Source organism: Acipenser ruthenus, chromosome 5, assembly GCF_902713425.1.
Source record: "Acipenser ruthenus chromosome 5, fAciRut3.2 maternal haplotype, whole genome shotgun sequence".
NCBI classification, from domain to species: Eukaryota; Metazoa; Chordata; class Actinopteri; order Acipenseriformes; family Acipenseridae; genus Acipenser; species Acipenser ruthenus.
The window spans coordinates 5769426-5841514 of NC_081193.1; the positions used below are offsets into that span (position 1 = coordinate 5769426).

General features: G+C 38.0%; 2 protein-coding genes across 3 annotated transcripts; both read left to right on the forward strand.

Moving 5' to 3' along the window:
* Positions 1-2571: 2571 nt before the first annotated feature.
* On the forward strand, positions 2572-20434 carry LOC117402307 (E3 UFM1-protein ligase 1-like). The gene is made up of 19 exons (XM_034003329.3): positions 2572-2792; positions 3465-3610; positions 4213-4241; positions 5466-5563; positions 5718-5832; positions 7707-7837; positions 7961-8019; positions 8204-8350; positions 9883-10058; positions 10455-10634; positions 12964-13087; positions 13905-14027; positions 14614-14734; positions 15048-15214; positions 17471-17601; positions 17971-18051; positions 18410-18495; positions 18820-19000; positions 19740-20434. Exons 1-19 carry the CDS (start codon positions 2716-2718, stop codon positions 19953-19955), a joined length of 2388 nt encoding a protein of 795 aa, XP_033859220.3. The 5' UTR covers positions 2572-2715; the 3' UTR covers positions 19956-20434.
* Positions 20435-28782: 8348 nt separating this feature from the next.
* LOC117403314 (four and a half LIM domains protein 2-like) lies at positions 28783-37930 on the forward strand. Of its 2 annotated transcripts, XM_059023566.1 has the most exons (7): positions 28787-28824; positions 29596-29651; positions 30933-31107; positions 31733-31907; positions 32736-32905; positions 35442-35628; positions 36116-37930. In XM_059023566.1, the coding sequence occupies exons 3-7, from the start codon at positions 30949-30951 to the stop codon at positions 36265-36267; spliced, it is 843 nt and encodes a 280-aa protein (XP_058879549.1). In that variant the 5' UTR covers positions 28787-28824; positions 29596-29651; positions 30933-30948; the 3' UTR covers positions 36268-37930. The 2 variants fall into 2 exon arrangements, with proteins under 2 accessions (XP_033861265.2, XP_058879549.1); XM_034005374.3 differs by lacking the exon at positions 29596-29651 and having other exon boundaries at positions 28783-28824.
* The last annotated feature ends 34159 nt before the right edge of the window (positions 37931-72089 follow it).

Here is a 72089-nt window from a genome sequence, read left to right on the forward strand (position 1 = left end):
TGCAATATTTGCTAGAGCCTGGCAGGTCCCCCTCTACGCTGAAAGTGTATCTGGCAGCTATATCTGCATGCCACATCCCCATAGACTCAGTAAGAACATAAGAACATAAGAACGTTTACAAACGAGAGGAGTCCATTCAGCCCATCTTGCTCGTTTGGTTGTTAGTAGCTTATTGATCCCAGAATCTCATCAAGCAGCTTCTTGAAGGATCCCAGGGTTTCAGCTTTAACAACATTACTGGGGAGTTGGAGTTGGAGAATCCCCGGGCGCCCATATTCTAGCGACCCATTTTCTAAAGGGTGCTTGGTGGCTGCGTCACCCTAAAAAGGACGTCCTCCCTGAGTGGAGTCTGGATGTGGTATTAGAGGCTCTCACTAAGGTCCCGTTTGAGCCTATACATTCCATAGAGTTGAAATATCTCTCTATGAAGACAACCTTTTTATTGGCCATCACCTCTGCTAAGCAAGTCAGTGAGCTACAGGTTCTGTCTGTGCACAGTTCCTGTATGCGCGTTTGGGATAATGGAAACAGGCTATCATTGTGCACAAACCCTGCATTCCTACCTAAGGTGATTATGGCTTTCCACTGGAACCAATAAGTCCTTTGTAAAAGGCCTTCCATCCCCTTCTGTTTGATTCAGAGGAGGATAGGAAACTGAATTCCCTCTGCCCAAAGCGCTGTGTTGGTCTGACCAGCTCTTCGTTTGCTATGGTGAAAGGACCCTGGGTCAAGTCGTCTCGAAGCAGTGACTGGCACACTGGATTGTGGACACAGTATTGACTGTGTACAATAATGCCGACCTACCCCCAGCTGGGAGGATGGCCGTGCACTCTAGCAGAGGTGTGGCTAGGTTGTGGGCTCTCTTTCGAGGTGCCTCATTGACTGATATTTGTACTGCGGCTAGCTGGGCTATGCCGCATACATTCACCAGGTTCTACCGACTTAATGTGGTAATTCTCTCTTAGCCTTCATTAGGCACAAGGGTCCTTGAGCTTGTATGCGCACACCACCAACACTAGTTGGCAGTAGCAAGGCGTCCCTCGTATGCTGTCCGCTCACGCTCCCTCACGACGGCTCTGGTATACTGTCCCAAAAGTATTGGTTGGTGGTCATCTTCGAATTCAAATGGAACGTTAGGTTACTGTAACCCTGGTTCCCTTGAAGAGAAGACGACCACCAAACCTTGCAAGGTCGCATCACTCGCATTCGCAGGTTCGATGCAAAAAAGGAAATGAACTCCATGGAGTGACTACTTATTCCCTCGGCAGGCAGGACCGAGGAGATCATTCCATGGAGGGGCCTATTGGCAGCTCTGACATAAAATGCTCAGCAAATACCTGCCTAAGGGAGGCATATCCCAAAAGTATTGGTTGGTGGTCATCTTCTCTTTCAGGGAACCAGGGTTACGGTAAGTAACCTAATGGTTTCACTTCCGCAAGGAACATTTCAGTTTATTCTGTTTGCCATATTTTTGTTGCTTGAGACACACCATGAGCCAGTTTGCAGCAGGGATGAAGAAACATTTGATCTAATCAACATTTGGGCCTACAGTGATTTTTCATGGCTGACTATGGACCTGTGCCTTAGTATTGTGAGTTATGGAGTGTTGAAAGACGGACAGAAAGCATTGTTTTAGTATACAATATATATTGCGGACTGCAGGTAAATATAAATATATGTTTTTGGAGGGTTCTTTAATAAAGTTGATTGAATGAAGAACGAGCCAAAGTATATTGAACAGTACAAACTGCTAACATTTCTCAGGAGGAAGAAGCAGGCAGAAGTAAAATTTCAATGGGTAGCATTGGTGATCTTCCAGTACCCCCTACACTTAACATAAGGAAGAGCTGGGGTTGATCCCTGCAGCACCCTACTCAGTATATCATCCCAACTGTAAATTACTCCCCATTGTCAAAGGCCATCCCAATAGGCAGCACTGTGTGGATTATAGGAAAGTGCCCTGCCTGTCTGTTTATCAGTCTGTATGTCACCATTATATATATATATATATATATATATATATATATATATATATATATATATATATATATATATATAACTGAAACGTAGGACAGTCTTTAACACGAAATATTAAGAATATTAGTGTCTTGGCTAATCTGAAACAAAAAAATAAATAAATCCTATCCTCCAGAAAAAAAAGTAAAAGCAGCAACCAATTATAATAATGTAAGCTGTAACTACATTGCGCAATGCAATGCAGTTTATCAATATCACTTTTCTTAATGTCCCACGATACTCCTTTACTAAGTAAAAAGTAAAAATAAATAAATAAATAAATAAATAGTACAGCAGAGAATTCCAGGTACTTCAAATTTGTTGAGGTTTATTACTACTAAGTTGATTGGGGTTTAAAAACAAATATTACATACAGAGCGATTTATAATAACAATCATAATAATAATAATTAAAACATATGTTTAAGTGTTATATATTTTAAATAACACCGTAACTGCAGACGCTTTCAAATCTATCTGTTCAAGTATGCAGGGTTTAAAACACATTTTATTTTCAAACGCTTTTTTTTTTTTTTTTAGATTGTTAGTTTGATCCGCTGCACTTTCCGTTATACGCCATTTGTGGGTGACGTGTGTCTTATTTGTTTCTGCAGTCAACAAACCTGGTGTTTGTAAAACAGTTTTCACATTAATCAAATCAAATAATATAAATATACATTTAAAATAGTATCCTACAGTCATGGCTGCGGACTGGGAAGAAATCAGGCGTCTGGCTGCAGATTTTCAAAGAGCACAGTTTGCAGACACTGTGCAGCGGTAAATATTATATTATTGGCAGTACTGTCCGTACTTAAAATATGATTGTTTGGTTTTGTTTTTATTATTCTTTTTTGGACATTAAGTATTTAATACTATTTTTGGTAACTGGAAAGTATCTTGTTTTATGTTAGACTAAACTTCAAGCTACGTGAAAAAAAAAAAAAAAACGATGCAACGTTTGGGAAGCTGTTGACAACTGTCAAAGTCGTATTAATCGACAGTACTAACAAAAGATATATTAAATAATTGACATATAATTGATTTATTTTGGTCATCTGTCAACTAAATCACAAAAGTACCCGTTTACCAAGATATTCTTGTCGAAGTAACGCAATGAGTTTAGTAAAGTTCTAATAAAACTCAACATTTATCACTGTGCCTAGCTGACGCATCGTTATTTTGCGTAGTAAACATTTTGCCGTAGATACTAGTACGAAAAGTTATTGCAACGTACCAGTTATGCTTTTAGTGTTACATACTTGTATTAAAGACCAATCTACCACACACCTAAGTGAGGAAACCCGTGCTGTTGAATGAAATAACATTTGTCATAGCAGCTTTTTGTCACCTGAAATCAACCAGTAATTCAAATTGATTTACTGGTAAAAGTTTGCTGCACGAAGTAAATTATTATTATTATTATTATTATTATTATTATTATCTCAACAGGTTATCAGAACGAAACTGCATAGAAATAGTTGCAAAGCTTATTGCAGAAAAACAGATAGATGTGGTGCACACTCTGGATGGCAAGGAGTACATCACTCCATCACAGATCAGCAGGGAGATTCGTGATGAGCTTTATGTACATGGAGGTAGGTCATTAGAGCAGACTGCAGTTCTCTGACATTGTGCTTAATAGCTAATTATGTTTTATCATTTAGCTAAGTAATACAGGTATAACAACACTCTATATTTGAAAGAGCTTTGTTCTTTCAATGTCTTGGCAAAGGAAGTTAGTTTGAGATGACCTCAATTCAGATTATAGCTGCATTTGAAACAGATTATTTATAGATTGAATTACAAATCCCATCTTTCTAGTATTCAGTGATTATTTTTAAAGAGAGTAAATCCAGATTAGCGAATACAGACAATAAATCTGAAAGATGTGCTTGGTATAATTCCATTCTTAGGTAATGACAAAACATTTGAATAATGCAGCATCATCCAGAGTCTTACTGTATTTATATTGTAGTAAATAACTGGCAGTGTTCTTTCAATTGAAATTGTAATTTGTCTAATAGACTGTCATATTTTTCCCTTTTCCTTTTTTTCAAAATAACTTTCTTCAGTGTTTAAATGTTCCCGATCTTGGTGCTCTTTAAGGAAAATGTACTGTTTGAATATCCGCTGTATAAATGTGTCATAATTTTAAATCAGCTTCTTTTCTTTCTTTATTTTTCTTTTTTCTTTGAAGGTCGGGTGAATATTGTGGATCTACAGCAGGTTAGTGGTCATTTTAAGGACATCTTTATCCATTTACTACACTCAGAGGTCAAAAAATAAGTGTCTTTCAAATGAGGGCCACAATGCGTGTCCAACAGATTCTTTTGGTAGAAACAGATGTGTCTTGTTCCGTGTTCAGTTTTTCTGTGATTTGGGCTGCTGTAGCTCATCAGTGGGCTTGATGGTTTATGGCACTCTAGCACTTGAGTTTTCAGTGGTGGTTTTCAGCAGACATTGCATTTCCAGGAACACCGGTAGACTGTCTTGATGGACACTGTTGTCCATGCAGCCGCTGCGTTATAATGCCCCTTGTGAAGTTCCAGCAGTCCTCCTGGTTTCAAATCTTGTGTAGGTCTTCTAGACAACTCCAATCTTGGTGTGCCGTTCCATTCCAGGTTTTATCGATAGTATAAGGGTCTAATTGGAGCAATTTAATAAATAAGGACACAGACCTGGAATAGAAATGCTCAGGTTGCCCGGTCCTGGTCTAGTGTATCACATGACACTTCACATGATCGCATATATTTGCAGCCTAGGGAATTTTCTAATTTTACTTACACTCTCAATTTCTTTGGCCAGTCAGTGTATACGTCATTTTGTTGTGAATACAGTTATTTGCTATACAGTATATGTTTAGTGTTCTTGTTAAAGTACATAAAGCTAAAAAAAAATATTCCACTACATCTTGCCTAATGATTTCACTTTTTCAATGATACAATAGATTTTATATATATATATATATATATATATATATATATATATATATATATATATATATATATATATATATATATATACCAACACAATGTACCAACCACACCTTTAAGATATGTGCACTGCTGTCAGAGGTTACATTAACTGTCATTCTGGGAGTTTTATTAAAAGAACTCAGGACTCCCAAAAGTCTCACACTGGTTCTCCTTCTCATAACCTGTCTCTGCCTTTATATCACTCAATGTGTTTTCAAGGTCTCTGTGTTCCTTTATGTAATCTCTTGAGGTGGAATGCCCAAACTATGCTGGAAGTAAAGAAATGAGTGATCTGTATTCTTTTTTTTTTTTTTTGTTACTTATAGCTTTGAGAAAAATACCATTAAACATGAGATACAGGATTTCCATAACATATGCATCTTTTATACAGGAAATGTGAGACCTATCAAATGTAGTTTGAGTATACTTAAGTCTGCAGTAATTACATAGATAATACATGTTTTCTTTTACTTAGATTACAAATGTGGATCTAGTTCATGTTGAAAGCAGAGCCAGCGACATAGCCAAGTCAGACAAAAGTATCCAGCTGGTACTTGGGCAGCTAATTGATGAGTGAGTATTTGTGTGATCCTTTGGTATTGGAACACCTGAGTAAATATAATGTGTTTTATAATGGATCTGGACATATCAGATGCTACAATGTATTAATATCCCATGTATTCTTTTTGAAGTATTGCAGTATTAAGTGCTTGTGCTTAATAATTAGAAACTACCTGGACCAGCTAGCGGAAGAGGTGAATGACAGACTGCAGGAAGCAGGCCAGGTGACTATTGCTGAGCTCTGCAAGTCTTACGACCTCCCTGGAGATTTCTTGACAGAGGTGAGCACAAGTAGATTGTTTGTGTTGGTGTTTTCCTCTTAGAACCAATCATATTTTCAAACTCATAAAAGCTCCACTTGGCAATATAAAGTTTGGATATATTGGCATATAAAAGTATGGTTGGATATACTTTATAATTCTGTCGATTTTATTTTACTATGTGACAGTTTTACACATACACCGCAGAAAATTACATTTCTGTAAATTGGTTATCAATGGAAAATAGGAAAATGTTCCACTGATATGCAACAATATGTTTGACAGGTTTCCCCAATATGCAGCTCCCAGTTTGTAGAGGCACACACTCTCTTAAATGTATTTGTTCTAATAGAATTTGAAGTCAGACATCTACTGGAATTCTTTGCTTGATTGTCCTTGCTTTATGATATTTTAGGTGTAATTAAAAATTCTCCTTAAAGTGGAATGTGAATCTTGTCTCGCACTCTAATGTTATGTATGATTCTGTACTGTGAGGGGAAAAAAATCGTGATTGAATCAATCAATCTTTATTTTATGTAGCGCGTGTCATAGTGGACCACCATCACAAAACGCTTTACAAGATGCAGTAACAAGAAAATCCTTAATACTTTAAATACAAAGAAATGCATAATACATGATATACAGTAAAAAAAAAAACACAATGCATAATATATTAAATACAGTGGAAAATGCATGGTACATGATAGTAGCATAATACATGAAATAGTAGCAGCAACACAGCAGCTAATAGCAGATATCAGGCTTAAAGAGCATGGAAAGCAAGAGAGAACAGGTGGGTCTTGAGAGTTGATTTAAAGCGAGCGACGGTGGGGGCATCACGCACCCAAGCTGGGAGAGAGTTCCAGAGAGTCGGAGCCATGAAGTTAAACAAGCATTCTCCAAGTGTGGTGCAACCCTTTTCCTGGCACAATCTTGACATTGTTTCGTTATATTTGGTACCCACTGTATTCTACAATTCTGTCAATCGGGTTCCTTTCTGGATGGTGTCCTGTGAACATTGACCGTTCTATTGCCACATCGATTTAGCTCTGGCCATATCGGAGATACAAAGCACTAATTTTCAGACGTCTGTACACTTGGTACACAGTTGTATTCTACAATGCTTTCAATACAGTTCTTTTACAGATGGTGTCCAGTAGAAATTCGTTGCCACATTGTTTTCACCCCTGGACATACGAATGGCACATTTCTACTTGGGTAACTGTTCAGTCTGATGTAGTTATACCGAGACTGCTCTTCTGCATTAAGTCAATGTTTTAAATTACATTCTATGGCCACCAGATGGCATCACTAAGATGGGCTCTTTACACACCGATTCATATGTTTGTAGCCTTTCTGTCTTTGTGATAATCCTTTCTGTACTTTAAAACCAAGATTTGCTACAGTGACTGGTTCGTGGAAATAAATCAGGCATAGTGTTATTGACTCTTGTTTTGCAATGGAGTTTTTACTGGACACCAGCTCTACAGGAACTATTGTACTTGCTGATACATATATGTAGGGCAGCAGTGTGGAGTAGTGGTTAGGGCTCTGGACTCTTGACTGGAGGGTCGTGGGTTCAATCCCAGGTGGGGGGACACTGCTGCTGTACCCTTGAGCAAGGTACTTTACCTAGATTGCGCCAGTAAAAACCCTGTTAAATGGGTAATTATATGTAAAAATAATGTGATATCTTGTAACAATTGTAAGTCGCCCTGGATAAGGGCATCTGCTAAGAAATAAATAATAATAATAATATACTGTGTTTGATTAACATCCTTTCCTTATTTACAAATGCAGTGGACGCGGTTATGTTTCTGGATGTTCTTAGCCAATGTATACCATATAAAGCTGTTATCCATTTTAACTTTTATGCTTGATCCTTGTATATCTAGGCACTGTCTCAGCGTCTTGGCAGAATCATCCATGGCCAGATGGATCAGTATGACAGAGGGGTGATCTTCACTCAGGCATTTGTCTCTCGTCACAGAGCCCGGATACGTGGGCTTTTCAGTGCAATTACAAGGTAATGTACTAAACTGTGGTGGCAAAGTTAAAGGTGGTATTCCTTAGAATAGTGATAGGGGTATAAGTGTGGTTGTTTAATTAAAAACACAGTTGTTTCATTTAAAATGCTTTGTATTTGTAGACCGACCCCAGTGAGTAATCTGATTACACAATATGGATTTCAGGAACACCTATTATACTGTAAGTATTTATATATATATATATATATATATATATATATATATATATATATATATATATATATAACAAAGTATATATACGCTTATTCCGTATCTCTCATTTCTCTAATGAAACTGAGACTGATTAAAAAAAAAAAAAAAATGAAAAAAGCAAGGTTTCTTAAATTAATCTTGCCATTTCCCAGCGGTCCTGGAAGACTTTGTTAACAGTGGACGTCTTAAGGGATCTGTGGTTGGGGGCAGACAGGACAAGGCTGTCTACATCCCTGACATCTATTCAAAGACACAAAACAACTGGATCGATGCTTTCTTAAAGCAGAACGGTTATTTAGGTAACTGCTGTTCTTTGTTTATTTTATGCATTCAATTGAAAACGGCTATAAGAAACAACTTGTACTGTAGGAAAGTAAGTGATAAGTATACATATTCATATTTTAAACTCTCAGTCTCACTTTCAGTTAGCTGGGGTATATGTTTTGCCTTTTTCTAACACAAGTGCTATTGGACAGGATTATTGTCTAAAACATTTAAGTTTGACTTGGTCTTTTGGCTACGTGGCTAGAAAACAGAAATTAATCTTGTGTGCTAAATTCACACCCTGGTGGGAACATTTTTATCACAGTTCCGAAGTTAATTTATACAACTCAAATTGCCATTCCTTTCAAATTCTGCCAATGTTGCACAAGGGCATGTGATCTGGATTCACTGTGATGCCCATAAGAGAAAGTCTCTTTCTTTTGGTGAATGCTCCTGTGTAAAAGTTGAGAAATGTATTGTCATCTGATTTACCGTATTACTTCAAATTAACACCACCCTCGAATTAACGCCTCACTCAGATGTCAGCTTTTTAATGGACGTAATAGAATAAAGAAACGTAAAGTAATTTTTTTTCTACCCCTGCTCAAAAAATAAAGAAAGAAACATGCAACCCTGCCTATGTACATGACACCCCTGAAGAGACTGCAACCTCAATCCAGCATGCAGTACAAACTAATGTACACCCACCTTAGCGAGCAAGTGTTATTTTATAGTACAGTCCCAACAGACAACCCAAGATAAACTACTTACAGCACAGCAGTCCTTCACGTCCGTTTTTTCCAGCAGAGTTCAGTGCCAACACAGCAGGGGATAAAACACGGGCTGTCTGTTTACCTCGTCAGCTTGGATGGTGAAAACTTAAACTCAGAGGAACTTAGAGCTTTGCCGGTCACTCTAACCGCTACCCGAAAGCTGGCTGAAGATATCTTCTTGTAGGGGGTTTAGTTGTTTTGTTTTTTATTCAATTGGAATTTTACTCAGTCCTGTACAATTTATAAAAAAAAAAAAAAAAAAAAACTTGCTTACTATCTATGAGAAGATTTAGTTTTGGTTTCTCTTACAAAGAAATTACAAACAAGCAGGTAAATTACAGTGAGAAAAAAACAAAAAAAAAACGAGTAGGACATATTTTAGTTTTAACACAAATCAAACCGATATTTAGAGGTAATATTTTATAAATCTCTCCTCTTCTTGTCCAACCCCATAGCAACCAATGCACACTCCTGATTCGCTGGTACAGTACTCCCCTGACCTCCCAACTCTCACCTAATAGGCTCTCGTTAACTTTCAGTAAATGTACTGTATTCAAGCCCCAAAAACACACAAGAGTATAGTGCTGCAGATCGGAGTCACTCATGGCACCGTTTCTAAAATGCCTTAAATCATTTAATAAAATATTGCAGCGTTTGTAAAGCATAGTATTATTAATAAAGGCCGCCCTCGTATAATCGTAGCCCTCGTTTAAGGGCTATTTGAAGTAATACAGTATTTATTTTTTAGTGGCATGCCTGTAATTAAAAAGAAAATGCATGATCTTTACTTACAGAATTTGATGCACTGACTAGGTTAGGAATTCCTGACCCCACAAGTTACATAAAGAAAAGGTACAAATCAAGCAAACTGTTATTTCTGAGGGCTGCTTGTGTTGGCCAGAGCATTGTGGATCAAGTGGAGGCTTCTGTGGAGGAAGCAGTGAATTCAGGAACATGGACAGATGTGCAGGTAAGAACAAGACAGCATTCAGTAAACTGGAGTATATGGGTGAATTCAGTTGCTCTAAAGGGTGGTGGATCTAATTATTGCTATCATTTTAATAAGTAAAGATGGGAACCTGGGTTTTTAACTGTTTTTCTTAACAGATGACCCTATTGTCCCAGGTGGGAGTGTTTGATCTGTTTCTTTAGATCTATATCTAACTTACACCTTGACTTTGAGATAACAATGGAGTAATATGCAACTGGTCCTTTTACCTTTTGGTGTTGTATAGTATTTACTAAGAAGTAGAACGTCTGACCATTGCATCTGATCTTCAACAGTTGATCTCTTCTTTTTTCAGTTTATATCGGTATTAAAGCAGAATTATTGACCAGCCTATCTCTCCTTTTTGTTTTTTCATAGTCTATGTTGCCCAGCTGTCTTTCCTTGGAGGATACAGCAATTTTGCTCAATCAAGTTATGAGAACATCGAACATACAGTCTTCTGCCAGGACTTTCAGTGACACCATTGTCGTCAGTGAGAAGTTCATTAGTAGCTGTACTTCCCTTTTTGACCCGTTAATGCGTGGAAAGGCTGAAAAGGTATGTAATATATATATACACTACCGGTCAAAAGTTTTAGAACACCTCCATTTTTCCAGTTTTTATTGAGATTTTCCCAGTTTAATGTCTCAATGTACTCTGAAATAGCATAGAACAAATAAACAATTGGAGATAAAAAAGAAATCATGGAATCGTTTTGTTTAACAAAATTTAATCTAAATTTTTGACTCATCAAAGTAGCCACCTCTTGCAGATATAACAGCCGAACACACTCGTGGCATTCTTTCTACAATGGAAATCAAATATTGTTCGGAAAGTTCTTCCCAACACTGTTGCAGAAGTTCCCACAAATGTGTTGCACTTGTAGGTTGCTTTGCTTTCACCCTTCTGTCCAGTTCATCCCAAACCAGCTCGATGGGGTTTAAGTCTGGAGACTGTGCTGGCCATTCCATGATTTGAAGCCTACCGTCTTGTTCTTTTCTTCTAAGGTAGTTCTGACATAGCCTGGAGGTATGTTTTGGGTCATTATCTTGCTGTAGGATGAACCCCTGACCAACTAGGCGTATACCAGAGGGTATTGCATGGCGCTGCAAAATGCTGTGGTAGCAGTTTTGGTTCAGGGTGCCACTCACTCTGTGCAAGTCGCCGACTCTGGATCCAGCAAAAGAGCCCCAGACCATCACGCTTCCTCCATGTTTGACAGTTGGTGTCACACACCGAGGAACCATTCTTTCGCCTACTCGACGGCGTACAAAAACCCTGCGTGATGAACCGAAGATTTCAAATTTTGATTCATCGGTCCATAAGACCTTCTTCCAGTCTTCAGTAGTCCACTGACGGTGCTTCATGGCCCAGGCAAGCCTCTTTTTCTTATTTTGCCATCTTAGCAATGGCTTTCTTACTGCCACTCGACCTGTCAAACCTGCAGCTCGAAGTCTTCTCTTCACAGTTGAAACTGAGACTTGCTTACTTCGACCAGTGTTAAGCTGTGCTTGAAGCTGTTGTCCTGTGAGCCGCCTATCACGCAAGCTGTTGACTCTCAGAAACTTGTCTTCTGATTCTGTTGTGGCTTTGGGTCTGCCAGACCTCTTCCTGTCAGAGTTTCCTCCAGTTTCCAAGTGCCTTTTGATGGTGTAGGAAACTGTACTCACTGACACCTTGGCTTTCTTTGCAATTTCTCTAAAGGAAAGACCTACACTTTTAAGGGTTATAATGGTCTGTCTGTCTTCCTTTGTTAATTGCCTTTTTCTCGCCATTATGAGAGCAATATACTACTTCCTGCAGTACAATACTGTCCAAATAATGCTTAAGAGGGTGTAGTAACACAGTCTGTTCCAACACTGCTTTTATACAGACAGAGGGTTTGTAAGTAATCAACAAAAGTTGGGACACCTGTAGGAATTGTTAGCATCAACTTTCAAGGCTTAATTTACTTCCATTGCTGCAGAACAGCTGTAAGTTGTTAACCCATTACTTGTTCCCTGAAAAAGGCCTTTTTTATAACTCTGAAATGTACATTTTTTTCAGTTTTTGGTAACCTAAACATTTTTTTTTTAACCTCTGGCAGTTTACCGCTTACCTTTGTACCATTTCAGGTTATTCACTGGACTTGAACTGCTTAAATTTCAATAAAAACTGGAAAAATGGGGGTGTTCTAAAACTTTTGACCGGTAGTGTGTGTATATATATATATATATATATATATATATACAAAAAAAATTCTAATAAAATGTATTGTTTTCCTTATTGTTATTTTTTTATAATATATCTATTAACATTACTGTTGAAATGCACCTTCTTTGCTGCAGTTTAAGGATGAAAGGGTTGAACTTTTAAGAGAAGGGTGCATAAACATCTTGGGGTTTTAAATATTTCAATATATTTTGTATTTTATGAATACTGATTAACATCTATCATTAAAAGTGTTGTGTTATTACTTCTTAATGTGGGTTATATAATATCAACCTTATGCAAATTGTGCTGGAATTCATTGAAAGCCCTTTAAGCCTGAAGGTCAGTGGTGGAATATGTCTGCACGCTAATTTAACTTTCTAAGGTCGAGTTATTGTGACTTAATAAATTGCTGTCAAATAGAGAAACATTGTTTTAACAAAAAATCAATGCAATGCATGATTTTATGAACATATCTGTCAGTAGTTATTTCTGGCAGTGTCTTCAGTGTGATTTGATTCAATCCTTGAATGCATCCATCTTCATTTAGCAGCCATTAATGATGTTCCACTTGCTTACTTCCTTGCTGCATGGCATTAACTCTTACTGGTCAGTGGGTATATCCATCCTTATTGTTTATGGTACAGTGTGGATGCATTGGTTTAGTTTTATTAATTTAGGAACGGCTCTTTTTCAGGAAATAAAGAGCAATCCAGTGTTTTTGATCACTGAAGATGACCTTAAGCAAGCCTCTGTTGTAGTAGAAAATGCTGCGTTTTCTAAAAAGGATAAGCGGGATGAAAGAAAGAAGAAGGCATCAGGTGATGTATACTTTAACTTATCAGGACAGTTTTTTTTTTCACTTTGCTTGAGAACATTTCATTGGTTAAAATTGAGTGACAATCCAGCTATTTGTTATTAATCATACAGTGAGTTTTTAGTATTTTTTTTTTATATAACTTTGACCAGTTAATGATACTGACTTAAAATCATAAAGCCAGCATCATTATTGTGCTTTTGTAAGTGCAGTGATTTGAGTTTATGACTGAAAAAGCGTTTTTTTCCTTAATATTTATTTATTGCCCACATTCTGTTTTTATACATTTTTTAGAATAGATGAATGTTTGTTTTCGATATTTTCTATAAAAGCTTGTGGCTCTTGTATCTTGTAAACAACTTTTTTGAATTGATTTCATAATGTGAACATATCTTCATAGTGGTGAGGGAACAAAACACACACAGTTCTAGTGTTTCCCTCCAAATACAGTAACACCCACCCATTGGCTATTAATAGTTCTATGAGCATAATCATTTTGTAGTGATTTGCTGTGTTAAACACCCCTCTAGAAATTATTTAAACAAGTTTGTAAACAAATAAGGTGTAATTGCCCTCTCTTTTCAAAATCTGTATAGCCAACAGCCTAAAGAAATAGAATTTGAGAATTTACTGAATGAAATATACTTGCAAAATCCATGTAAAACAATACTCTGGGCTAATCCTTATTCAACAATGAGAAGCTGTTGGTTCAAATGAGAACTCTCCTTTTGTTGCATTATTGACAATGGTTCAGTGAAATGTGTTTCCCACTTGATTATTTGGGTCTGTTTTTTCTGTTTTAACTTTGTTTTTTTTGACAGAGGGTAGTGGAAGTGTAAAAGGCGGTGGTGGGGGAAACGCCAGAGAGATCCGAATCAGGAAAACCAAAAAGAAGGGAAGAAAGGATGATGACAGCGATGATGAGACAACTACCACCACTCAAAGTGAGTATCGAAAGCATTTACGTTTTTCTTATGCTTTGTATACGGTAATGAAAGCCAGCAGTATGTCTCATACTGTGAATTGTGAATATGTGTCCTTGCAAAAGTTAATATATATTATTTTCTTATGATATTTTTGACAATCATTCTACTGCAACTGGTGGGAACAGTTTGGTGCAATTTCTTTAAATATCCATTTTGGATATTTATAAGAGGTCTTAATATCCCACAAGTTACAAAACAGTTTTCTTCTAAATAAAGTGTGCAATGTAGCTGTTAGTAGCAGAAAACTGATTTTGTGAATGCATTATGTTTGAAAATGATGAAGGGGTTATAGCTAGTGAAATAATCCTATAAATGAATCGTTCACTTCCATTCGTTATGTAGGTCTCCCATGTGCACTTTAAAAAAAGATGGTTATAGTATGTTCATGATGTCTGGTACCATACAAGGGTAAAGCAAGATCTGTTTGCATGCCTTATTTTCAGCAAGGTCTTTTATGTAGACTACATCTAAGTCATGATCAAACAGTATTTTAGCTGCAAACGTTCTGTAATGTTATCAGCAACTGATTGTGCTTTTTTTAAAGATCGCAGTAAACAACAGGAAGTACCATTTATGACTCAAGGAGACATTGAAGAAGTGTTACAGAAGCATGTCCAAGACTGCCCTGAGGAGATGCTATCTGAACTCGCAGAGCACTTGATTAGGTAATGTTTCATTATTAACATACAGTTTCTAACTGTATTTACACTTGGTTGCAAATGTTGCATTAGCTTTGTTGCACAGAAAATGTTTTTTTGTTTTAATAATTTTATGAATAATTTGATGCAAAATATAACACTTTTATTATTTACACTATACATCCTTTACCTGCACAAACATCCACAATTAAGTATTTTACTTTCTATTCTGTTACAGAAAGTGTTGTGGAAATGTAGAAGAAAACAAAACCTTATGTACTACAATACTTTGGAACCTAATAAATCTGCTTTTAATTTAATACGAACTCCTGGTTTGCAGGCCGCTGACTAAAATGTACCAGGAGGTGGTTCGGTCGGTCTTCATGTCCTCCACCAGCTCCAGTACTGGGGCTAGCAGGAAACAGACTGTGAAAGACCTACAGGAGGAGATTACCAACCTCTTCAACAACATCAGGCTCTTCGAGAAAGGATCAAAACTTTTCTCAGGTAAGATTGGTCTAATTTTAAAACCACTGAAATCAGTGAATTATAAACTATTTTTAATTTTAAGATTAAATACTTTAAGGATAGGTTAATTTAGTGTTTCATGGTAAAGTGTTTCAAAAGCACTGTTCATTATGGCATGGGGTGTTCAGGTCAGGACTAAGGTGTGCAGAACTAGAACATCAGTAAGTTTAACAATCAATTTTCATCAGCTGAGTACTTGAGAACTGGGGTTCTTAAATAATAATAATAATAATAATAATAATAATAATAATAATAATAATATTTATTTCTTAGCAGACGCCCTTATCCAGGGCGACTTACAATTGTTACAAGATATCACATTATACATTATTTCACATTATACAGATGTCACATTATTTTACATACAATTACCCATTTATACAGTTGGGTTTTTACTGGAGCAATCTAGGTAAAGTACCTTGCTCAAGGGTACAGCAACAGTGTCCCCCACTGGGGATTGAACCCACAACCCACCGGTCAAGTGTCCAGAGCCCTAACCACTACTCCACACTGCTGCCCATTGGATATCGGCCTGTAATTAAGACTAGCAAGATTTTCTTTTTGTTTGATAACCCCAGTCACGTTTGGTATTTGAAAGTGAATTTAACCCATGTCTGGGCCAGGCGTATTATTAACTCCCCTGTGAAAATGAAAGGTCAGCTGTTGTCATTTGTCTTGTATTCCGGTTTGACCTCGCTTCACCCTCACTGCACATCAGATCCAATTGCAGACACGCAGACCTGTATCCATCTAAGTATCTAAGTATTTATGTAATTGTATTTAATCAGTACCATTCCTTCTAGAGCAGTGGTTCCCAACCTCTGGTCCGTGGATCCCTAGGGGTCCGTGAGGCCATCGGAGGGGCTCCGCAGGAAAACTAAATAAAAATAGCCTCACACCGGCAAGCCCCAAATTCACAACGCAGATCACCTTTGACAGAATAGCACTACCACTGGAGATGACAAGCTGCCTTGTGTGTTTTGAATTCATGATTTTGTTATGTTGTATTTGTGTCTTTTATAGTGAATGTTTCACGCTGGTGTCACGTAATGACTTGTAGAACTAAATAATACTTGGTTTTAGGGTTTTGATTTGCCAATTGATTATAAAAACTTGTATTCATAATTTTGTAAGTTGTGTTTACAGTGCTTTTTTGTTCGTTTTTTTTCATTGATGGGGGTATATTTTGCATAGCGACTGCAGTCTATTATTTGAATGCATTAAAATGCTCTCAGCGGAGGCATATATGAAATCACCTGAACAAAGTAAATTTACTTTTAGTACATTAGCTTGTGACTGTCAAACAAGTCATGAGCCACCACTGGTGTAGTATCAAGTGAAACCCTGCAACAGAGGCAGACTAAACGCAAAATGCAGAACTACAGCGATACATACTTGGGATGGGATTTACTTGGACCGGTAGTGAATGGGATCCGCAACCGCTATGTGTTGTATGTTACGAGGTGTTGTCAAACAAAAGTTTGAAGCCAGCTAGTCTTTGGCGACACTTAGAAACGAAACACAGTGACCCTGACTCAAAAACAAGTGGATTAGAAACCCATTTGTGAACGTTGACAGTGAAATGCACACACACTTGACATGAAAGGAGGAAGACAGCCTAACAGAGCTTTCGTGTGACAGCTCTTTAAAGTTTGTCTTCACACAATGAAATCTGATTGACTTCTGGTTACACGTTCAGTCTGAGTACCCGGAACTGAACTACCTGATGCCGTTTGCCACCATATACTCTTGTGAAAGGGGATTTTCTGCACTTGATGGGTTGACAAAGTACCAGAGTAGGCTGGATGTAGAACCAGGTGGTCCGCGAAGGTTCAGAAGGAGTCCGCACACCCAAAAAGGTTGGGAACCGCTGTTCTAGAGTGAAGTGTGCTATAGAAGATGAGCCATGACCTTAGCAGCTTTTCGTGCTTTGTCCCATACAATTACTGGCTAGTTACACATAAGCATTTTACTCCTGCTATAATACAGGTAAAAATAAAGGATAAAGACCTGGAAAAGCAGTGCATTCCCCCTTTGTAATGGAAAATGTAAAGCTGTTTAGCTACCACTCCAAACAATCATTTTATATGGCGATTATTACATTATCAGTCCTGCAATGCAGTGTAAACTATAAGGTCCATAACACCTAGATGTTAATTAAATTTATAAATGTATGTGTGGGTTACTTTAGAAAAAAAGAGTTACTGCACATTGTATATTTTGTTGTCTTTTCAGATGAAACACAAGCTAACATTGCAAAGCACGTGCTGAAGACAGTGTGCACAGATATAACCAACCTGCTCTTCAATTTCCTGGGTGCAGAGTTAATGATGGCTGTAGAAAACTACAATTCCATAACAAATGAGGTGTGGGGAGCACCATTTCATTACACACTTTCAATCAGTTTAAAATGATGAATGCAATTACTGTCACAGCTGTCTTGCTAATAGGGAACTGGCAAGATTAAAACCTCTGATTTATTTTTAGAGGACTAAGGGGGTGATTTGATCTACTTCTATACCCTTGTGGGATAGGCCACAGCTGGACTTTTTAAGAACACCAACCTCTTATCTATGGTTATCCCAGTATTGCCTCAGAGGATAAGAGTTTGATGCAGTCTGTTTGGATTCCCTGTAAAACCCTCAAACAATCCCAAACTTCAATTGAACTTTTGAAAAATCTTATTTTGTACACTTTTGTATGAATAATATCATGTCTAATCATTTATTTTTCAGGTCAGAATAAAAATTTTAGGAAAATTGCCAGAGGAAACTAAAGGCCCTCTGACTAAGCTTCATAATTCTCTCAATGCAAAAGTAAGTTTTTGATTATCTCATTTTGTCTGTTATTGTAAGTGTATACATGTTGTTATTCTTATAGAAATTACATTTGTTTATAGCAAAAATTACCCTGATCCACCCACCCTCTGAAAGACATTTTTCTGGGCATCGTCAGAGTACAATTTATGGAATAAACAATATTAAAATATTATTTTATCAGGACTATATTTAATCTTTTTGTAACAAGTTTTGCAACCACTGTTCTATTATAATTGTTTTCCTCGACTCATTTTACTTTGGATTTAAGTGGGTGTAGATAGCATATCAGAGTTTGTAGGGTTTTTATTATTACATTTTTAATGTAATGTTTTTTATTATTATTATTTATATTTAGAGCTTAGAAGAGTTTCTAACCAATTTGGATTCTGTAGCAGAGGTTTGTGGAATTATGCTAAAGAAAGGAGACAAAAAGAGAGAAAGGTAATTGTATTTGAATTGCCGCAGTAAGAATTTGAATTAGCTTGTATTTAATTTCGGTAGTTTGCCTTGTCAGATTTCCTCTAAATGGCAGGACTTTTTTATCTATCATTTTAATTTAAGGTTGTATAATATGACCTTCCCTGTGTCTTAGCCTCTAGGAAAGACTTGCGTTTTTCAATTGGATTCTACATTAAAAATTGTAATCACGATAATCCAATTACATTAAATGTGAATTATGGAGTTCAGTTGTAATTGGCATGATACTTGCCTCATATATATTGTTTAATTACCTGAAATGATACCTGTTCCTTTTTTATTTTGTAGACAAGCTCTCTTTCAGCATCGACAGGCTTTAATCGAGCAGTTAAAGGTGACTGAGGATCCTGCCCTGGTTCTGCATCTGACCAGCGTTCTCTTGTTCCAGTTCTCTACAAATTGCATGCTTCATGCACCAGGGCGATGTGTGCCTCAAATTATTTCAACCCTGAGTACCAGGATCCCAGAGGTATGCTTCGCAGTCACCTGTGTATTACCTTCCAAAGGATGACACACGTCAGGGTCTGTATACAGCTATGACCAAAAGTTCTGCATCACCGTATAGAATGAAACCTGCTGAATAATGTTACATTAATATATTGCATTACATACCGCTTAACGAAAAACTGATAACGATTAAAAAATGTGACATTTTCAAATCTAAAATGAAATACTGTACTACTATTATGGCTTCCGGTAGACTTTTGCGATATCATTTTGTAGTTATTTTGATTACATGATGTTAAATAAAAAATCTAAATTATGTTCATGTCGTGTTTTTTTTATTTAATTTCTATGTCTCAATCCTAAAATTCTAGGTGATGCAACACTTTTGCCCATAACTGTAGAAACGGATTAACCATTTTAGATAAGTGTTTGTCACATTTAGATGTTGTAGATTTCTATTATCCTATTCAACATATTGTGAATGTGACACCTGTTTTGGTGAACTATATCTTGATCTAAACTCATGGATATCACGTTTAATTGCCTACCTTGGCTTGGGACCCACATGGAGTGTTTGCATTGATCTTTGCACTTCTGCAGGTTATGGTAAAGTATCAGCTGGCTGTGCCACAGCAACCCCTGCTGGTGCTCAGTCCAGCCATATGGATCCCTAACGGGATAATGAAAGTTTGGATTGAGTTATTATTAAAAGGTATTGACATATCGAAAATGCTTTTAAATGAATGTCTGTTCTACTCTAGGATCAGCACAAGCTTCTGTCGAAGTATCAAGGTCTGGTTGTGAAGCAGCTCGTGGGCCAGAACCGGAAGGCCAGCCAGACAGGAGAGGACTCTGAGGAGAAGCAGCAGGCTGAGGAAGATACCCCAGATGCAGTTCGGAAAGAGCTGCTCTCACTGACCTCAGAAGTAAAGGACCTTGCCCTGAGACCAAGGAAAATATCTTTAACTGAGGAATGAACTGGTTCCATATTTCAAATATAAATTAATAAATCCATGCCCATTAATTAAAAGATTATGCAGCGCCCACATGGAATTAACTTGCCCTCTCTCTGGTATCTACTGTACTGTATGTTACATATTTAAAAGGTTCACATTTTGTTATAATTTTACAGTAAACGCCCCCAGGTCTGCTGGTATAATAATGGCAGTATCATGTGTGTGTTTCTGGCATATACCAGTAGCATAAATTGCAAAACATTATAAAGCTTTACTTATGATAGGGATCCAGCAAATCTGTAGAAAAAGATTGTGTTCTTTTTAAATTAATTTAAAGAAATTGACCAACCAGACTTTAAGGTTGTTTTTCTTAACCCATATCGCGACTAACCTTGTTTTCTGAACTTTTCTGTAACCTAGTATTATATAAAACCTATTCTGAGCTTCAGATTCTCAAAATGTATTTTTTGTTTTTGTTTTAATTAAATGATTGACAGCAATTGTGTGTTTTGCTTTTCATCAAAGTTGTTTTAAATCCAGTCATTCTTTTATCAAAGCATATTCTAACACAATGTTTCTCAAATGCGGCCACCAGTGGGATTCTGTATGGCCACAGCAGCCCCCCAGCTATCTGGCCTTCATTCAGCGCAGGTCATGCTGCTTGCATTCTGATCCCTCATTACTACTTCTGTTACTGTTAGCTGCTATTGGCCAGCATTAATGTCAGTATAATGACTGCATGTTGATTGGCCACCACTGGTGTAGTATCAAGTGAAACCCTGCAACAGAGGCAGACTAAACGCAAAATGCAGAACTACAGCGATACATACTTGGGATGGGATTTACTTGGACCGGTAGTGAATAGGATCCGCAACCGCTATGTGTTGTCAAACAAAAGTTTGAAGCCAGCTAGTCTTTGGCGACACTTAGAAACGAAACACAGTGACCCTGACTCAAAAACAAGTGGATTAGAAACCCATTTGTGAACGTTGACAGTGAAATGCACACACACTTGACATGAAAGGCGGAAGACAGCCTAACAGAGCGACAGTGTGACAACTCTTTAAAGTTTGTCTTCACACAATGAAATCTGATTGACTTCTGGTTACACATTCAGTCTGAGTACCCGGAACTGAACTACCTGATGCCGTTTGCCACCATATACTCTTGTGAAAGGGGATTTTCTGCGCTTGATGGGTTGGCAAAGTACCAGAGTAGGCTGGATGTAGAACCAGGTGGTCCGCGAAGGTTCAGAAGGAGTCCGCACACCCAAAAAGGTTGGGAACCGCTGTTCTAGAGTGAAGTGTGCTATAGAAGATGAGCCATGACCTTAGCAGCTTTTCGTGTTTTGTCCCATACAATTACTGGCTAGTTACACATAAGCATTTTACTCCTGCTATAATACTGGTAAAAATAAAGGATAAAGACCTGGAAAAGCAGTGCATTCCCCCTTTGTAATGGAAAATGTAAAGCTGTTTAGCTACCACTCCAAACAATCATTTTATATGGCGATTATTACATTATCAGTCCTGCAATGCAGTGTAAACTATAAGGTCCATAACACCTAGATGTTAATTAAATTTATAAATGTATGTGTGGGTTACTTTAGAAAAAAAGAGTTACTGCACATTGTATCTTTTGTTGTCTTTTCAGATGAAACACAAGCTAACATTGCAAAGCACGTGCTGAAGACAGTGTGCACAGATATAACCAACCTGCTCTTCAATTTCCTGGGTGCAGAGTTAATGATGGCTGTAGAAAACTACAATTCCATAACAAATGAGGTGTGGGGAGCACCATTTCATTACACACTTTCAATCAGTTTAAAATGATGAATGCAATTACTGTCACAGCTGTCTTGCTAATAGGGAACTGGCAAGATTAAAACCTCTGATTTATTTTTAGAGGACTAAGGGGGTGATTTGATCTACTTCTATACCCTTGTGGGATAGGCCACAGCTGGACTTTTTAAGAACACCAACCTCTTATTTATGGTTATCCCAGTATTGCCTCAGAGGATAAGAGTTTGATGCAGTCTGTTTGGATTCCCTGTAAAACCCTCAAACAATCCCAAACTTCAATTGAACTTTTGAAAAATCTTATTTTGTACACTTTTATATGAATAATATCATGTCTAATAATTTATTTTTCAGGTCAGAATAAAAATTTTAGGAAAATTGCCAGAGGAAACTAAAGGCCCTCTAACTAAGCTTCATAATTCTCTCAATGCAAAAGTAAGTTTTTGATTATCTCATTTTGTCTGTTATTGTAAGTGTATACATGTTGTTATTCTTATAGAAATTACATTTGTTTATAGCAAAAATTACCCTGATCCACCCACCCTCTGAAAGACATTTTTCTGGGCATCGTCAGAGTACAATTTATGGAATAAACAATATTAAAATATTATTTTATCAGGACTATATTTAATCTTTTTGTAACAAGTTTTGCAACCACTGTTCTATTATAATTGTTTTCCTCGACTCATTTTACTTTGGATTTAAGTGGGTGTAGATAGCATATCAGAGTTTGTAGGGTTTTTATTATTACATTTTTAATGTCAGTATAATGACTGCATGTTGATTGGCCGAGGGTTCATTCTGATCAGATTTCATTTTGGCATGCTTCACAAATCTCTGCTTGTTTCGCATTGTATCAGTGCTTATTGGTTGATCAACGTGAAAACAGCAGTATGGAGTAATATTTGCTTTAGTGCAGAGAAACTATCGGACTATTCGAAAGAACATTGCTGCACATGATTATGCAAGAATATTCAGAAATACATTGAAAAATAAACATCCCAGGATTTAGGTCATTCTGCATCATTATGCAATTCTGTGAGCAGCTGTGTTCATTTTATTTTTTTCTAACAATTCCCTTTTTACCTCTGGTTCAGAGCGAAGTCAGAACAGTTGTGGGTGAATGAAAGACTATCCAAATTGAGGTAGTTTGTCTTAAGATAAACATTGTCTTAAGGGATAGGACCTTGCTGTACAAACTCCAATATAAATTGGTCTCTCAGTGTAACCAGGGAGTAGATACGGTTCCAACAGAGGCTGAACTTGAACGAAACATATTCTTTATTTATACAATTAGGATCCCAAAAGCTAAGGAATTTGTTCTTTTTAATTTAATGCATGTTGAATGGAAATTAGATTGGGAAGACCTTACAGAGCTACTTTATTTAGATCCCTAGATCCCTAACCTAACCACTGATGGGCCAAATGGCCTCAGGGACCATTTTTAACTTCACTTTTTACCATGAAATGCTGAAGAGCCTTTAGACTGTTCAAAATCCCAAAACAAAATCACATCTGGGCCTTTATTGCTATATGATACTGGCTCGCATTAAAATTGGATTGCAAAATAGGATAAATTACCGTAAATTGAGCAAAATTGCACACGTGGACCTACGTTGTGTATTTCATACACAGACAGAAATAAGAATGTGTCAATAGACAAATTAATTTCTGCAAATACTGTTTGTTTCATTAAAGGTAAAACAATATCCTTTAGTAAATATGTCATTTTTCATCATCCTTTGTTGGCATAATTCCCATTTTATAGACCCTTGTTCTTTATTTTGAGTTTCTTGAAAATCAATGAAAAAAGATGGTGCCAATATAAAGAGGTTTGCAATAATATTTATTTTGCATTAGCCATCCAAACCATGTCTGCGATCTCCTGTCAGGCCCTGCACTCCAGTCTTTCTCCCCTATCCAGTATCTCCAAAAGAGGCTTAGCCAGGCAAATGTAGACATTGACTCAGGGGGCTATCTGGGACTTTGTTTCACACTGGCTGTGAATATTTTCCACAAAACTATCCCCATGATGTGAATATCTGCCTTGGATAGCTTATTCTGTGTTGTTTTATAGACTTGCAGCTGTGTATCTAATTGTCATTTTTATGTAAAAACCAAGGTATGTTTTTTGTTCTCTTTTTCCATTTGGTGTATTATTAAGCTTGGTCAGTTTAAAGTATGGATTGTAAGTATTTAATAGTGCTATGTGAGATTACTTTGTATGGTATTGCTTTACTAAAGTAAAATATATAATGATAGCAGAAAATGTGAGGCTCTTTAATGCACATATACATACTGTATCTGTGTTAACATGTAGAAAAAGACATTTAAGGATAAAATATAATGTGAATGCTTTAAAAATGCTTCCCTTTTAAAACACAACAGAACTGGGCTCTTAAATATATTTTAGCAGGTTATAAATCAAATCTTTCTGATAAAATAGTGTTTTTTTTCAAAGGAATAAAACAATTTGTGTCAAAACATGGTTTATGGTGATGGTGGCACATTGTGTCACTAGATACAGGTTTTTAAATAATCACAATGACAAAGGGCATGTATCTTGTTTTCATCATACGGTACATAATGATGCAAGTTTTGCAGTTACTAAAAAAAATGTTTAACATACTTAAGGAATGTAGTTCAACATGAACATTTTCAGATTTGTATAGTAGATTATCAGTAAATCATTCTTTTTTTTTTTAATGTAAAAATTATTATTTTTTGTTTAGGTTATGTTGGCCTTTTTGGTGAAGGTTTCATATTAAGCATTGCCAAGGAGCAAAAATCATGCCTTATCGTACCCCATCCTTTTAACTGTGCAATATATCAGCATTGAGCTGGCCGATGCAACTTCTTCTCTAAAAAGGTGATGATTAAGCTAAACGGCTACCAGTCGTAATTAACACACTTTGCTGCTATAGCAGTGCAGCTCTCGTTGTGCATGTCTGTTGGGTCAGTCTAATGAGGAAGAGGAAGCACAAACAAGTTGGCACTTTTGAGCCTAAGAGCTCCCAGATGATTGAGTTACTGTAACCACAACATTACTGCAAACACTAAAGGTAACCCGGTCAGAAGCAGTCAGATTCTTCCCTTTGCTCCAAAGAGAAGTTGGTAGAACTGGAGAATTTCCTGCTCAATTGATGTCAAGCAAGTGTGATTTGTGCCTCGTCAGTAAGGCTGGGCAGCTGGGATGCACATTGGTCGTGTGTAGGAGCTCTGCTGTGGCAACTGCTGTGAATGAAGAGAAAAAAAAATGTGTTACATCAGCCAGCATGACACTCGATGGAATGTAGGACAGGCAATCAAGAAGACAGTATTTTCGATTTTCAAAAATTGAAGATGGAATACATTTTAGAAATGAGTGATACATAATTAACTATTGTATTGCAACCCTTATTTGTTTGAATATAACTACTACCATTGCCAATTGCAGCTGATACTCCAGTAAACATTTACTACTTTAGAATCTATACTGAGCATCAAAATAAACTTATCATTTATATTTGAGAATCAAAAGAAACGTATCGCTTATATATGAGCATCAAAAGAAACCACTTACATTTGGATAAAATTCACTAGAGATGTGATCGAAAAATGACAAACTGTTTTAGAGCAGGTGCAGTGACTTTTTATTGCGCTGATTTAATAATTGACATCAATTGATCATCAAAATGATCTGTCGATGTTGGGCAGGTGTTGTGACTCTTGGTCTCCCAGTTCATGGCCTGTCATTGACAGAGTGTGTCTGGTTATACCGTCTCGCCAGGTTTGAAATTGCTGGCTGTGAGCACCCAAGACTGCGAGCCACAGTGCGCTGCCCTAGTCCAGCCTCCAACATGCTGATTGCATGAAGGCGCTGCTCTCTTGACAGACATGGCATATTGTTTTTTTTTCTGTGATTTTCTTTATTGTTTTTATTCAAGCTTGCAATTCAACAGCTGAAATCACTCCATATCCAGTGTCCAATCAACTGCCTCGCTAATTAGGTGATTAAGTGCATTTGCTTCAGTCATAGCCACTCAAGGAGGAGTGACCTCGTGATTAAAAAGAAACCAAAAACATTTCGTCAATGTCCATCATTTATATACCTTATTTTTTTAAAAAATAAATGTGTTATAATAGTGATAAGTTTCTTTTGATGCTCGGTATATTAAATAAGATGCTTTCTCATTATACAGTAAATCTATATTGGGATGTACTGTATTTTCTAGTACTGTACTTGTGTTTGGTTTTTAAACCACTGTTGGAAGAATGTCCTCACTAGACAGCTAGATGGTGTTGAATTGAGTTGCACACTTCTGTAAATATCACTAGCATTTAAATAGAGGGCACTTTGGCAGCACATTCAGAGCCCACTCCTTAGGAGACCACTTACATGTCTTCAGCATTGGTATAGTATTTCACAAGCTCTTAAATATCCCTGTAGGGGTATAGTGTTCTGCTTGATTATTCTGAATGACAGACAAATTGACAAAGTTTTGGAATCTGGGCATAGCTTATCACCCAGCTCCGAGGAGTGTGCTCTACTTAGAACTTGGACGAAATAGTCGTCCTCAACATCTCACTTTGTTTTGAGTACAGAATTCAAACTGTGTTTTATGTTGTTAGGCAATTAGGACTATATCAGGCTCTCACTAATCATGTGGTACCAAACCCTGTTGATATTAATGATATGTCTGGAGCCATCTTGCCTGAGTTGTTTTGCTATGACTTTTTTCTTTTTAAATGTCCTTCCTAAGTTTTGTGAATACGGCCCTATGCTGTGTATCAAATCATTGAATTATACTGTGGAACATAGACTTCGTGGCACTTCATTAGAACTTGTACACAATATAGGTTTGTATCACCACGAACGTCTTTAACCCTTTCATGCATGAAATATTGAAAATAACTGAAAAAAAGTCGTTTTGGACACAATAAATATTTTATTCATTGGAAATGTTTTCTGTTGTTTTCCATTGCTTTTATAGGGGAAAAGATGGCATCCTCATATGAGGTCATCATGCATTTGCGTCTTCCATCTGTCCCCATATAAAGACTAGAAGAGTTTTTTTTTATCCGCCCCCATATGAGGTCACCATGCATGAAATATGCTGAATTGAGTTACTAACAGAACGGGTTCATGTTATTATCACACCTCCAGCAGTTTGTTACAAAACCCTATACAAACATGCTGGTAAAGGTCAACAGATTATGTTTTAATCCTAATAACAGCTGCCTTTTAAATCCACACCAATGAAACTGACTGCATGTTTCTAAAACATATGTATTTCTTTTTCTGAAAGTAGATTATTGTATATATTAGAAGCAAACAATTGGTATTGCTGAACTCTTATGTTGGATCTGCATCACGCTTTAAGTTTGAGCACAATCAATGTTATTGGATTCAGTCCAATATAAACTGCAGAATAACAGCTGCTCTGTGGGTCGACTGGGGATTCTCTTTGAACTGTGCACTGTAAATAACATCTGCCAAAAATAACACTGTCTTCTATCAAAATCACAGTCTCTGACAGTGTTGCATCCATGCATGAGCACAACGATAAACACTGTTGAAAGATATATGCTGCATTTCAAATATTTAAGATAATAAATACCAGAAATTAAACTATGAATTGAGCATCTTGTATTCTAAAAAAATAATTCTAAGAATAATCAGGTGAAAGTTAAGAAATCAAAGGTTGCAATCTCCAATGGGGCGGTAGTCTTCATAGGCATTAGAGGGGTCCTACTCTCCGCTGAGCATTATACAGGTTACAGCAGGGGTAACCCCTAAGCCATTCTCAAACTTCATTTTCCATGCGTGGTATTCTCTGGCCCAAGATGCCCCAAGCAGACATGATACTCAACCGTAGTACTCAAACTGTAGTACTTTGTATTTAATCACATCCTGATGTAACTATCACTATTTAATCATATCCTGATGTAACTATCACTATTACCTGCTGTATTATTGAATTGTGGTTTGTCAAACTTGTACTTTACTTGAACAAAAGTTATTGTATTTCTTGCTCTTATTGTATTACTTGTATTGTAACGCTTGAAATGTTTTTGCTTACGATTGTAAATCGCCCTGGATAAGGGCGTCTGCTAAGAAATAAATAATAATAATAATAATACAGTACTATTCAAATGCGATGCTGCAGCTGTCATGGAATAAAACGTTTTTCATAAACTCGTGTGTAGTTTATATAGATTTCATTCCAAAGTACTGTAATCTGTTTGGAATAAATATTTTACTAACACTCCTGTAGTATGTTAAACGTGTTTTAGGCCTGTTGCCAGTATTGTTGTGTTTTGTTTTTCTCCTGAAACTACCAAGGCGTAATTTTACCCCCCGCATTCAATTGTTGTTTATAACGCTTACTTAACAGAGTTGATATTAAAACGTCGTGGGTAGAGGAATGGAGCGAAAATATATGTGGGCAGTACAATCATCGATATTTACACAAACGATTATATTTTGTGTGCCCAATTAATCGATTGCTATTTTGAGGCTTAACTGACAGCCCTAGTATTTAATAAATGTATTTAGGAAACGTCATAAACGACGGACAGCCGCATAACTTTCAGACATGCAGAGTAATTTAAATTTGAAAAACTGAAACGGTCAAAATGACTGCCGTGGCAGTTCTACTGTTAATCAAATCATACATAAGTACGTGCTCAAATAAACATACAAGTGTTAAACAAAAAAAAACACAACTAATAGTGAGCTGCGCATGGTGATGCAGAGTCGTTATACACACATACACACACTTACAGGGCTCATTATTTAAAGGGTGATTCAGCCCATATACGGTTTACATGCCCTGTTTCACTTGCCAACAAGTAGCATTCAATCTTCTGCACACTGAACACTAAAGAACATGACAAATGCTACTTATTGGAGCAGCCAAGATTTCAGTGTGCAGACCAAATACGTTTCTCCCTTAAAAGGTACAGAAATGCGCAGCAGATCCTGATTCTTGTCCCCTGAGATTTAGGGTAATTAGAGAGACAGTATTTATAGATGGTGTTTTACATGCATGCATGTCTCACTTCGTGGCACCTCACCACAGAGCCTTGTTAACATCATCAGACAGAAGGTACATCTTTCATGACTTTGCATTGAAGAGAGCTTTTGTTGAAACAAATTTTAAGCATTGAGCAGTATTGGCTTGTAGCTAAAATTAAATAACTTGTGCATGAACTTTTTTAGTTGATTCTGTTGAAAGGTATGGGATTCTTTACAGCAGTTATTTTATTAAAATATATCGACTATAGAATTTAAAGGGAGATATTGTAAAATTCTGTTTAGTGTATTAAGCTATTCTTTACTACCTAGAAAAGACAGAGTTGCTGTTTTATCGTGTTTGTTGCAAATTTAAATTGGGTAAACCCTTATACAAGTTTTGTGAAATGTGGTAAAAAGTATAACAGAGTGAACAAAAGCTTTATAAAAAACCTAGTGAACCATGACAAAACATAGGAAAGAAAATGTAATACATAGTAGAACTATGGAGAAAGCATGTTCAACTGCAAACTGCCTGCAAAAACACTGTGGTAAACTTTCATGGGGAGGTCAATCAATTTCAGAAAGGCAGCTACTCAATAAAAATGAGTTTTATTCGTTTGCACAATGGACACAATTGGCACATTTAATATTTTGGTTTGCTCTGCATGTTACTAGGATACAAACAAGTCACAATTTGGTGTTGTATGTGTTTAAATATCCATAGTATTTGGCTTTTACAGTACTGTATGTTATGCATTAATTGTTAGACCAAGAAAATCAAAATCTTATAGCAGATCATGTTTCCTAAAGAGAAACCTTAGCTGTGAGCTCAATCAGAAACTTCTGTTCACGTTTGTTGTAGATGGAATTTTAATGGAGTTGAAGTAGACATGAACAGATACATGGTCGCTAATTTGAGTAAGTGTTTGATTGCATTGTTAATTGATATTAAATATATACTAAATGAATTATCAATGACCAAAAAAGGTCACACTTTATTATAAGGTGCACTTTTATTTTGACTGTTAACAACTCTGACAGGTTAACACATGTCGCCCATTTTGTGTAAACAGCAAGTTAATTAAGCCATGATTTGTTTTTAAGTGTAGTGTACAAGTTGGTAAACATTCCAGATTCTAAAATAAATGCATTACAATTCAGAATGCTTACCTTCTCATGCACTACGCTTAAAAACAAATGATCACTTAATTAACTTACAGTGTTTTTAAACTCATTTAAAACATTTATTTACAAACCTGCTGCCTTAAAAGTGACTTTAAACAAATGTAACCCGACTTGGAGTTGCTGTTTGCTGAGCGGTTTTAAAACTGTATATAAGCAACCTCAGAACTTTCATCCACCAATTAGAAAGCGTTCCTGGGCACTGCCATATGGAAATAAAGAAAAAACGAAACAGAAGGAAAGCCAGACAATAAAAAGGGAGATAAATATGTAATTTAAGGATTTTTTTTTTCTATTTGAAATCACAATAAACCCCTGATTAATGGGCATAACCTTGGTAAAGTTCCCCTTTAAAATAAAGTATGACCAAAACATATAAGTAGGAAATCATGTGGTAATTCATATGTAAGTACATTGTTATCAATGGAGCTATGGAGCTTACAATGAAGAGTTACAGTTTTGCCCCATGGTGAGATACAGCCAACTCATCAAAGCAGGGTAAGGATGGCACGGCTCTGAGACTCAGTGGCAATGAAGGTTCAGCTCGCTCAATCACCCTTCTTGACAAGGTGGAATTAGCAGCCTGTTGGTTTGGGCACCACTCATTCCTTGGCTTTGACCACTATAAGCCTTCATTACCGTATCAGTTCCACTCAGACAGGTCCCAGAAGATCCATGGAATGTGGATTAGCTGTTTGCTTTCATTCCACTCCCTGGTCTCCAATGTCTCATTCCATTGTGTCCAATGCAACTGCTCTCCAAAATAATCTAATGTACCGTTTTCACCAGTCAGAATGCTGAATTACTACCAGGTGGTACACTTGGGTTGGGTACATTGTATTTGAAGAATTTCCTGTTTTTAGTACAGTAGAAAAAAAAAAAAATTTAAATCAGTATACAGTATGCACTATCCTACAAGCACTTGCAGGGCACACACATTAGTGCTGGTCTTGCAGTACACTCAATAATACACACTAGTGAGAAGCACATATCTCCCTTTTTCTTTTTTCATGTCAGGTTGTACATTGGAAACATGAGTGCTGAGCGTTTTGACTGTCACTATTGCAAGACCTCTCTACTGGGTAAACAATATATCTTAAGAGAGGAAACCCAGTACTGCACCAAGTGCTATGAGAACCTGTTTGCCAACTGCTGTGAAGACTGCAGTAAGCCTATCGGGTGTAACTGCAAGGTAGGCTCGTGAAGGTTCATTATTATTTACCATCATATTAACAACCAGCAAGGACTTTGAACCATACATGCAATCATTGCAATTCTTTAATACAAATAGCATTCATTGGTTACTTAACTTACTTTCTTACAGTTACAGTTTAACCTCCTCAGTGTTTAAAGGCATGGATGAATTACACTGCCTGTCCAGTTTATTAGGCCCTGTGATGCAACATGAGGCATGCTAGTGGATGCATGTTGAGCAGTTACTCTATGCTGGTAGGCTGCTCATCGGTTATCATGGTGCATCAGCAATTGTGAAACAAAGGGAAAGTAGTTGCCAGGAGAGGCAGCTGTGACCACAGAGGCTTGTCAAGTCTGAACTATGAATGACTGAATTAATTAACATCCCTCAAGGCACTTTCTTGCGGAGCCACATCATGTCAAGGCTGTGATCAGGGTAAATGGTAGCCCAGCCTGTTATTAGGTACCGGTCCTAATAAAGTGGCCAGACAGTGCACACTATATATTTTTATTATTGTGTTTAATTTCCATATTAATGCATTTTTGCAAAGACTGCTGAAATCCTTTATCAATAATAGTGCACATTCTTCTAGTACTTTACATTGCCCTTTGTCGTCCTAAAGGATCTGTCATACAAGGACCGCCACTGGCATGAACAGTGCTTCAAGTGTGCTCAGTGCAGCAAGGCTTTGGTGGAAAAGCCTTTTGCTGCCAAGGATGAGCTCCTTCTCTGCACAGATTGCTATTCTCAGAAGTACTCCTCCAAATGCTTTACCTGCAAGAAAACCATCATGCCAGGTAAGCAATGCAAATGAGTGGATATCATTTTAGTGTAGTTTAGTTTATTCACTTTATGAATAAGGGTGTACTTTTAGGCAGCAGTGTGGAGTAGTGGTTAGGGCTCTGGACTCTTGACCGGAGGGTCGTGGGTTCAATCCCAGGTGGGGACACTGCTGCTGTACCCTTGAGCAAGGTACTTTACCTAGATTGCTCCAGTAAAAACCCAACTGTATAAATGGGTAATTGTATGTAAAAATAATGTGATGTCTTGTAACAATTGTAAATCGCCCTGGATGAGGGTGTCTGCTAAGAAAGAAATAATAATACTTTTTTATATTTAGTTCTAAATGATTTTATGAATTTCTGCAGTTTCACTGGTTTCTTGTATTCATTTTAAATGTATTACTATATTAATATACATTTTTTTTCTCCCTTCTCATACATTTGAAATCTGGATGTCATTTTGACACTTGTTAATTATAAGGCTGTAAACTTCTGTAGTTTAAACATCTGCTGCAGTTTGAGCCCTGTTTTAAAATTACTTTTACTAAAGCCAGTTTGGAATTTATTGACTCAGTAGCAACAAAAACTGCCTCTCATATTAAGCTTTTGAAAACATACATTATCATGACTTAAAACAGGTAGTAAAGGTTTGAGACCGCATTTGTTATGTTTTTTAGAAACCTAAACATTTGAACAGTTGTTATGTTAATAATGCATCTCAGGGTTCAGTTGACGTTTTCAAGGTCTCGTGATTTAGGTCACCTGGACTTTGTTCAAACAGTAATCTTGTAAATCACTGCAGCCCTTCTATTCGAAATCTATATATTTGTCCTTTTTTTTTAGGTTCCCGCAAAATGGAGTACAAGGGAAATTCCTGGCATGAAACCTGCTTCTTATGTCATCGCTGTCAGCAGCCAATAGGAACCAAGTCTTTTATTCCGAAAGATAATGGTTACTTTTGTGTGCCATGTTTTGAGAAGCAGTTTGCTTACCAGTGCAACTCCTGTAAAAAAGTACACATCTTTTTATATACCACCTTTCATTAATTAGAAATAAAAAATGAATGAACCAATAGTACAGCACTTCACCAGTCAAGGACATGACATAAATGATGTAAAGTTTGTAGTATTAGAACAGCTAAAATTAGACAATGCGACATATAGAAGAATAAAAGAAAGTAAATGGATAAAATAGACTGAACACGATTATGCCAGCGGGACTCAACAGAAAAGAATGAACAATTAACTCCAGTAAATATATAACATTTAAATAAATAAATAAACAAAATTAATTCAAAAGTTGTGCATGCTGATGCGCTGGGGAGGCCAAATCAAGGCTGATCCTCAGAGCCAGCATTGCATAATAATATAAATATAAGTTTATATAAAATAATGTTAATTAGAATGAATACAGATTTAAAGATAGAAGTAAAAATGATGTCATATATATATATATATATATATATATATATATATATATATATATATATATATATATATATATATATATATATATATATATATATACAGTGCCTTGCAAAAGTATTCAGACCCCTGACCAATTCTCTCATATTACTGAATTACAAATGGTACATTGGAATTTCGTTCTGTTTGATATTTTATTTTAAAACACTGAAACTCAAAATCAATTATTGTAAGGTGACATTGGTTTTATGTTGGGAAATATTTTTAAGAAAAATAAAAAACTGAAATATCTTGCTTGCATAAGTATTCAACCCCCACACATTAATATTTGGTAGAGCCACCTTTTGCTGCAATAACAGCTTTAAGTCTTTTGGGGTAAGTATGTACCAGCTTTGCACACAGTGTCGGAGTGATTTTGGCCCATTCTTCTTGGCAGATTTGCTCCATTTTGTTCGGGTTGGTTGGGCGACGCTTGTGGACCGCAATTTTCAAATAGTGCCACAGATTCTCAATGGCATTGAGATCAGGACTTTGACTGGGCCACTGTAGGACATTCACCTTTTTGTTCTTGAGCCACTCCAATGTTGCTTTGGCCTTGTGCTTGGGATCATTGTCCTGCTGAAAGGTGAATTTCCTCCCAAGCTTCAGTTTTTTAGCGGACTGAAGCAGGTTCTCTTGCAGTATTTCCCTGTATTTTGCTCCATCCATTCTTCCTTCAATTTTAACAAGATGCCCAGTCCCTGCTGATGAGAAGCATCCCCACAGCATGATGCTGCCACCACCATACTTCACTGTAGGGATGGTGTGTCTTGAGGCATGGGCAGTGTTAGGTTTGCGCCACACATAGTGCTTTGAGTTTTGGCCAAAAAGCTCTATCTTGGTCTCATCTGACCACAAAACCTTTTCCCACATCGTAGCTGGGTCACTCTCATGCTTTCTGGCAAACTCCAGACGTGCTTTCAGATGGTACTTTTTGAGTAACGGCTTCTTTCTTGCCACCCTCCCATACAGGCCAGTGTTATGCAGAGCTCTTGATATGGTTGACTGGTGCACCATTACTCCACTCCCAGCCACTGAACTCTGTAGCTCCTTCAAAGTGATTGTTGGCCTCTCTGTGGCTTCTCTCACAAGTCTCCTTCTTGTTTGAGCGCTGAGTTTTGAGGGACGGCCTTTTCTTGGCAGTGCCTGGGTGGTGTGATGCAGCTTCCACTTCCTGATTATTGATCCAACTGTGCTCACTGGGATATCCAAACACTTGTATATTATTTTGTACCCTTTCTCTAATCTATGCATTTGTATTACTGTATCTCTAACTTTATCTACTTTATCTCTAGAATGCTCTCTGGTCTTCATTTTCCTTCAGATTCACAGCCTGACCAATGATCCTTCAACAGTGGGGGTTTTATCCAGAAAATGTGACAGCAACTTTAATGGTTCACAGGTGGAGGCCAATGGTAAGGTAATTGTGTCCTCGTTAGGGCAATTTCTTTCATCGGCGTAAACTGGGAGCTTCCACAGCACAGGGGTTGAATACTTATGCAAGCAAGATATTTCAGTTTTTTATTTTTCTTAAAAATATTTCCCAGCATAAAACCAATGTCACCTTACAATAATTGATTTTGAGTTTCAGTGTTTTAAAATAAAATATCAAACAGAACGAAATTTCAATGTACCATTTGTAATTCAGTAATATGAGAGAATTGGTCAGGGGTCTGAATACTTTTGCAAGGCACTGTATATATATATATGTATTTATTTCTTTTTTATTTTTTAATTTTTTTTACATTTTTAATAAAGTAAGATAGATTACATTAGCACAGCACCTGAAAGCCTGAACACATGCACCAATCCCTTGTCTGCAGGGAACCGTGCCCTGTCACTCATTAGTGCACACCCGTAAGGATTTCGCTCCACATTGGAAATGAGGACAGACAGACTTACATGAGCATTTGATGTCTCAGAGCAGTCTGAAGAAAACACCTGGACACCTAGAAAAATCAAGGCTTTGATATTAGGGTCATATTGTGTTAAAAACAAAATTAATAACATATTGATAGTGACCAGAGCATGTTAAGGTATCAGCAAATCCTATTGAGTCCCATTCTGAAGTACTTTTTTTTTTTAGGCCATAACAACTGGCGGAGTGACTTACCATGACAAGCCCTGGCACAGGGAGTGCTTCCTGTGCACTGGGTGTAAGAAGCAGCTGGCAGGGCAGCGCTTCACCTCCAGAGATGAGTTCTCATACTGCCTGGACTGCTTCAGCAGCCTCTATGCAAAGAAGTGTGTGGGCTGCACCATGCCCATCACAAGTACGCCTGTGACCTTTTAAAACATTTTGTGTAATTACTGAGATCCAAGGTGTTAACAGCGTAGAAATCTCTATTGCTCATTAAAATAATTTGTCCAAATTTGGAATAGCAAATTAGTATCTATTATCAGAAGGGTAAGCCAGCAGCATTTGCAGAGGTAATCTAGAATGCAGTATGTATTATATGGACAGAAATGTTAGAAATCGTAATCGCCCTGGGGCCACCTTACTTATTAATGTATTTATTGTGTCAGTAATGGTAAATACTGCAAATAAATATCCTTTTAAAAAAAACTTCTATTACATGTATTATTAAAAGAGAATTTTGAGTTATTGGTAGTAAAATAAATAATTGAATTTCACACTTTCCCCTCAGTTTAGAAAAACAATCCAGGCTGGGAAGTGCAAAGCATACGACAGGGAAAGTATCGCTTGTTTCACTGGTTCAGTGTGTAAGCCTTCTGTTAATCCCTTCATGTTGTTAGCAGGCCTGGCTGGGGTGAAGTACATCTCGTTTGAAGAGCGGCAGTGGCACACCGAGTGCTTCACCTGTATGAAGTGCTCCGTGTCTCTGGTTGGACGAGGATTCCTCACGCACCGGGATGATACCCTGTGCACAGATTGTGGACGAGAGAAATAGATGCAGAAGTCTAGATCTTTTTCGTGAAAGCATTAAGGGTTTATTGAGTGATTTAGCCATGGCTATGCAACGTATGGACTAAACTTTAACTTGTGTGCTAATTTGTTTGGTTTTAAGTACACTTTCCAATTAGGACAATATCAAAATGTTGTGTTTTCAAAATTATAATTAATTGAAATTATAAAGAATGGATATGCCATATACCAAAAAACAGTGTATCATATTACAGTAATTGTGTTTGTTTTGCAGCCAGTCTATACACATGTACCAAAATGCATACTTTATTTTGCAGCTATTCAACAACCCCTAGTGAATGAGCTTCTCCTACAATATATATGTAGTGTGCTGTGAGTTTTGCTGCAGCTGGTACAGGATACAGCCTTTTCATCTGAAAAGGAGCAAGTTCATAAGTGCAGAATGAGATAAATCTACACCCTACTAATACAGTATATGAATACTATTATACAGACCTTTAAATCAATAACAAAAATGTGAGAAGTGTTTTATATATGCATTTTTAAAATGCTTGTGGTTTGTTATAATGCTTTGTTACTACAGTATGTCATCATTCAGGAAATGCTTTCATTTGTATCATTGTAAATGAAGCTATACTTAACAAAGCAAATAAATATTAAAAGTACTGTAATGATCCTTTTTTCTTAAAACTTTTCTGTTGAATATATGTGTAGATGTGCCTTGGATATATATAGAGTAATGTGGGTTAACTTAATAGAAGGCTAATTAATAGAAGTACCTGACACTGCGACAAGTGATAACTATGCTATAGAATGTATAGAACTAGGTTATGGGTGGTTTAAGCATTTGTCTGCTTAAATAAATGTGCTCCGTGCTTGTACCAGCAATCCATGCCCGGACTCTCTGTGCTGCCTTCTGGCCTCGATTAACATCAAACCATCCTGCTCACCCATTAATGTGCACTGTAGTGGGTAAATAATAAAACAAACACAAAGTAAATACCATCCTTCATGGGAGCTGAGTGTTTTCCTCAAGTGACCGCTGCTCAGAAGAGCCAGGCTCCCAATACCTGGTACATTACAAAAATATATAGTAATGTTTTAACCATGTAAGTACAAACAATGGTTACGATAGAGGCCTGCACTTCAACTCACTTACAAACTACTTAAAAAAATATATATAATAATAATACAACGCTGTTGATAAATATGTGAAAAGTGTAAATATATATATATATATATTGTAAGGCAGCGGGTTGAGTGAGACAGCAGGGAGGGGGTTAAAACCTCCCTGAAGAGTAAAATGGAGAAAATGCACCTTTTTGGTTTGTTTGATTGTATTGTTTTATTATTAATTATCCCCTGCACCTGGTAGCTATTGTTAAATTGGGACCAGGTGCAGGGTATTTAAGAGGAGCAGTCAGTCTGCTCAAGGCTGCTGAGTAGAAGGAAGCAGAAGAGAGGTGCTCTGCTTCCGAGCAGTCCAGAACAAAAAAAGTGCTGTGTTGGTGTGTGATGCCAGGTAAACGGCTTAGCCGTCCTACAAGTTAGTCAGGGAAATTACCTGTACGGTTAGCGCTCCAAATCGGAGTTAGGTGTTTGTTTGTATTTTTTTTGTTTAATTAAAAGTAGCGCAACCGCGCTGTAAAAATCCATTTCTGTTGTACTGGGTCAGTTTTTAAAGGGGCAACGAACCCATGAGAGGTGAAATCATTTACTCATATATATATATATATAATTAGTGTGTGCCCTGTTGTAACAAATGAAAGGCTAATGGAAAGTAATATTTATTTTAATGTAATGTTGAGGCAAATGTCTAATGTTCTCTGCCCCCCCCCCCCACACACACACCTACTCTAACCTCTATATCGAACCCATGATGAAAATAAACTGCATTGATATTTTGTTTAGTTCTGTTGCTATAGCGTTGTCAGGAAGTATTTATGTTATTTAAATAAACATTGCAACGGCAACAAAGGTAATTCACTCTCTATTTGTTTTATACTGTATCAGTTAAAAATCTTTCTTCCGGGTGGCTGTGGGCACTTCGCCAGCTGCCCGGGCATTACGGCAACTGCCCGATTTCGGCAACGGTCCATAACACGCACACACACACACACACACACACATATATATATATTGGATACCTACATTTATCTTTTCTTGCTCTTTTATATTTTATTTTTTTGGGCGGTGCGGTGGAAAGACAGTTCACCGAGCCTTTGCTGCACTACAGATTTTTTTTAATTCTATCAAATAATACAGTCAGATTCCCATATGGATAATTTGTATTTAAAACACAAATAGCAGTAGAAAGGCTATGTTGGATTTGGTGTCCACAACATTATTGTTCCTTTTGTTTGTTATTAGGATTTAACCCAGTGTTTCAATATTCATTCTACTGGGAAAATTCTTCCTACAGATGTCAGGACTATCCAGTCCCACCTTCCGGCGCCTCCTCAAGACTCACCTCTTCAGACAGCACCCGTAGAACTCCTCTTTTCCCTCTGGACACTTATCACTCTTCCTTACTTGCTCTTATCTGCTCCCTATTTTACTGCATGTAATCCTGTACTTTACAGAATACTGCACTGTAATCTGCCACTAGTGTTGTTCAATCTGTAGTATTTTGCTTTTAATGGTATCCTGATGTAACTATCACTGACACTGTTACCTGCTCTGATATTGATTCGTATTTTGTAATATACTTGTACTTACTAGAACTGAAGTCATTGTATTTTATCTTGCTCTTAATTGTATTAATGCTTGTACTGTGATTCTTGAAATGTATTTTTTTGTTTACGACTGTAAGTCGCCCTGGATAAGGGTGTCTGCTAAGAAATAAATAAATAATAATAATAATAATCCCATACTTTGCTTGACCCATACAAATACCCATAAGAGCCCGCACAGGATAATCTTAATGTATTTTGTTTTTTTACAAACTAAGCTAAATTAATTGAGAGAATGTATATTTCATTCTGGCCTAAGACTACTGCAGCTAACAGGCCTACAATTACTGAACCCATTTCAACACACTGGCAATAAATAGAAAGAATGGTAATAAATAAATACATTTTCTGTCATTGACAATGTGCTGCCACCTCCCCTAGTGTAATCTTTTAGGAAATGTTTAGGTTGCTGGCATGAATCCAATCTTTGTTGCAAGAAACATTATCTTTTGTATCGACCAGCAAAGAAATCTACAGCCTGATACCAGTTCAAATAGAAGAGCAAATTGAAACCTTATTGAGCACTGTCATTCTTCTATTTAATTATTGATTATTAAGTTATCGAGTTTGTTAACCTGAATAGGACTGTACGTTTACAAAGCTGTCAGACATACAGTACATGCAGTGCAATCATCCCATCATCGTAGAACTTGTGTTGGCTGTACGGTACAATGATGCTGTAGGAGAGGTTTTCAAATCATGTAAAGACTCTCTGCATCTCCATCACCAGGTAATTTTCTACTTGTTGTTTTTTACAACGCTGTAAGTCAGACCTTTAGGACACGATTCCTCCTGAGGCTATTAAAAAACACTTTAGACAAGCTTTACAAAGCTGAGCTTGTGTATTGTATCAGTATCCTAGAGGAATAAGGACTCAATGGAAATTGCACTGTAATCCTCTGTCAGCCCATTTTAGATTACCGCTACCTGGATAGATTACATCTGACCAATGCGGAGCTTGCACAGTGTTGTTCTTGTTGGTATGCTGCCTGTTCTGTGGAGAAATAAACACTTCAGTATATGTGTCTCTTGTTTTTGTAAGCACGCAGGAGGTGGTGTGGTCCAGTGGTTAAAGAAAAGGGTGTGTAAGCAGTGTGGAGTAGTGGTTAGGGTTCTGGACTCTTGACTGGAGGGTCGTGGGTTCAATCCCTGGTCGGGGAAACTGCTGTTGTACCCTTGAGCAAGGTACTTTACCTAGATTGCTCCAGTAAAAACCCAACTGTATAAATGGGTAATTGTATGTAAAAAATAATGTGATATCTTGTAACAATTGTAAGTCGCCCTGGATAAGGGCATCTGCTAAGAAATCAATAATAATAATAATAACCAGGAGGTCCAGCTCAGCCACTGAGCCTGAGCCTGAGCAAGTCACTTAACCCCCTTGTGCTCCGTCTCTCGGGTGTAACGTAGTTGTAAGTGACTCTGCAGCTGATGCATAGTTCACACACCCTAGTCCCTGTAAGTTGCCTTGGATAAAGGCGTCTGCTAAATAAACAAATAACAATCAACTTTGTCCTGCAGTTTAACCTTTAGTGTAAAAGGGGAAACACTTTTAACAACCATCTACACTGCATCCAGTAATATTAAATAGCATTACATGAAGAGCAAAGGCCATCATGACCCAAGAGAAGTCATTGACTTGTATCCCGATTCCCCGCCTCTCAGTACAACCTTTAAACAGCCTTGTCCCTCAGTGTGCAACATTAAGGATCTCAATCAGATGAAAAAGGAAGATCCTGAAAGGCTTCAGCGATACAAACAATTTCTTGTGAATTTTTTTTTCTTGCAATCCATCTGACGGAGCTGCAAGGAAAAGGTTGACAATACTCTGCTGAAACTGTACTCGGAGAGTGGGGGCGAAGAATGAATCCACTTGCTGTCCTCTGTCAATGCATTCCAGCTGAATGAGTGTGTTCACTGCCTAGAGAAACACCAGAGGTAACAATACATTATGTATTATAACAAGCTGTAAGCCTTCAAATAACTGACTAGCAATGCGCCATTAAAAAATAAACTTAAACAAAAGAATGCACAAATTGGAAGCATACACCTGGCTAACATTGCAAATTTTATGTATGGTAATCTGTGTCCAATCTTTGGGTTTGGGCCCAATCTAAATTGCTCCAAAATTAGTTAGGAAATGGCATTTGGGTTTCAGAATAATGCATACATGTATGCTTATAACAATTTAAAGTAGGGTTTCTTTATTGTAGTTTAGGATGCAATGTTGCTACCGTAGGTGTGTAAATAGAGGTTCATGGAGTACCGAATTTTATTGGCTGAAAAAGGGGGTGTCGGAATATTGTTGTGCACAGAAAAATTTATAAAGAGGAATGAAAACCTTTCTCAGTGAACTGTGTGGCAGGGCGGAAGCCCTGCACATGGGAAATAGGTAGTTTTATTGTATATTTTTGGGTTAATTGTTGTAAATAGATTGATTTAATTAATTGTTTAATTGATGTTGCGCTCCGCCGTGGACGATTACCTGTCTGCATGGAGCAGCAGCTGAAAGCAATGTTGAAAGCTGTTCCAGCAGGTGGGTGTGCGTGTCTCAGCGGAGCGTCAGTATAAAAACATAGCGATCACTGTGATCGGGGCTGCTGCAAGGTCTGCTGTTATCACGGCACCTTTGATTTATAGTTTGTCTTATTGTGTTTTATTTTGAGTGTTTGTACAGTCATGTCTCGTCCTCTGTGCGCTACCATCGCTGGTAGCGTCACATGACATTATTGTTAACTTTTTGTTTGTGTTTATTGATTATACCCTGTACGCCTGTGTCGGCGTGTCAACGTCAATCTCTCTACCTCAGTCTCTTCTGTGTTCTCCTCGGCCGCCTGAGGCAACTATACCAGGACCCTACCACAACTATCATTGGGTATTCGTAATAGTGAGCAAATCTAGTCCTGACTAAAAAAAAAAAGTTATTCAGCAAGATTCAGTATATTTAAACACTCAATCAAAATTCTAATGGAAACAAGTATAAAAAAATGAAGTGATCAGGCCTTCTCACTCTGTTCAAATTCTGTGACAATGTTACATTTCATCTCTGGCAGCTCCACTGACTCTGCATTTCTATAGGAAGCGAGTAGGCTGGGCTGGCAGATAGGAAAGGCTACACCGTCATATTATTGGAATGGGAATGAAGAAGGCCGTTCAGTTCTGGCAAGCTCAAAGCAAGATAAAACAAACTGCATTGCAGCACCACAGAACCCATACCCACGCAGACACCATAGACAACTGTATAAAAAAAATATTCAAATGACCATGTTATCGCTTACTGTGATTAAGGGATATGTATTTAAACCATGTCTTATTTTCCAGATACAGTACTTTGCTTTGGGCTTCCTTTATCACAACCAAGACCAGGATTACAATGCTATTCAGGTAATGAACAGTGCCTGAAAATGGACTGCATTTTTTAATTTATGTGTCCATTTCAGGTGTATGTAGCATCCATGAAAAAATATATATTTTACAACATCAAATAATGAGATGCAAAGCAAGAGAACTATGTTAAATCTTGTTGGAAGAACAGTCGAGGCACAGCTTGCCAACAGCAAATGCAGCTGTCAGTCTCTCTAGAATTCACCCCACATCAGCCGTCTAAACATTTTGTCCTTTGTACCTGCTCAGTGATCTTCTCATGCAACGTTGAGGATGAACATGGCATAGTTTCCAGTGTTTCCAGAGTAGGTGTTTTACAGGAAAGTGTATATATGCTACGAATTACATATTAATAAAATATCATGATGAATATGATGAAGCCGTAACCTAACCAGACTTTTGATTGTACAGCAGATATTAAAGTATTTTGACTGTTGCATGTTGTGCACTGGCTTGCTATGTAAAAGCTATCTCCAGCCTTGGAAATTTAGGAAAATGTTGAATATCTATAACGCGTATTTAAAGCAAGGTCTTAACTACAGTCTGTGTTTGCAACTGTATCTGTCTGATTCCCTGCTGTTACAACCTTGAAATTAAAAAATAAAACTAAAACAATATGAATATGACAAGTAATTCCTGTAAGGCTATACAACCAAAAGTATAATGACCTTGTTTGTGATGTTATTCCAGACATGGATTCAAATTGCTCATGGTTACCTTGATAAATCTACACAGATTTCCACTGGCTTATAGTGAAGTTCCTTAGCTTTCAACAGAAAAGAGAACTTGTCTGGAAATTTGCTGATTGGGCGGTATAGAAGAACCAGGAGGTAAGTTCTTTAGAAATATGTCTGATACAAAACAAAATCTAAATTAGACAGGGAGTCATTATTTGTCAAATTCCCTCACCGTCTACTGTAACTGAATCCTTGAGAATGAGATGCTGCATATCTGTGAATCCTGTACAGAAATGTCAAATGAAACGAAAAATACAGCTTTTCAAAGCAAGGCTTGTTCTCCAACCTATTCAATAATCAAATCCACTCCTCTTCAGCATGTAACTAGTGCCCCCTAGTGGACACATTTTGGAGATTAAAACAACATTAGTAAAAAATAGTTCACAATAACACAGTATTCCCTAAACACATTCCTTTGGTTCAGTAGAGATAAGCCTCTTTCTGAAAATTGAAGTGATCATTTTTCAAACAGGGCTACTTGAATGGTAGATTACTACTTGTATATGTAGTATATTGCTACCTCATGTCTACTGTCTGCATGTTTTATTAACCTCATAGTCACTTGGAATCTGTTCACTAGTATTGTTTTTTTTTATATTCTGGATTTCATTTTGGAGACCTAACTTTATGACTATGATATGTCACTGTTGTAGATGTTTTAAATAAAGTAAAATGATAGGGTAAGGCTCATGATGCCTGAAATTCTAGAATGAGAAAAGGCCATTCAGCCCACCTATGCTCGCTCACTTTAGTGCCAGTGTGGTCCGTTAGCAATCAAAAGAAAAAAAAAAAAAAAAAAAAACCCTAACCAGGTGAGTAGGTGAAATGAAACCACTGGGAAACCTCCAGATGGCTAGCTAAAGGTCACAGAGTTATGCAGTATTGTTCATGACAGCATCCAGTATATTCTTGAAGGGTCTGATAGTCTCTGCTTCAACAATTCTGTCCGGCAGCCTGTTCCAATGGTTTATCACCCTTTCTGTGAAAAAGCTCCTTCTCCCCTCGGTTCTGAATATGCCTTTCTTCAGCTTCACCCTGTGGCCCCTGGTTCTGTTCTCTTTGACTTGTGAAAAATAATTCTCAGCAGTTACTTTGTTAAACCCTTTGACAATTTTAAATACATCTATTAAGTCACCTCTGGCTCTCCTTTCTAGGCTATACAGATTAATCTCTTTCAGTCTATCTTCATATGACATACCCTTCAATCCTGGATTGAATCGTGTTGCTCTCCTCTGTACTCTCTCCAATGCCTCAATGTCTTTCTTATGATATGGGGACCAGAACTGGACACAATATTCTAGGTGTGGTCGTACCAGTGCATTGTATAATTTTAATAGAACTTCTATTGATTTGAATTCAACTGTCTATATAACCTAACATTCTATTTGACTTTCTTTTATAGCTTCTCTGCACTGTCTAGTTGGCTTAAGAGATTCATCCACTACGACCCCCAAGTCCTTTTCATACATAGCCTCCTCTATTTCGTTACTGTTCATGCTGTACTTGCCTCAATGTTTTTGCGCCCTATGTGCAAGATTTATCTCCCTTTTTTTAAATATAGGAACAACATTACCAATTTTCCAGTCCAGTGGGGTGGCTCCTTTATTTATAGATTTGTTGATTATATAACACATTGGTTTATAAATCTGTTCTAGTTTCCCTAAGGACTCCTGGACAGATTCCATCGGACCCTGGGGATTTATTTATTTTAAGAGCTGATAGCTCCCTTAGTACTTCATTCTCTTTTACAATAAACTCTGGTAATGATGTTTGTGTACATTCTGTTAACTCTGGTATATTGTATAAATCCTCCTTTGTAAATACTATTGTGGCTGGCAACTTGTTTTGTCATTATATCATATTGGATCCTTCTATTTGAAACTTTTTGTTGTAATAGGATTACAAAGTATTTTTTTGCTAACATCAGTAAAACAGTAAAAGAAAATACTGCCATGTTTCCTCTTGTGGAAGTTGAATAAATAGAGATCTATAGCAAAAATTAACTGGGAATAGGTTTGTTATTTATTTTACTTTTACTTTATGATCAATTAAGTACTTGAATGTGCGGTTACATAGTAATTACATTGTAAATACACAGTCATGTGTGTGCACTATGGATGAAAGGTGAAATAAACTACCATCTTTTTAATATATTTGTAATTAACAAGGGTGTTGAGTATAATTAAACAAACCTTAGTGTGATTATTGTCTTATTACAGTCTAGACACTTCAGCTGGTTTTACAGACCCTGATTAGCAGCACTAATCTTGGACTACATAATGTTACTTAAGAGAGTTCATGACTAGTGCTAATCTGGGCCTGTGAAACCAGCGGTTAGTGTAATGTAAATAAAGTGATACTGGGAATGGATTTAATCCATCATAAAGTACAAGCAAAACTAGGGGCTTCTGAATCTCCAGATTTTCTTCAGAATTGGTATGCTGTGCCGACAGAGAAAAACAAATATGAGCTTTGGGGTTTTCTACTGGCTCTGTGATTAAACTTGTGACTGGCGTAGCAACTTAGTATAAACTAATCACAGAATTGTTGTTTGCGTATTAGATTGCCGTGCTTTTCCAGCTCAGTTATTTATTTATTTATTTATTGATACAGATTTAATCATTGAGACCGAGGCCTCCTTTACACAAGGGGTTCTGTTAGACAATAAAACAATTACAAATACAAGCAACACAATAAATACACGTGTGCTTCAAACCGAGTCAGCAGCCTACACAAAAGAACAAGAGAAATAAGACACGTGATCTATATGTTAATGTGCATTAAAGGAAAAACCATGGCAAGTCCCAAATACAATCTTTATAGCCAGAAAAGGAGAGCTTGTCAAATTCCATCTTCATACTAGAAGTGAAACAGTTCACATTTTTGGGAGCTGATAGGTGAAAGATAGTTCTCCCAAATGTGTGCGGACCCTTGGGACTGCCAAACTAACAGAATCCTGAGAGTTTAAACTATAGCCAGTGTTATTCCTTTCCACCAGAACATTCAGATGAGGTACCAAACCTTTAAGAACCTGAAAACAAAACACTGCTAATGAAATAGCCTACGATTTGTTAACGAGAGCCAGCCTAGTGTTATATTCATGTGACAATTGTGTGTCAAAAGAAGGACAATCTAGAACAAATCTGCAGCATGAATTATATATTTCACCCAATTCGTGTAAAGACTGCTTGGAAGCAAACTGACAGATGTAGTCACTGCACAGCTTGCATATCCTGTCATAAAGAAGCGCTAATTTAAAAAATGTCGGCGGTAAAATTAAACAGTTTCATCCAGCTTTTACGTGGCTTTGTTTTTTCTTTAGGGAATATGGCATTTAAAATAACAACAGTTGAAAAAATAATAACAACTCTTCCTCGTTAATTACTGGACACATTAAGACCCGACCAAAAAAAGGGTCACCTCAGTTGTCAAAAAATAAATAAAATAAATACAATTCTAAACTTGTAGACATGGGACAAAAAAAACAAAAACATCAGGAGCAATTGGGTTGAGCAACTGATTGCTCAGATGTGGACCCCCGCTTTAGATATATTTAGTAATAATCTATATTGAAATAGTTTTTGCTGTCCAATATCAAATGCAGTCTGCAGATCCCTCTCTACTGTCTGTATATCCTACTGTGTGCTCAACAGTGTCATCAGCATATAAATGTATATTTGTGTTAGTGTTTCTCTGGCATGGTAGCCTCTAGCCCAGATGTTAATGCAAGGACAGAGACTCAGACACAGAAGGCTGCACAGTTAAATGCGCTAATGCACTATTTATTAGACAAAATAAATAAAAATAACATGGTAGAAAATCTAACAAAAACACATTTAACAAAACTAAACGGCACAAGGGCCAAAACAAAAGTTTTGACCAAACTCACGAAATGTAAACAAACAGAAGGGACAGCACACAAACACTAACCTTCACCATGAACACAGACATTAATTCTCACCACTAATTCTAATCATCACCTGTGAATACCTATTTTATACACCCAGCCACATTCCCACATGTTTTGACAGGGAGAAATGTAACCCTCTCCCTGCCAACCTAATATTCCCCCCACACACATACACACGTGCACCGGTAGGGCTTACACCCTGCTACACTGTCACAGGCTCTCAAATCACATCCTAGGTAATTTAATATAAAGGGTAAATGATTTGTATGAGGGTGTATGATTTGTTATGTTTTCATATGGATCACATTAGTTTACTGTAAAGCTACGTCTTAGTTGGTGCTTATCTTGGCGAGAGCCGAGTTCAAATCAGCATGAAGTTTTAACATCTACTCTCGTGTAATGGAAATCTTAATAATAAAAAAAAACATCATAGTAAACAGATATACATAGTTTTTGCCATAGCATTGTTAATCATTTCCCTGGTGTCCAATTAAAGTAGCAAAACTGCATCAAACACAGGAATTTGTGCCCAAGGTGAGGTTTACTCATTGTAAGTGTTTAGTTTATATTTTATCCATTTGATCCTTTTAAAGAAGAGATTGTCTCCTTTAAAAGACCAAAACATTTTGTTTTTGTTACTTTTAGTTACAGAACTGTAAGGAAAGTAAGCAAAGAGTTCTGATGAAGCTGAGTGCAAAGGTGAAACAACTGTTTCCTAAGTTATTTTTCATTCTCTTTCAAAGGTTGGAGTACATGTCTTCACAGAGCTTCCTCAGAGAGAAGAGGAGTCCTTCAGTGTGGCAAGCTGGCCTGTGCGGTGACAAACACAGTACTGCGAGTGAATTGAATGTGCGGCTTGTGCAGTTTAATAATACACACAATAAAAAGTTTAAACAGACAAAAACACTTAAAATAAAGGGCACAGTGGCCAAACGAACAGACAGACAAACAAACGGTGGACGAACACTAAACAAGTATCTTGTGAGTCCTCTCGCACGAGTAGCATTTGTTATTATTATTATTATTATTATTATTATTATTATTATTATTATTATTATTTTACTCTCCTCTCCACACCCGTTCTCCACTCACGAACACACAACCCCGGTGAGTGATTTGTACAACTATTTATACAGCTGTGTTGGGATTCAATTACTAATTAATTATTCACTTGAATCCCAGCACGTGAACTAATTTGTTCACATAATAATACACATTTTATCTGCACATGAAGTGATTGTGCAATTCCCGTGCCTAAATACAACATATATATTTTAAATCACTCATGCTACACAGACTTATTTATATCCTGTGCACCACTATATCCACATATAACTGACAACATAAAACACAAAATACACACGGGCGGGGTACACTGCCACATACCTCCCCCTTGTACGCAGCGCACATGGTCTCACCAGCCACCTCCCCCCTTAAAAGCCCTAAAGTCCCGGTAATAGTCCTGGGACAGGAACATAGGCTTTAAGGAGCCTACAGGTCGTAAGGCTGTCAGCAGCCATGCTGACAGCGGGGTGGCACACTCCTACCACTCTTTAATGCTATATCCTGAGTATTTGGTTACTGGCTGAAATTCAAAAGGTAAGAATCTTTCCTATGTGGTATAGCAGTAGCCTTAAAGGCTAGTTCACATAATAATGTTTGTATTGCGTCGATTTTTGCTGATAGCTGAACCCATGGATTTTGAAAAGTGACTCATGAAATGAGCTGTTTGTTTACCCAATGTTTCTCACAAGTCTCTGTGGCAACTATTCCAACACAGTCATTCTGTATCTGATCCACTTTTATGTTTTTTTTTCCATTACACAAGTTCTTTGAAACAGCATTGATTGTAGTATATGTATTAAGTACATAATGCATAAACTACATAATGCAGTGTTTCAAAGAGAAAGGCACATTTTCTTAAGGCTTATAATAAAAAGGATGGCGGTTTCTAACTACTGTGCAGGACTCACACATCTGTTCTACTGCAATCAAACCTACAGAACTTTGAACATAATTAAGTTCAGTTAGAAGAGCGTTGAACAAGGTCCAGTGCAAAACATCCTGTCACTTTTTCACATAATATCTACTGATAACACTGTATGGGAATACCCCTGTCAGCATCATGTACACCAAGCATACAACTTGATTACCCTCATCATCATCATCTTTTTGTTATTTAGGAGGAGAGACACCATACTCTCTTAGCAACGTCATACCTTGAGCATGTACTGAAGTTACTGGAAAAGAAAGACTGGGACAAAATAACTTTGTTTGGAACCAGGACTAAATTGCAGGTCCAGCTCCATGAGTCTTCCTTTTACAATGTTGCAGTTTTTCAAGGTTGGTGCAATGAATTCAAGATGGCTGCTACGCAATTGCATTTTGATTATCATTGTATCATTCTATATGTTTTTGCTCCCAGCCAGCGACATGGCCTCTGCCTGTTACAGTTGCACAATTAGGGCCTTATTTAATTAAGGCATTATCTAGATGTCAAATTATATATATATATATATATATATATATATATATATATATATATATATATATATATATATATATATAAAACAAGAAAATATGGATTAATATTTATTTAATTTATTTAAAACATTATTGATGGTTGTTTTTCACTTTTAGACAGAGTAATGGATACAGAATTGCACACAGAAATAGCAATTATGTACAGCAAACAAGGGGAGCATGACAAAGCTCTGTGGACCTTGGTTCACAAAGAGCAGGATTTTCAAACAGCAGAGAAGTACTTTCGGAAAATCGGAAGGTAAGGACAAAGCCTTTAGGAGCATGCTGTTCAGTACTTTGCTTAAGATCTATCTTGATTCAACCACCTGCAACAAGAATGAACTGGTGACTGCAGCAGTGGACCTGCTGAACAATAACGTGGCTGTCTTTGACCTCGTCAGTGTCCTAAAGAGTCTGAGAATCAGTATACACTACTGGAGAATGGAGAGTGAGGAGAAGAGTTTGGCTCAAGCAGAACACCTTAGGTACAGGTATTCAAGGGTGAGTTTAAACTGTGTAACCATAACTAATGACTGATTGTTTGTAAACTGCAATCACTGTGGCTGGATAACTGTTCCCTTTAGGGGTGATGTAGCCAAGACCTTTTTTAAGACCTTTATTAAGTTGATATAATCAGTCAAATTTGTGGATTATAAAGAAATTCCTAAATATATTTACAAAATATAGCGATACAAGATACAGCTGTACCGTTGGTCTGTTAATTTTTGAACACCATTTGTTTGCACATCTTTGGACAAACTGAGCTAATTAATAACAATAATTAATAACAACTGTCTTCCGTTGCGTGGGACGTCAGTAGCACGGCTTGACTTTGCAGTGGAAAAACAACCCAGACAATCCTTAACCACACTGTGAGGGCTCAGTACTCAGTGTACAATGGAAAAGGCATGAGTCTACTACAATACTTATGGGATGAGCATGGGATGGCTTCATTTAAGAGCTGGCATGGCTGGCCCACACTGTTTAGAAGTGATAACTTCACATGCCTGTGCACGTTATTCCAGAAGAGGTCAACTAAAGACAAATGTGCTTCTGTGGAAGCCCCATCGTTGATGTCATCACTCCTACCCTTTATTCTAACTAAACACTGCAGTAGACACAGTATTTTAAACAGTTATTATCATTGCTGTAGACTGAATACCTGACTAATTCCCTGCTGTGTAGGATGTGAAGCAGGCCTCCAGACTTTCCACTGAATGCTATGGTAATTCTCCCAGTGGACAATACCCTGGTATGTGAACAGCTGCTACAGCAGTGCATCACTGACAGTCAAGCCCAGAGGAGTTATTTGTGTGGTGTGGGGACAGAATCTGATGTATTTGAGATCTCTACTAGATTGAGGTTACCAGGTGGTCTGTAATACATGTGAAAATGTGCAATCAGTCGTAACTGGAAGATTACAGTCTATTGTCTATGCCAGACCTGCCTGGGGAATATAAGGGTGTGGACCCATGGTTTAGGGCGAGTGACTGACAGAACAGTTTGGGTAGAACAGAAATGCCCAAATTAATAATTCAAGTGCTGCCAAGCATGTAGTCTTGCTTTTCCTTTCACCTGGAGAATGAAATCAAAACCTTATTTCCTGTCATTAATCAACCATCTCCTCTATTGACTGATGTACTTAGCAGCCATTCGCATGCTTTGACACTGAAGACTAGGTGAAATGACCTAGGAAATGAAACCGTAACAAAGTCCTCAAAGACAAGCTAACTGAGAAGTTTCTTTAACCTGGTGTTCCTGACATGAACATACTGAGAAATGTTTGCTGTAACATGTGCTTCCTATATGTACCGTACAGTGCAAGTCACTTAAAACGACAGACTGCAGATATGAAGTGGTTAAACATAGAATAACCAAGAGGTTACAACTTCAAAGGGGGCTCTTTTGCTAATCTCACTTACAGTAAACTCTATGGAAAATATTGCTGCCTGCATTTTCCAGTAAAGCTAATGATGCATGTAACGACTTCCTGTAAGAAAGCAATCAAAATATACTCTAGGCTGCACTAGTTAATTTCTCTACCATACTGTAATTGCATCTGGGAATTGAATTATTTCAGTTGACAATAGGAGCTAATAACAGTAAATATATTAAACAAATACAATGTTTCTCTTGAGATTTTTGTTCAGAGAGATGAATAAAAAAGAAAACTGAGGAAGATAAAGAGCCTGCAAATGCCTTAACATAGATGTTTGAAAAATACCATTGGGATAATCTGAAGAATTCTTAACAGAACCATTAGGGTTCAATCCCAGGTGGGGGCACTGCTGCTGTACCCTTGAGCAAGGTACTTTACCTAGTTTGCTCCAGTAAAAAAACCCAACTGTATAAATGGGTAATTGTATGTAAAAATAATGTGAGATCTTGTAACAATTGTAAGTCGCCCTGGATAAGGGCGTCTGCTAAGACATAAATAATAATAATAATAATAACAATATGTATTACTCCCTATAGTACTCATTGTGTCGCCACATCACTACCATACATGGCAGAAGCACATCCTGGCCTACTCCATCACTCGGAGCTAAACAGTGATATAATACAGTACTATAAAGGAGATTATTCTGGAGGAATCACAATAACCACTCATTTAATTATAATATCTAACCATAGTTAGAAAGGAAGGGGGGAGAAAACAAAAAAACTTGGTTGTCTGAGAGTGATGGAGACGAATATAATATTAGCGGGTACACACTGTATAGGAAAGACAGGTAGGACAGAAGAGGCGGAGGGGTAGCCCTATTCATAAAAAATAGTCTTGAAGCCCAGGTGTTAAATCTGGACAAAGAAAACAACGCCGAATCAATATGGGTCAGAATAATGGACAAAAATTCAAAGGGTATAATAATAGGAGTATGCTATAGACCGCCAAATTCAGACGCTGAGCAAAATAATCTGTTATACAATGACATTCGAAATGCATGTAGAAAAGGAGAAGCCATACTAATGGGGAATTCCAACTTCCCCCGTATAAAATGGGAGAACGCGGTGGGGAGCACGGCGGCCGAAATTGAAATGGTGGAAATGACAAATGACTGTTTCCTAACGCAATTTGTCAAGGCACCGACTAGAGGGGAGGCATGCCTTGATTTAGTCTTTTCAAATAACGAAGACAGAATAACTAAAACAGAGGCCAGAGAGCCATTGGCAAACTCAGACCACAACATGGTTCATTTGAAGTATTTTTTTAAAACCCCAAAAGTAATGACTAAAGCTAAGGTTTACAATTTTAGAAAAGTAAACTATGAAGGTATGAAACAGAGACTAACAGAAGTAGATTGGAGTAAAATAGAGAAAACATCCACAGAAAAAGGATGGCTGTTATTTTAAAAATGTAGTACTAGAGGCGCAAAACAATTACATCCCAAAAGTAGACAAATCTAAATCTAAAACAAAATGGCCAAAATGGTTTAATAGATCAATAAAAAAAATATTCAGCGAAAAAAGGCACTTTACAGAGCGTTTAAAAGGGACCAAAAACAAAGTACACAGAAAGAGTACTTGGAACTTCAAACACAAGTCAAAAAGGATGTTAGAAAGGCCAAGAGAGAGATAGAAATCAATATTGCTAAGCATGCTAAAACCAATTCCAAAATGTTTATCCGATATTATAACAGTAAGAGAACATTCAAAGAGGAGGTTAAATGTCTGAGACACAAATCGCAAAATCATAGATGAAGAAAAAAAAAATAGCAAATATATTAAATGATTACTTTTCACAGGTTTTTACAAAGGCGGACACGGACAACATGCCCCACATGTCGACCTGTTCCTATCCAATTTTAAATAACTTTAGCATAACAGAGGCAGAAGTGTTAAAGGGACTAGGAGCTCTTAAAATAAACAAATCCCCTGGGCCGGATGAGATCCTCCCAATAGTACTCAAAGAAATGAAAGAAGTTATTTACAAACCGCTAACCAAGATCATGCAACAGTCTCTTGACACAGGAGTTGTACCAACAGACGGGAGAATTGCAAACATAATACTGATCCACAAAAAGGGAGACAAAACCGAACCAGCTAACTACAGACCAATAAGCCTGACTTCTATTATAAGTAAACTTATGGAAACTATAATAAGATCTAAAATGGAAAATTACCTATATGATAACAATATCCTGGGAGACAGTCGGCATGGTTTTAGGAAAGGGAGATCGTGTCTAACTAACCTGCTTGACTTTTTTGAGGATGCAACATTGACAATGGATAATTGCAAAGCATACAACATGGTTTATTTAGATTTCCAGAAAGCTTTTGACAAAGTCCTGCATAAAAGATTAATTCTCAAACTGGATGCAGTAGGGATTCAAGGAAATGCATGCACATGGATTAGGGAGTGGTTAACATGTAGAAAACAGAAAGTACTGATTAGAGGAGAAACCTCAAAATGGAACAAGGTAACCAGTGGTGTACCACAGGGATCAGTATTAGGTCCTCTGCTATTCCTAATCTACATTAATGATTTAGATTCTGGTACAGTAAGCAAACCTGTTAAATTTGCATACGACACAAAAATAGGAGGAGTGGCAAACACTGTTGCAGCAGCAAAGGTCATTCAAATTGATATAGACAGCATTCAGAATTGGGCAGACACATGGCAAATGAAATTTAATAGAGAAAAGTGTAAAGTATTGCATTCAGGCAATAAAAATGTGCATTATAAATATCATATGGGAGATACTGAAATTGAAGAAGGGAACTATGAAAAAGACCTAGGAGTTTATGTTGACTCAGAAATGTCTTCATCTAGACAATGTGGGGAAGCTATAAAAAAGGCCAACAAGATGTTCGGATATATTGTGAGAAGTGTTGAATTTAAATCAAGAGAAGTAATGTTAAAACTTTACAATGCATTAGTAAGACCTCACCTAGAATATTGTGTTCAGTTCTGGTCACCTCGTTACAAAAAGGATATTGCTGCTCTAGAAAGAGTGCAAAGAAGAGCAACCAGAATTATCCCGGGTTTAAAAGGCATGTCGTATGCAGACAGGCTAAAAGAATTGAATCTATTCAGTCTTGAACAAAGAAGACTACGTGGTGATCTGATTCAAACATTCAAAATCCTAAAAGGTATAGACAATGTCAACCCAGGAGACTTTTTTGACCTGAAAAAAGAAACAACGACCAGGGGTCACAAATGCAGATTAGATAAAGGGGCATTCAGAACAGAAAATAGGAGGTACTTTTTAACACAGAGAATTGTGAGGGTCTGGAACCAACTCCCCAGTAATGTTGTTGAAGCTGACACCCTGGGATCCTTCAAGAAGCTGCTTGATGAGATTCTGGGATCAATAAGCTACTAACAACCAAACAAGCAAGATGGGCTGACTGGCCTCCCCTCGTTTGTAAACTTTCTTATGTTCTTTCTTATGTTCTTGGTGTGTAGAAAGTAGTTCTTGTTGTGTGCATTCATGCCTACTGCATTTTCAGGATTATAAATGATATAGTCAAGGATGATAAATAAATAAATACATAAATACATAAATAAATAAATAAATAAATAAATAAGAATTAAATGATTGATCGTTCACTGTTCATACTCTGTACAATTGTGAATAATGTGGCTCAAACTAAATCTGACTTTGAGGAGTGTAAACTTCTCAGTGTTGCACCTAGTACATGCTGATAATAAATAGTGTTCTCAACGGTAGGAATTGAAGACTAAAAGTACAGTTGATTATAACTTCATAAGGCTTCTGTTACTTTTTCAAATATTTGTGGCTTTTTGTTTTCAGCCACAAATCTGAGGTTTTGTTATATTAATATTTTGTTGTTTTCACAGAATAACATCAATAAGTTATCAGTTCATCTGCTGGTGTATAATCATCAAACCCCAAATATCAGTCAATAGACACACAGACAAGCTGAGATACCATCAAGTGGTTAAAATGAAAGGGCCAATTAAAGTTTAAATAAACAAATCTGGGCTTTTTATACTATTGGAATAGGAATTTTTCTGGTTTTGCCATAAATAATTCTTCCTTTCATTTTTCCAGGTATTTGTTTGTTATGGGTTCCCATTTTGAGAGTAACAAAGCACTGCATTTCAACTTACTGACCACACTCAGATTCAAGGGCAATCACAAACATAGTTCTCCAAAATAAAATAAGTACATTGGGGGGGTTAAAAAAACAGTGTTGTGGTATAGTAACGTCAGCTTAACAGTAATTCAAACGAAATTTAATAAAATCAATCCGTTAATGCTTTGAAATTGAGTCGATGAGGTCGTTAATGAATGCTTTTCTCATTAAAAAGCTTAATTGTTGCAGGTCACGTACATCACTTCCTGTCTCATCGACTAGATAAGGGGAGCTTGTTAATCAAAATGCATGTTAATGAGATCAAGAAAAATGAATGGGAGCATAATTCGCTGTTATGGAAACTACTAGCGTACAGGGAGACGGCTCTCGCACCAGCGAGCAGCAGCCAAATGGAAATAATTTGTAAACTTTGTACAATTGTGCACTTTGTCATCCAGAATGTACATTTATTTAGCATTTGTCACATATAATATGATTTACAACGTGTGGGTAAAAATCAGACGGCATGAATTTAAAAATAATAAAAAACTAATCATTTACCCTCATTCGGGGGGGATATTTTGCCACAGCTTGCTATATACAACTCTTTTAATGTGTATTTTGAAAACTTTTTTGGGTTAAAAAGAAAAAAAGTACCATCTATTAGGCTTGGTTGGAATTTATTTTCTTATGTTGACATCTACTTTTGTATGTATTTTAGTCTGTACTTTGTAGGCTGTACATAAATACATTTGAAGTGCCATTGGTGTTCGTATTTGTTAGTTATTATACATGTTTTCCATGTGTGTAAGATTTCATTAGTTGTTAAGCTTTTAAAATTACGATAGAACTCCCTAACCCAATACACAATTTGTTTATAATTAATTGCTCGGTGAATTCCTCTCATCATGCATTTTCTCTGGTACTCTTTGCTGGCCTCCGTGATAAATAAACTCATCATGATTAGAAGTAGCCACCGAACACTTGCAGTATTATAAAAACATTTTATATGCATACAAACATGTGAAGGTGAAAGTGTACACTGTACATAAAGTGTAGGGGGAGTCTGACAACATTACAAATACGTTTAGGCAAACTCCATGTCAATGATCTGTTGCCTGGCACTGGCGGCTTCTCTGGGAGGAATATTCTGAGGCTCCAATTGTTCAAGATGAGGCGTGTCTTCCTCCTGGATACAACGAAGATCCACGTTTTGGGGGTCGCATTGAACCAAACCACCTGATAAACCAAAGGTCATCAAGAGTTCAGATAGACTACAATTGATTTGATCATTTCTTGGTAGTAACATTACACTGGGTACAAGTAATTGTGTATCATTTTAACAATACAACAAACATTCTGTAAGCTTACAAATGGTTAAAACAAGTGAATAAATCTCATTCATAACCACACATATAAAAAAGGCTAAAATATTTTCATAACTACAAATATTTAATTTTCTAGGTAGTCTTACAATACTGACTTACTAATATGCCATCTGGCGTATTGGGTCTCTGAAATGATTAAACACAGCGGACTGTGTCAAAATGTAAGAGTCATGACAGAAACCAGGGAAATGTGCACATTCATTCCAGATGTTATAGGATGCATCACACATCACCTGCACATGCAGTGAATGGAACCCCTTTGTTCACATATGTATGCATGGTGCTGCAGTGATTTGAGGGCAACGTGTGTGCAATCGATGACTCCCATTAGTCTGGGAAATGCAGCAATGTCATACACTGTCATATAACTCCCTTTTAATATTGTGCAGCTGCTCCTGATTAAGTGGGATACTGATATAATCGTTAACCCTCTTTATCAAGTCACCCGTGACCCTTTGAAATGACCCAGAAATATATAAGGACAATGCTACCAACACCTTCATATGTGGGGGTACGGCACGGCCCCTTTTCGTAGACAATTCAAGGTCCTCCCACAGTCTGACAGAGGTCAATAATAGCTGCCCTATCCAGACACAATCGATTTTTTAGATCGTCTTCTGGTAAATCTAAGAAATTAACCGAGGTCCTGAACACCCTCCCTCTGTATCGACGGTGTCGCAGCTGGGGTCTGTCAATCTCAGGCTCGCACTCAAGCTCCCACTCCCATCAAAGCCATACTCTAGATTGAACTTAAATACTGTTTCTAGGTGAGTTATATACTTTTTTGCAAATTAACTCCTGATAAATTATGACAATTAACACAGATTTACTTTTAAATTCCCACACAAACAAAGCAAGAAATAATCGCAAGAAGCACTGCTCGTTAAGATATTAACATTATTTCATAAATCAACATCATTTCGGAAATTACATTAGCACGCTTATTTCATAGTGAAATATGCATAACGACCGTCTGTAAAAGCCAAAATCAAAGCTACATGCCAATTTGTTGATTAGTGTTTAACTAAAACATTATTAAAGTACAGATTTAATTAATATGTTTTGATAAAATGTAAAATAAACTACAGAGGTTATGATTAAGAGTTATATTTTGTTCTTTAAAAAAAAACGGTATAAATTCTGTTTATACTACACATAATGACATCCTTAATAACACTGTCTTCTGTGTTGCCTTCTGTTACATTCTGTAAAACAACAGTATTTCACCTAGAAACGGTTTCAAATGCTTATATTGTAAAGCATGCCTCATGCCATAATGACACATATCCTTCTCTGGTTATGATCATGGAGTGTGAAAACGCTCCAGTGCCATCACTGCTGACCTGATGGATAAGCACTAAGTAAACAGGACACTGTGGCAGGGAAGGGCCCTGCCTGTAAATAATATTGTTTTGTGGTGTTTTGGTGGTGGTTGGCAGGGATGGGGTTAATTTCCTATCCCTGCCAAAATACATGTGAGAATGTGGCTGGAGTGAATTGTAATTGATGATAATTAGGCTCCAGACACATGGTACAAAAGGGAGAAAAATTGTTTGTTTGGGAGAAGGAGTTTTTGAGTGAGTGTTTGTTTGTTCTGTGTGTTTATTTTTAAAAACGTTGTAGTGAAGGCCCAGACTATGTTTTTTTGGATTTTGTTTCAACCTTTTTTTTTGGTCTATTCTCTACCTTCTCCTCCCTCCTAAACCCTCCCCCCCCTCCTCCTCCTCCCTCCTCTATCTCCCCTGACGACTTTGCCTCCTTCTTCTCTTCTAAAATCTCAGATATCCGCAAACTCTTTAACACCTCTCCCTCCCCCGCACCCCCTCCTGCTCCAACCCCTACACCCACTACATCCCCTACTAACTCGCCCTCCCTCTCCACCTTCTTGCCCCTCTCAGACTCTGACCTCTCCTCCCTGCTCCAGGGTCACAAACCCACCACGTGTGCCTTGGACCCCCTCCCCACTCACCTCTTTCAAGCTGCTGCTCCTGCTCTACTCCCCTTCATCTCCTCCCTCCTCAACACCTCTCTACTTTCTGGCATCTTCCCCTCTGCCTTCAAAAAAGCCTCTATCACTCCCCTCCTCAAAAAACCTACCCTCGACCCCACCTCCCTCCAGAGCTACCGTCCTGTCTCCCTCCTACCCTTCCTCTCCAAAACCCTCGAGCGGACTGTACACCGCCAGCTCTCTGCTTTCCTGTCCAACCACTCTCTGCTTGACCCTCTCCAATCTGGCTTCCGCTCTGCTCACTCCACTGAAACCGCCCTTCTCTCTGTCACCAACTCACTTAAGTGTGCCCGAGCTGCCTCTCTCTCCTCTGTCCTAATTCTCCTCGACCTCTCTGCTGCCTTTGACACTGTTGATCACTCTATTCTACTATCATCTCTTGCTGACCTGGGGATCTCTGGCACTGCTCTGGCCTGGTTCTCCTCCTACCTCTCCAACCGCACTTACCAGGTAACCTGGCGTGGAGCAACCTCCACACCTCACCCTCTCTTGACTGGAGTCCCCCAAGGGTCAGTCTTGGGTCCTCTCCTGTTCTCTCTCTACACCCGCTCCCTGGGCCCCCTCATCGCATCCTATGGTTTCTCATACCATTTCTATGCTGATGATGCTCAGATTTTCCTCTCCTTCCCCACCTCTGACTCCACCATCTCCTCCCGTATCTCTACCTGTCTGTCTGCTATTTCCTCCTGGATGCACTCGCATCACCTCAAACTCAACCTCTCTAAATCTGACCTCCTTTTCTTTCCCTCCTCCTCCCCCTCCTCTGATCTCTCTATCTCTGTTCCTCTGGAATCTACCACACTCTCTCCCTCTTCCTCAGCTAAAAACCTTGGAGTCACCCTGGACCCCTGCCTCTCTTATTCCCAGCACATCTCCACTCTGGCACGCACTTGCAGATTCTTCCTGAGCAACATCCGAAGAATCCGACCCTTCCTCACCAACTATGCTACCCAGCTCCTGGTCCAGGCCCTGGTACTCTCCCGCCTAGACTACTGCAACTCCCTCCTGGCTGGCCTCCCTGCGTCCGCCACCCGTCCGCTCCAGCTCATCCAGAACTCTGCTGCTCGCCTGGTGTTCTCTCTACCTCGCTTCGCCCACGCTACTCCACTACTCCGCTCGCTCCACTGGCTCCCGATCACCGCTCGCATCCAGTTCAAGACTCTTGTACTAGCCTACAGATGCCTTGATCAGACTGCACCCAGCTACCTCCAGACCCTCATCTCTCCCTACACCCCCACTCGACCTCTCCGCTCCGCCTGCACTAGAAGACTGGCTCTACCTCCGCTACGCTCCCCTGCCTCCCGAGCCCGCTCCTTCTCCACCCTTGCTCCGCAGTGGTGGAACGACCTTCCTACAGATGTCAGGACTGCCCAGTCCCTGACCACATTCCGGCGCCTCCTTAAGACTCACCTCTTCAAACAGCACCTGTAGAACTCCTCTGTTGTATCCTGGGACACTATCACCCTTCATTTAAATATGCTTTATTTTGCTCTTATCTGCCCCCTATTTTACTGCATTTAATCCTGTACCTCAGAATATTGTAATCTCCCAAGTGTTTAATCTGTAGTATTTTGTACTTAATCATATCCTGATGTAACTATCACTACTTAATCATATCCTGATGTAACTTTCACTATTATCTGCTGTATTATTGAATTGTGGTTTGTCACACTTGAGAATTATTGTATTTCTTGTTCTTATTGTATGACTTATATTGTAACACTTGAATGTATTTGTATTTGCTTGCGATTGTAAGTCGCCCTGGATAAGGGCGTCTGCTAAGAAATAAATAATAATAATAATAATAATTTGAGCCAGTTATTTTGTTCCTGTTTATTGTGTTTGTGACTTGTTTTGTTAACCCTTTTTATTTAGCTCTGTGAGCAGTAGAGTTTTGTTTTTTTTATTTTTATAAATTAAACTGTAGTTTTCTTGCCTCCAAGTCTCTGTCCCTGCCGATGATGCCATCTGGGCCCGCAACACTACCCTGTCACAGACACTTTGCTGTTCTTTAAAGTCCCTCATAAAGACGGACTCTTAAAAAGACCTTTGCATGAAGAATGCAATAACATCATAAAAGTTAAGTAAACAGGGGGCTCATTAGGAAGGTGAGGGTGGATTGTACTTTCCGGAGTGATTCAATGCATTTTCAGTGTTTTATTGTGCGTCACCATGGAAACTGTGCAAGTCGTGTACTGTGTGTACATTTCACGCCTGTCACTTCTTGCTTCTTCTGTATCTCTAGTGGTTTGGGGTCTTTAAAGAGTGTACCTTGCATATGAGGCTGAATGACTTTTAATTAATACCATTTTCTATTCTCTTTAAAAGAATGCCAGCTTATGAAATGATATGAACTGTGACACCGCATCAGGCTGGGTTTAGGTACCCTCTTGTACTTCAGTTATAATCTGTGCATTTTTGTTTCTATTGTACATGTTCCAATCACTTGTTAGGAAAGACAGGACTTCAATCTGCAACTGATTCACAGCTTCTCCCACAGTAGCAGCAGGTCAGTCTCAGCAAAAATACATTTATTCAAACTGTGCAGTTCCCAGTTTGGATCTCACCACATTCAAATATCCTGTCAGTATTAGCAAGTACAATCACAACCAATATCTGGTAGGAATTTAAAAAAAAACTCTAACACTGGAAAATCAATACAAACAATCACTATCAATAAACAGAGTGTAGAGTTTTGGGCAAGATAAATACAGGATAAAAATTCTAAGGGGGAGCTTAATTAAGGCCTGCTGTACCAGGATTAAAATAAAGTTGAAAGTGGGCATAATTGGTATACGATGCAGGAACAGCAGGTTAGCTGGTTTGCAGCAGCAGAGTATGTATTAATAGATGCTATGTAAAGTACAGATTTAAAAACACAGCGCTACATGTGCTACCAAATAGCAGAATTTTCCACATTTCTAAGCAACAAGAGTTAGCAGCCTTTCAGTGGGTGAGGAATAGCTGGTGCAGCAGCTGCTCGAGGGCTCTGAAAATTTGGAAGAAAATATTTAACAGTGATAATGTTATTTATATTTTAAATAGTGAGCAGATAGGTTTGTTGATTGTTTGAGTAGGGTTACCATGTGGCTCCAAATTAACTGGACGCTGTGAGACAGAACAGGATTTCAAACTTGCCCCTAAATTGAAATAAATGAAGGTGTAAATGAACCATCCTTAGCTACAATTAATAATGGTGCTTAAATACCCGCATGCGTGTCCAATAATTGTATCATACTAAGAATGAATTGCAGCCAGTCACTATTTTTTTCTGTTTGTTAAAATTCAATCGCCCATATTATTCTGCAAATACAATCGCATCATCATCTCGTTGCTCTATCAATAGATTAGCTATTCGTTCATTAAATAAGCAATTCCAGCAGGATTAATCTCAGCAAAGGTGGAGCTCATTTATACGTGAATTACTTTCAGTTTAGGGGGAATTTTGAAATCCCGGTCCGTCTCAAAGCGTCCGGTTAATCTGGAGCCATATGGTAACCCTAGTTTGAGCAGTATTTTTCCTTAGGATAACAAAATACTGAGTTCAAGTCATGTGACTTCATAAAAATGCCAGGTGCTCAGTGTTTGGTTTTTGAGTTGAGTTAACAGTGCCAAAATGAGTTGATTAAGAATCTATATAAACAGCCATTCGAAAAGACATGATTTTACTTAATGCAAGAACAGCAAAATATACAACTGTGCCCTGCTTCAGTAATGAAGATCGCCTGGTTGCTCTTGGCATGATTGAAGGCAGTCCGTCTGTGAGAGAAGTTGCCCGGAGAATGAGATTTTCTGCTTCAAAAATCAGCAGACTAGTCCAGAGAAACCCGGAAACTGGCTTGGTGGGGGACACGTCCTGAAAAGCAGAGGGTCATCACACCAGCCCAGGACCGTCACATCCGACTGATCCACCTGCATAATCGTTTTCAGACTGCAGTTGCTACAGCATGAGAAATTCTAGGAAGAAATAACCCGCTCATCAGCAGAATGACTGTAGATCGCCGTCTGCATGAAAATGATTTGCATGCTCAGAGGCCGTTCAGGGGTAACATGTTGACAGCTGAGAGATGAAATCGCCGTCTTCTGTGGGCCAGAGAACAACTGAGGTGGCAGCAGAGAGAGTGATGGAGTGTTTTATTCACCCATGAATGCTGTTTTGCCCTTGACAGACCTGACTGAAGACAACGTTCCTGCAAGCCAATCCGGACGTGTCAATTTTCCAGCAGGACAATGCAAGACCACAGTGCTCGGATTACAATTGCACGTGTAATGGATGTGCAATGTGATTTATTTAATTTCTTTTGTGTAATTTTTGTCTTGATTTTTGATACTTTTTTTTTATACATTTATTTTACTGACCTTTTTGTATGATTTATTAAGTTTGCTTTAAGGTTTTGATAATTCGGTACTGTCTCTTTAAATCGCCCAAAATGTTTGAGTCTGCATAGAAACTGCTATGTTAGTTTTTAATAGGTTCAGGTGTATAAAAAGACGTGCAGGTAAAACAAAGAAAGAGCTGCCGCGTTTCTGAAATTGTGAGCTGAGAGCACGGGTTGGTGAACTGGCGTTTGATAAGATTGTTTGCTGAAACTTTATGACTTGCAGGCGCTGGTAATTGGCTGGGGCGCTGGGTGCTAGTGTTAAACTTTTACTATTCATATTGAATAGTTTGGTCTGCTCTATATTAGAGAGGTTTGGTAAATTAACCCTCGTGCTCTCAGACTGTGGTAGTTGTTTTGTGTAGGTTGAGTCTAAACAAAAGTAAACTGGTCTTTTAAACTTTGAAATAAATGTCGTAAAACCTTCTCTTTGACTACTGCCGTTTCGAGTAACACACCTCGGTAGTTTGTTTGGATCTACGTGCAATATCCCCTTGTGTACTAGCGGCTGTTTTAAACCAGCAGAACCAGCGTCTTTTTCTTTATTATTGATTTGTGTGCTCGTTGTCTATCCGTAATATATTTATTAGATCTACTGTTTACTAAACTGTTATTTTAGCAACATTTATACTAATTAAACTGTGTTGGAGTGTTTACAATTCAGTATTTAAAGTTATATGGTGCTTAGTGACTTTCATAAGAACGACACAACTTGCTGCTACTTTGAAGTGTTGTATTTGAAGTTACATGGTGCTTTATTGATGTTTGTATTGTTTCTATGAAACACTGCGTGATGTTATTTTTGTAGTGTATTATTTAAAGGTATATGAAGCTATATTTGTATTTGAATTGTGTTTGTTAAAATAATTATCTTTTGAGTTTTGAAGTGTTTGTGTTAAACCCAGTGCCTTAGTACTTTGAGCCTGATTTTGAACTGCTCTTGTGCAAATTGCTATCTTCTGGTATATTTAAGGGTTGAGATCTGTGTGGTTATTTTTGCTGTTAAGTAGTTGAGTGATAACTATTTTGTACTGTTAGATATATTTATGGGTAGAAATATGAATACTAAATTTACTTTTTTTTAAGTTATCTTTTACGCTGGTGTTGCCCTCACTTTATACACTTGCCTTTCTTAATTATTAAAATAACCTGTTATTTATTTGGTGTTATAAGCTTCAAATTGGCGTAGTTGTTAAACCTACTTTGGTAATTTTTAAAGTAAACAATTAAAGTTATAGTGATAACCAGGGGCTGTCTCCTTGGCTGTGAAATTGGCTCATTGGCTATGTAGGGGGCGCTACACACGACTTCAAAAAAACAATGTCGAGGTCTTGCCGTGGCCTGCTTTTTCTCCTGACCTGAGTCCAATAGAACATCTGTGGGACCAAATCGCCAGTGCCATCCACAGGAGACAACCGCGACCAGCCAACCTTCACCAGCTGCAGCTGCACAGGAAGAGTGGCGGAACATCCCACAGCAGTCTATCCAGAGGCTGATCAGGTCTATGCGTCAACGCTGCCAGGATTGTGTTAATGCTCAGGGAGGTCATACCCGATACTAACTTTGTAATGTTTTCATTTGATTGTCACGTTTCATACTGACAACTTTACCATGATTCTTTGATCAGTATTTCTGTTCACATTTTCTGCGATTTTTGTTTGATATCTATGTTTAAAATATTTGATTTAAATCCATTAGACCTGAGTGTTGCGTTTCTTTTGTTCATCAGTATATATTTATAATCCAGGGTTGGCAATCTGGCAGTGGAACGTGAAACAAGCAATGTGATTGGTTGAGCAAGGTTCCAGCTGTCCGTATATTGGATGGATACGGACAGTTGGAGCCTTGTCACATATTCCAAATCACCACGCTGCCTCACAGAATTTAAAGTATCAGTAGCCATCTTGCTTAGTTACAGATGAAACTGAGTGACCAATTACCCCAAAGTAGTAAGCAGACATGTCAATTTGGATGAAGAACAATGAAATGAACTGGAAGATATCAAAACAGAAAAAAAACTAATAATTTGTTGCCCTAAACATGTTTTGTTTTATTTATTTATTTTTTTATTACTTCAGATCCACTGTTTTACCTAGTATACAGACTTCTCGGGGGTTGGAGGCATTGCCCTGATATGTGGTCCAGTGGTTAATATGTGGTCCAGTGGTTAAAGAAAAGGGCTTGTAACCAGGAGGTCCCCGGTTCAAATCCCACCTAAGCCACTGACTCATTATGTGACCCTGAGCAAGTCACTTAACCTCCTTGTGCTCTGTCTTTCCGGTCAGACGTAGTTTTAAGTGACTCGTAGTTCATCAAGCTGATGCGTAGTTCACACGTCCTAGTCTCCTGTAAGTCGTCTTGGATACAGAAAAACACAAAGACACGCCTGCACATTAACCACCCCTCTCCGATGCAGACCTTGAGAAATGATGGCATTGAATTTATTTTTATTTCTCCTGTCCCTCTGTTCTGCTGAAACAACAGTGTCTTGTACTGAGAGAAACCAAATGAATTAATTGCCATCTCAACTCCACCTCATGCTGGATCTTTTCAATGGCAATGTAGAATTCAACACATGACTTTTGCACATTTCAATTAAATGAATTTATTCAGCTTAACTTCGTGTGTAATTAAAGTTATAAATGGGACTACTTTTTTGGTCCCTTTATTGGCATAAGGATATTTAATAATAAAAAAATATATTATATATTTTTTTATTATTAAAATTGAACTGTTTGACCTGGATCATAAATGCAATAAGGCACTTCAGGGTGTCCGTATACATCCAATATATGATTGCAAGGTTTAACCCTAGAACAACCGCGTTTATAGGCATACCTAGAAAAACCATGACCGGTCAATTTGACTGGTGTATTAAAAACAACATAAATATTATAATGAAAGGTCAAACAATTAAATATAAGTCGTAGTTTTATTCAGGAACATATAAAGCATCTACACAACCGAAGCGCTGTAAATCAACAGACATTTGAACAGAAATGTGTTTAAATACAGACATATTACATAAAGCGCAACCTCAAAAAACTGTAAAAAATGAAATAAATATTTGAAAATAAATGTGTGTATATACAGGTATATCATGTACATACAAAACTGTACAACTGAAAAAATGTAAATAAGTACAAAAAAAATTAAAATAAATGGGTTTATATTGCCTACATAACAAAGCACAACCGAAGCTATGTGTTTATATACAGACATAATCAAAATGACATGAATAAACAAATATTTGAACAGAATGGGTTTCATTTACAATCGTTTACAAATCACACAGATCCTGTGCTTTTCAAAATATGCAGTACACTTATCGCTATCAACAGTAACCCAGGCTTCTGGCACCAAATGCTCCACGGGCATATACTGGTTCAATGGAAGGTTCTAATTCCTCCAAGGCATTGACCAGGGATTATCTTGTAGTTGTCGGTGGGCTTCTGCTTCAGTGCAAAATTGTATGTGGTGAAGCGTATGCATGTCATTCAACAGGCGAAAAGCACTCGATGCGCTCTCATCAATGTTGTGTTTTACATATGCCGTGGGCCCTGGAACTTTCCTCAAAATATTATGTTCACCACCACCTGCAGCTTCAACACCAGGATTTATAGTGTTCCAAACAGTGCCATCATTACCAGCCTCGAGTGCCAGGTGGTGCTGGCGCTACCGCTGTACAAACGGCTGCCTCAGGTGAAGTAGCTGCTGGATCAGGTGCAGGGTCTGATGCAGGTGAAGTGGCTGGCATCCTTGCAGGGGCTGCCACAGGATTGCTTCTTCTCCCATGGGATCTCCTGCACCTCGGTGTCACTGCTGCTGGAAGATTAATCTTCGCAAACCAAGTGTGCTTCAGAGCCAGATTTGTCATTGTCCATCTGTGCTGCATCAGAATTATTGTTTGATAACATTTTCAGTAATTCTAAACACTGCTTTGCTGTTCTGCGTCTTCCACGATCCATTTTCAATGTGTATTGGGGTAACAATGAATTTCTTAATAAAACGAGCGACTTGTCTAGTAACCAGAGTGCTGACAGACAGCCTGGCGCTGTGAGCTGTCAAGGCTGATTCATGGGCTATCAGGAGGCTCATTGAAGCAATAGAAATGTCAGAAGACCGTTCACTTGAGGAATGCAGACTGATACAATCAAACTTCAATACATGGCGGCAAATCCTGACTGATAAATACAAATAATACCGCAACATTTAATTGTTATATGTTTTATATGTATCGATCAATTTGACCACTCCTGGTCAGAATAGGTATGAAAGTATTTGATCTCGCTAATTTTTGCTACTACGCGATTCTTTCTTTGTCAGGGTAATTAGTACATATATTTAGGAAAAGTCAGGAAAGCACAGCTCTGTATCTTAAACACACGCACCACAATTTAAATTTAAATTCCAAAAAACAGTCAAAATGACCGCACTCTGGTGCTTTCAGTTTCGTCTACTGCCGAGGTTGCTGTGGCCACTGACTGTGTAGGAGGTTTCTTTGACAACAGTAGAGAAGCTGGAAGCTTTAATCAGTTCACACATCAGGAAATGGTTGGGAGTTCCACGCTGCCTCAGCATTATGGTAAAGGAATACTGCAGCTACCTGTCTCCGCTCTAACTGAGAAGTTTAAGTGCGCCAAGGTCCGACTGGAAATGACATTAGTAGAGCCACGCGACAAATGCGTAAGGGAGGCAGCACCTGTGTTGAAAACTGGAAGAAAGTGGGCGGCAAAGAAAGCTGTGGAGGATGCAAAGGCTGCCCTTCAAATTGGTGATATCATGGGGCAAGTTCAGAATGGAAGAGGGGGTCTTGGTCTCAGTTCAGCTCCTCCTACATGGCACAAGGCAGCCCCAGCTCAATGGAGGAAGCTGGTAGTCAACGAGGTGCAAAAGCAGGAGGAGAGGACGAGGTGTATAAAGGCCATTTCCCAGGCCAAGCAGGGAGAATGGATGAGATGGGAAAGTGTGGAACAACGCAAGATTGGCTGGCAAGACCTATGGTCAATGGAACAGAGCAGGATCAGGTCAACATATGATGTTCTCCCATCACCACAGAACCTAAACCTCTGGGTAGGAGAGGATCCCTCATGTCCTTTGTGTTCATCACCTGCAACATTAAGGCACATTTTGACAGGATGTAAGGTGGCTCTTAGCCAAGGACGGTTTACTTGGCGCCATGACCAGGTGCTGCGATGTTTGGCCTTAGCATTGGAAGACAAACGTAACATGACCAATAAGTTGCCACCTGTTCCATCAAAACATTACACACAAAAGACAACATTCCTCCGCCCAGGAGAGCAACCACCAAGAAAAGGTGTTAAAACCAATCCTCGCCCAGGACAACTGGAAGCTGCTAGAGACTGGAAAATGGTCAACGGCTTATTTTTCCACCTGAGATTGCCACCACTAACCTTCAACCAGATATTGTCTTGTGGTCTGGATGCCTTGTTCACCTGGTAGAGTTAACAGTGCCATGGGAGGATGCTGTAGATGAGGCGTATGAGAGGAAGAAACTGCGGTATGCTCAACTAGCCACTGAAGCGGAACAGTGAGGATGGAGAGTCCGGGTTTACCCAGTGGAAGTGGGTTGTCGAGGATTTGTGGCACACTCTACAACCCGGTTTCTCAGAGACGTCGGATTCAGTGGCCAAGAGTTGCGTCGCACAGTGAAGAACTTATCTGAAGCAGCAGAGAGGAGCAGCAACTGGCTGTGGTTGAGACGGAAAGATTCTGGCTGGGGATCTCAAGCACAATAGAAAGAAAGAAACGCTGATGTACAGGTAAGTAAGCTGGGCTGAGTTGAGTGGGGGACGGAGGGGGGTGATGCTGGGACACCAGCATCACTGTCGAGCCCTCTTGAGGTGTCGTGGGCTAGTTGACGAAACACTGAGGATGGAAGGTGCCCACTTGAAGACCCCAGAGATGTACCCTACTTAGCTCAATCTAGACGGTTGTCATGCTGATGCGCTGGGGAGACCGCACTATGGTTGATCCCCGGAGCCAGCATCGCAGCCGTTGTGTGTGCTGATGCGCTAGGGAGGCAATAAGCTGATCCCTGGAGCCAGCATTACACTTCAGCCATCAACACCAGACAGAAGGATATCTACATCATCATATGGAAGGAAGCGCAAATGGATGGAGACACATATGGATCACATTAGTTTACTGTGAAGCTACGTCTTAGTTGGTGCTTATCTTGGCGAGAGCCAAGTTCAAATCAGCATGAAGTTTTAACATCTACGCTCATGTAATGGAAATCAGTGTTAAGGCACTCAGCTTCACCTCGTGCAGCACAACGCCCCGAGGCGGCCCATATTTAATATATGAGTCAGTGTGGCAAAGTGGTGAGTGAACACAGGTGCGTGCAGTGCAGAGTGGATACAAAACAGACAGACAATGATTTCCAGGTGCAAGGGTGTTTATTAATTTATTGAACAATGTCCTGAGCCTTATGGCGAACACCTGTATATAATAATGATGGAGTGGTACAGCGGCGTGTATCACTCGGTATTTGTAAATTCCCGGGTTTGACCCATAACCAAAAGTCCAGTTTTACACACCAACACTAAACACAAAACACAAACACAGTTCCTAGTGATAGTGGATACATGCAAGTGGTGTAATACAGTTCTCAGTGAAATGCAGGGGTGAAAGTGATGTCCGGGTTTATGCTGGCTTTCGCTACAGCTCCAGATCATGCTACTGGTAGTCTATTAAAAAACAAACACAAGACAAAACTCACGGTTCACGATACTGCAACACAGACTCCTTGTAGATTTAAAGCACTAACCACCTACACTTACAGTGTGAGTTTTCCCATCCGAGTCATTGAGTTTGGATACTGTAGCTCCGCCCCCTTCCTAAATGACCGACTTCCACCTACCCTAAGGAATAAATTGTCGTGCCATTTAGTTAAGGGTACTCTTCCTTTTATACAGTGCCCTCACAGGTCAGGAGGGAGATCTAACACCAAGAATCATTCGATCTCTGTCACAGTCAGTCAAAATGATGAGAGGCAAGGTTGGATAGTAAATATGACTTCATATACTGTAAAGCCATAAAGATGGCATGAATATCTTAGTACTGTACATATAATGAAGTAATATACTACTACCAGTGCAACAGGGCGCCAACATTTCTGAAGCAAAATAGGTTTTATTGGTGTGATTCACCAAATATTTTTGGTTAAATATTTATGGCTTACAGTATTGTTTTAATATAGGTGATACAGCATAAGTAAATAAATAAACAGAAAATGTTATTTTTGTAGTATGTTTGATAATTCATTTTCTGTCACAGCATCATCGTTCAGCAGTTTTTTCATTCAGCCATTTTTATCTTGTTTAGGAGTGGCGGTGGAGGCTGTTCCTTTGAAAAGGGTCGGGACTGATAGTGATGTGAACCAATCACATGACAGATTGAGGCTATTGCCCTGTGGCGTAATGATGTAGTTAAATCTATTTCTCCTCCTATGATGAGGTTTTAACCAATCACAGGCCAGAATTTCCAAGCATTGAGAGATTATATATATATATATATATATATATATATATATATATATATATATATATATATATATATATATATATATATATAAAAATCTCAATCAATCTTTATTTTATATAGCACCTTTCATAGTGGACCACCATCACAAAGCGCTTTTATATATATATATATATATAGATCCAAACTTGAAATTAAAAAAAAAAGTTTAGTTTGTATTGTCAGTAATATATCTGGGCTCACATCTAACTTGCCATTATTCCTGGGTTCTCTGTGTGTTCACTTGGCACTCACCTTGAACTGCCACAGCTGTCATGTAATAAAAATGAGTTCTGAATTGAACTGCTCCATATAGCACACACAGCAGGCTTATTAAAGCAGTGATCAAAGCTTTTTCTCTGTGAAAAACAAATCCCATCTGTGCAAAATATAGAGATTAAAAAGTCTTTGATACAGACTGTTTCAATAGGATTGCCATACGTATCGCCTCATAAAAAGGCTATTTTGCATTAAAGCAACAAAAAAACAGCATGCTATTAGCACACTTCTTCTCGTTATCAAGGAAGCAGTTCTACTGTATAATTATGAAATCCAAGTGATGGGATTAACTCAGTACTTGATGTCAAAAGCACACTGAAACAGTATTGTTGATGACTTGCAAAAAAGGTTAATTGACATTTCAAAACAGATTTGCTCATCCGCTGGCTGATAAGAATAACAATTAAAATATTACGCTTTGGAAGCTATGGGGTTATAGACTGCAAACATCTGTGTAGTATGAACAGTGTTTGTTGACTATTTCTCAAACACGGAAATTCTTCTTCCCCGGTTTCTAAAACATGTGTATTCCTAATCGTAAAGTAATGTGTTGATGGCATTTCTTCTGCTTCTACATTTTTGTAAAATAACCATTTAAAAGACTAGTAACCGTTGTATAAACAAGGGTAGCAGTTTCTGACACCACAGTGCGACCCATCAGAATATATTACTGTCAAGCGGTTGTCATACAGTCAAGGTAGCAAGCGTGGTTAATCCAGCAGCAACATGTATTCAGAAGAAGGAGTTTCCAAAAATATAACAACATTTTATTTATTCAGAAAAAACTAAAGCAGAACAAAAGATTCAGAAACAAACAAAAACAGTGTACACAAAAACAATTAGCATATAGTATTTAGAGAGTCACATTACTCTCCACACCAAGCTCATCATAGCATGTGTGACTAGCCCTCTCTGTCCTA

What these genes read in the sequence shown, in the direction of transcription:
- LOC117402307 (XM_034003329.3), top strand. Translation starts at nt 2,716, where the DNA reads ATGGCTGCGGACTGGGAAGAAATCAGGCGTCTGGCTGCAGATTTTCAA. An exon ending in AAAGCAGAACGGTTATTTAG is followed by an intron (nt 8,351 to 9,882) that starts GTAACTGCTGTT and finishes CTTTACTTACAG; the next exon opens with AATTTGATGCACTGACTAGG. An exon ending in ATAATTCTCTCAATGCAAAA is followed by an intron (nt 18,052 to 18,409) that starts GTAAGTTTTTGA and finishes ATTTATATTTAG; the next exon opens with AGCTTAGAAGAGTTTCTAAC.
- LOC117403314 (XM_034005374.3), top strand. Translation starts at nt 30,949, where the DNA reads ATGAGTGCTGAGCGTTTTGACTGTCACTATTGCAAGACCTCTCTACTG. An exon ending in CTATCGGGTGTAACTGCAAG is followed by an intron (nt 31,108 to 31,732) that starts GTAGGCTCGTGA and finishes GTCGTCCTAAAG; the next exon opens with GATCTGTCATACAAGGACCG. An exon ending in AGTGCAACTCCTGTAAAAAA is followed by an intron (nt 32,906 to 35,441) that starts GTACACATCTTT and finishes TTTTTTTTTTAG; the next exon opens with GCCATAACAACTGGCGGAGT.